General features: G+C 46.1%; 1 protein-coding gene across 1 annotated transcript; it reads left to right on the forward strand.

Annotated features, from left to right (window-relative positions):
- Positions 1 to 28,111: 28,111 nt before the first annotated feature.
- LOC125520206 (Aldolase superfamily protein) lies at positions 28,112 to 35,202 on the forward strand. Its single transcript, XM_048685053.2, has 13 exons — positions 28,112 to 28,268; positions 28,371 to 28,485; positions 28,587 to 28,665; positions 28,756 to 28,831; positions 28,929 to 29,012; positions 29,088 to 29,192; positions 30,634 to 30,714; positions 30,806 to 30,870; positions 31,979 to 32,048; positions 32,129 to 32,206; positions 34,483 to 34,580; positions 34,665 to 34,800; positions 34,889 to 35,202. The coding sequence occupies exons 1-13, from the start codon at positions 28,212 to 28,214 to the stop codon at positions 35,033 to 35,035; spliced, it is 1,191 nt and encodes a 396-aa protein (XP_048541010.1). The 5' UTR covers positions 28,112 to 28,211; the 3' UTR covers positions 35,036 to 35,202.
- The last annotated feature ends 36,887 nt before the right edge of the window (positions 35,203 to 72,089 follow it).

Below are 72,089 nucleotides of genomic sequence, written 5' to 3' on the forward strand. Positions count from 1 at the left end.
AAAGACATGAACGAACTTTAGTGGGCCCATTAAGTTAATGGGCCGTTAATAGGCCGAAAGTTAATGGTCGGCCCTCTTACCTCCTGGGTCGTTAACAGGTCGCAGTCGAAGCGGGCAACAGGTGGCCCCAATTTATTTCACGGGCCGTTAACAGGCCGTTACTAAGTTTGGGCTACATATGGCCCAACTATACTGTAGGCCTTTAGCAGGCCGAAAGAGACAGCGGGCTTGTATTGGACCATGAAGAGCATGGGCCGCTAAGAGGCCGAAAGTCAGGTCGTATTGTAAACGGCTCAACTGTGTTGTGGGCCTTTAGCAGGCCGAAAGAGAAACCGGGCTGGTATTGGACCATGAAGGGCATGGGTCGTTAAGAGGCCAAAACTAAGGTCCGACTACAAATGGCCCAACTCATTTATGGTCCGTTAACAGGCCGAAAGGCACACAGGGCCGGGAATTGGCCCAACACTTAAATGGGTCGCTAAAAGGCCAAAACTCAGGTCCGACTACAATTGGCCCAACTGATTTATGGGCCGTCAACAGGCTGAAAGTGACACCGGGCCAGAAATTGGCCCAACACTTAAATGGGCCACTAAAAGGCTGAAACTCAGGTCCGACTACAAATGGCCCATCAGATTTATGGGCCGTCAACAGGCTGAAAGACACACCGGGCCGAAAATTAGCCCAACATTTAAATGGGTCGCTAAAAGGCCGAAAGATGTACATCCTGAAAATTGGCCCATCCATTAAATGAGCCGTTAACAGGCCGAAATCTCATCGGGCCGATATTGAGCCCAAATATATAGCGGGCTGTTAATGGGCTCGAACTGACGATGGGCTGCAATGGTGTCAAATCTTTAACGGGCTGAATTGGCACATCTCGTATGGGCCGTGGGCTTAAATGGACCTGACATAAGTAGGCCTTATATGGGCCGGCCAGCTAATTTTTACTGGGCCGGCCTTTTTCACCGGAATGGGCCACTGTTGGGCCATGCCACGTGTCGACCTATCATAGGCGCCTCCTGTCCAATGAGTGGATGACATCTGTCCCAACGATGAGCCGACACGTGTTTCCTCTAGCCAATGATGATTTTACACGTGGAAAATCCCCATTGGTCAGGGCTGTTAACGGGTTATCGGATCCAAAACCCGACCCGATAGCTTAACAGCGTTTCATTACGGTGGATGCCACGTGTCGGTCACCCTTGACGAAAGCACTTCTATGACGCGTGATTTATCGTCATGGAAGTGGACACTTCCGTGATGATAATTTTGGTAATGTCATGGAACACTTCTATGACATCACAGGTATGATTATCTTGATTCTGTCATAAATTTGTCATGGATATACATGCATGACAAAAAAAGCGACCTACTATAACAAACACGTATCATCACGGAAGTGTATTTTTTTGTAGTGGAACCTGGGTATGTCTTGCGTCCCTCGCTCACTCATGCCGGCCTCACCTCTGGAGCCCACCGGTGCCCTTGAGCATGTCCCTCTCTTTATCTATCCTTTGGCATCTGCCATGCGTCCACCACGACAGTTACCCATGGGTACATAAATAGGGAAATCTGAAACCCATCAGGTAGAGTGGGTATGGGTATGGGATCGTATAACTCATACCCACATACCCATGTATCCATATGAAATATATGTGAACTCAAAATTATATCTGCACTTTGTTCGGAATTTGTGAACTCAAAATGTATGACTATATGTTGTTGTTTATTGATGTTTATGACTATGTAATGTTGCTTTGACATGTTGTTGTTTACGAGAAAGGGATGTTATTTAATAAATGTGTTGTTGTTTATGATGTTTTGTTGTTTATAAGCATGTGTTGTTGTTATAACTACAGGATACCCCGCGTGTTGCAGCGGGAAATGCAGCAATGATTTAGAGAGAGATGAAAAAAAAGAAATTGGTCATATGTGATATTTATTAGATTGACACATCTCAGCATAGGAAAGTAAACAATGATCCATCTTCTCAATTCCAGCTCATCAAACTACTGATAAAGCTGATGTGGACAATGTGCATGGTAAGAGAATAGGTAGTAGTGGGGATCAACTTCTTAAGAATGTAAGATTGCAACATGCAACTATAGCTCATTCAGGGGCTATGAAGAATATGTCGTTGTGGCTTATAGTGAGGAGGGTAGTAGAAGAACACATGCCACTGACTTACAATAAGAGAATAAAGAAGGGAGCAACATCGTAATTAACAAAGTATAATGAAGGGAAACCAACCGATAATTATTCACACAACCCTTACCTAACTACTGACCTACAAATCCAAAAGGCATCCTAGAGGATTCATAAAAAAGGACCAATCAATTGATAAAGAAAATAATAATCTAAATAATACAAAGTAAAAAAAGAATGCTTTAGAAAATTATGGTATATGAAATATAGCTCTGATGGTATAAAGGCCATAGTAAAAATCTGAATATCCAACATATGCGGTTAAGACTTTGAGAGAATAACCACACAAAATGGAGCTGAAAGCGACATATGGTTTCCATGATCCCAAAACATGAGCAATTTGTCACCCCTAGTCCCAATACCATTCCTGCACGAAGTAGGTCAAGAAATTTGACACCGTTAGTCCTAATACCATCCCTGCATGAAGTAGGTTAAGCAAGAAAAGGCTCCTGGAAAGAATGGAGCCAGCAAATACAGTAAAACTGCATTGCTATGCGTAACATGACTTGTTGCACATCTAAATATAATAAAACTGACAAATAGAAATGAGTCAGTATATTTGGATATATATAGCTTTGTCTACCCATTTTTCTTTGTGAGAAGGCCGGCAATGATAGCAAGATCCTACAATTAGAAAATTGAGAAATAAACATGGGTTAGTGCTAAAAATTTGGCGTTCTTCTTTGTGGACATGAGGATGAGGTTCAAAACAGATGTAATAGTCCTCTTACATTGTAGAATTAATGCAAAATTGTTGCGTTTGTAAGAGGGAGCTTCTATGACAAAATAGAATTCTATCCTTGAACACCACAATCAAATAATAGCAGCCGAGTGTGATACCTGTCACTCACAGTTGTTTTCGTGCTTCCTACCAACATCGGTTGCATTGTACACTTGCATGATAAGGATAAATATTAGTGGAAAACTCAACTAAAAATAGTTGGTGAAAAGACAAATAGAAAAAACAATAAACCACAAAAATAATTAATAGGGGATTTTGAAGAGAGATTTAAGGTTGTTCTGAAGGAGGTCACTACTTGTAATGGCCAAATCATCTTGTTCAATGTTCACTGATAAGATTGGCATTGTTGTTGGTGGAGGTATGTATGTAGTAGTGTGCCATCAACCATTTGCTTGTTGAGTTTTATTGAAATAAGAGAGACAAAATAGCAGTGTATGCTGCAGGCTTACTGAAAACACTGATACATGCAACGTTGGGTAGATCCATATTGGATACCGTATACCTAAACATGTCTCGGAAGAATTGACATTTTAAGAATAAAGGAAAAAGGAATCTCGATACATGTTGGAGATATGTCTTGGGTCCCTACTGGATATGTCCCAGCTTAATCCTTTATCCCGAGTCTTTTGTTCCTTCTAAAAAATGAAAACAAAAAAACTATCATGATGTATCAAAAGCATAACAATTGGAGTACCCCCACCATCCCTCGCGTAGGCATGCCCATCCTCCTTCCAGGCACTCGTCGGGTCACTTGCGCTCGGCGTCTCCCATCCATGCGTAGGTGTACTGTAGGATCGAGAAGAGGTGTCTAGAGGGGGTTTATTAGACCCTCAACAAGGAAAATTAGTAGTTTTTAATTTCTTTAAGTTAAGGTGGAGTTTTAGCACAAGAAACATTCACAACACATTTCAAGCAAGCATGGCAAGAGTATATGAGCGGCGGAAAGTAAATCATGCAAGTTGCAAGAAAGTAAAGGGATGGGATTGGAGTGTGCAAATGCAATTGGAGACACAGAGATTTTTGGCGTGGTTCCGATAGGTGGTGCTATCGTACATCCACATTGATGGAGACTTCATCCCACGAAGGGTAACGGTTGGCGAGTCCACGGAGGACTCCACCCACGAAGGGTCCACGAAGAAGCAACCTTGTCTATCCCACCATGGCCATCGCCCACAAAGGACTTGCCTCACTTGGGTAGATCTTCACGAAGTAGGCGATCTCCTTGCCCTTACAAACTCCTTGGTTCAACTCCACAATCTTGACGGAGGCTCCCAAGTGACACCTAACCAATCTAGGAGACACCACTCTCCAAAAGGTAATAGATGGTGTGTTGATGATGAACTCCTTGCTCTTGTGCTTCAAATGATAGTCTCCCCAACACTCAACTCTCTCTCACAGATTTGGATATGGTGGAAAGATGATTTGAGTGGAAAGCAACTTGGGGAAGGCTAGAGATCAAGATTCTTGTGGTTGGATTTGAAGTCTTGGTCTCAACACATGAGTAGGTGGTTCTCTCTCAGAAAATGAGTAGTGGAAGTGTAGGCATGTTCTAATGGCTCTCTCCATGAATGGAGGATGGGTGGAGGGGTATATATAGCCTCCACATAAAATGTAGCCATTACACACAATTCACCAAACTCAGTGGGACCGAATCGAGAAACTCGGTCAGACCTATATGGTTCAAAATATGAACGTTAGAGTTTTTGGTGGGATCGATATGATCAACTCGGTGGGACCGATGTGCTAGGGTTAGGGTAAAACCTCAACTCGGTTTGACCGATTACACAAACTCGGTGAGACCGATTTTGGTAATAAGCAAAACAGAGAGTTGGTCAAGCAAAATCGGTGGGACCGACTGCATATCTCGGTGAGACTGAAATAGATGAAACAGGCAACAGAGAGTTTGCAAACCCATCTCGGTGAGACCAAGATCTCACCGGTGAGACCGAACTAATTAGGGTTTCTGGCAGTGGCTATGTTAAATGAACTCGGTGGCGCCGGATAGATCAAATCGGTGGGAGGTTTAGGACATATGTGGAAATGAGAAAGTGGTTGAGGGCTTTGGAGCATATCACTAAGCACTTTGAGCAAGCAAGCCATTAAGTAATACCTCATCCCCTTTTAATAGTATTGGCTTTCCTATGGACTTAATGTGATCTTGGATCACTAAAATGAAAATGAAGAGTCTTGAGATTTTGCCAATCTTTGTCCTTAGGATCTTGAAGGGGTTGCACATTCTCTTGTCCAAGCCAATCCACTGTTGAACTCATCTGAAATATACTAGATGAAAATATTAGTCCAACAAGAGATATGTTGACATTAATTGCCAAAATCACCCAGGGAGCACTTGTGCTTTCACGTACCTAGCGTCGGCGTGGACGTCATGGAGGCTGCAGCATGCACCATAGAGAAAAGCGCTCGACGACTCCGTCGGCACCACCACAAGGGCACCTTTTGTTGGGAGCACACCGGCTGCGAGATGGAAGATCTCGACCAGGTCCGCGACTTGCCGATGGAGTAGTGCTCGTCGGAGACATGACTGGGTGGAAGGATGCGCGTTCGAGGTGTCAGTGCTGCTCGGAGTTGCATTAAACTGTAGATCTGAACAAATCAGTGGCAAAGACAACCAATTATTATGGTAGCCGTGCGCAGGTTTTTGACAACGGTGTCCCTTGAGAAGATGAGACAATTTCCCTTGGCTTCCGGCGGCGCTGTATGGCGAGAGAGAGTTAGAGATAGAGGGAAGATGAGAAGAATCGATGGGATTTTTTAGGAACCGGTGGATATTTATTCTATCAGAAAGATGAAGGAACCTTCCCATCATAATCAAAGCAGTTTCCTTGATCTTCTCCTGTGTTAATAGTTAGTAGATGGTAGTATTTGTGATTGATGATCCCATATTGAAGTCTAACCGTGAGACCACTACATGCGTGTATTGATTGTCGTTGGCATGCCTACCGATGGAGGTTTGCATGCAGAGTCTAGTGAGACGTCTTTTTTTTCACCGTCCCATAGGAGGAATAAGACTGATTGGTTGCTGATTAAACTGAATGATGATGTGGCATAAAGCTGTTGTGGACATCATGCATGGTAAGATAATGCCTTGTAGTGGGGAACAACTTCTTAAGAATGGTAGATATGTTGTTATTCATATATTATATTATATGTTGATGTTTATGACTATTAGTTGTTCAAATTCATGCTTTGCAAACTGGGTAATTTTATCTGTGGGTACTCATCTACCTTGTCGGGTAAGGGGTATGGGAAAAATTGTGTCCGTTGATGGGTATAGGTAAGAATGATGGGCAAGCTCAGGGGGTACGGGTAAGAGTATGGGTGGCTCCATTGTAACGCCCCAAGACCGACGCTCCAGATGCCTTCCATGTCTTGCGTGTCAGCTGTGTTATTTATTTGTTTGTTTGCATTCTTCATGTCATCATTTGCATTGCATCCCCATCATGTGCATTGTGTGTTTGTATTCATGCATCATGTTGCATGCTCCATGTGTGGTTCTTGCACCATCACCCTTCTCCTTCCTTCCTTTTCTTCCATTTCTACAAGTGCCATTTTTTTCCTTCTCCTTTAATGTTCATTTTCTCCCAAATAGTCAAACTTATTGTCCTAAACCCCTCCGCCAAATTTCACCTCTTTTGGAAATGTTTTGGTTAGGTTTTAAAATGGCTCAAATTTGAATTTAATTCAAACTTGAATTATTTTTCAACCTCTGAAATCCCCCAAATCATTTTTTGAAATAGGGCATAATTCCAGGGTCCTGAGGATATTTTCATATCTCTCACCACCCCCTCCAATCACTCCGTAATTTTGCCCTTTTATTTCTGTTTGAAGAAATAGAAAAGAGGCAGAAGCAGTACCAACAGCAGCAGTCCAGCGCAGCCCAGTCCAGCACCACCAGTGATCAGCCAGCCCAGCTGGGCATCCCTACCTTCTGCGCCTAAGGCCCACTGCGGCCTAACCTAGCCGGCCCGAGGCCCAGCCGCTACACCCCCCTCACCCGTCAATCTCCTCCTCGTTCCTTGCCGCCGCCAGCCACTCGTAGATCGGATCGTCCCCAATCCCCATCTCACCCTCTCCCTCCTGCATCGCTCTCTCCCTCTCCCATCGATCTCTCCCTTGTGTCGTCAGAGAGAGAGAGAGAGACCAGCGTCGTGCCCTTGTCCCGTTACCCCTCTGCCTCCTCCTCCTCGTTGGAGTCTAGCCACCCGTCCAGCAGGAGGCCGCCGCTGCCATGAACGCCCGCAGGAGTGCCGACGCCACCAGACCGCCGTCCCGCGAGCAAGCTCCTCCGCCCCGAGCTCTGTTCGCGCTATCGTTTGCTCGGATCCGGGGCCGGCCAACCGGATCCACCGGCTTCACTGTTCCCGGCGTTGTCGGAGCCATGCTTCAAGTCCCCGACACCAAGCTCTGTCGCTGCCGGCTTCGACCTCCTCCCTCGCGCGGCTCCTTCCCTGCCTCCACCGCGAGCCCACCATGGCGCTGCTGCTATGCTTGCTGCCGCACCTCCCGCTGGCCCCTGCTGATGCCATGGCAGCCTCTGTTCGTTGACCACCGAGAACCAAGGCCCTTTTTGTGCTGCTTCACTTTGGATACGCCAAGATCCTCTCCGACAAGTGTACGACTACATGGTGACTCGTGTGTACCACTACCGTCACCCCGAAGACGTTGGAGTCATCAAGTACCCCTTCGAACGAACGTGAACGACTACCATCGCAAGAACGGGACCGGCAAGTCCGAAGACCCCAAGTACCACAACATCAATGACCACACAAACCGCCAAGACCGACTACGAGGATTCACCAAGTACCTTCGGATGCGCCAAGTTTGACTACATGGACCGCCAAGTTCCGCTTCGAACGTGTACGACTACACCCCGTGATGCGACAAGTACCCCGACAACGCACACAACTACACCAAGACCGGTTCGACAAGTACCCTAAGAACGTCTGCACCTCTACCGCCCCCGCGGGTCCGACAAAACCAAGTGTACAACTATCGTTGCCCCGAGGACGTTGGATCCGTCAAGTACCTCTCTGAGAACGAACATGTACCACTACTTCCACTTCCGTCGTCGAGGAACGATAGTACCACTACTTCCCACGAACGTCCCGAGAACGCCTACTTCCTCTACTTCCTCTATGAACTCAAACCGCTCAAGAATGCTCCCTTGGAAGGTATAAGCACCGAGACGACGCCCGGAACGAATGTTGTGTGATGTATGAGATGGTCGTGGTTGCACCGTGTCTGAGTTGTTCTTTGCGAGTTCCTCGTTGCCTTGCCGTCGACATGTGGGAACCCGGTATCCGGGAGCACCCCACCGTTCATCACATGACACGCCCACGTCACATTTTCTTTTTCACCGACGTCTCAATGAGTTATTGGAATCGGAACGTTGTCGTGGCACCGTTTCGTTATCGTCGACGTGGTACCCCTTTCGCTTCCGCCACGATGACAAATGCTTCTTAACGCTCTTATCAATATTTTCATAAAACTTGCATAAACTTGCACATGTCATCCGCATCATGATAACAACATCAAGAATGTTTAAAATTGTTGTTTGCATTAATTTGCTAAATGCATATGAGGATTTTCCGGACTTGTTGCTTGTTGTTCCGGCCTCATTTAAACTTGCCTAGATAGGTAGTTTTACTTTGCTTCACCCCTTGCCATGCTAAACAACATTTAATATTGTTGAATACATAAACGAGATCGAACTAAATAACTTGTTGTGGTGTTTCGTCAATATGCAACTCATTGCATATTGAGCTCCACTTAATTTGTAGAATTGCTTGTGCACTTTGCCATGCCATGCCTCATTAAACCGGACATGCATCATACTTGGTTGTGCATCATGCCATGTTTATGTGATGGTTGTTTACCATGTTGTTTGCTTCTTTCCGGTGTTGCTTCTTCGGGTTAGTTCCGATAACGTCGCGTTTGTGAGGATCCATTCGACTTCGTCCGTTTGTCTTTTTTATGGACTCGTTCTTCTTCCTTGCGGGATCTCAGGCAGGATGACCATACCCTCGAAATCACTTCTATCTTTGCTTGCTAGTTGCTCGCTCTATTGCTATGCCGCGATACCTACCACTTGCTATATCAGGCCTCCCATATTGCCATGTCAAGCCTCTGACCCACCTTGTCCTAGCAAACCGTTGTTAGGCTATGTTACCGCTTTGCTCAGCCTCTCTTATAGTGTTGTTAGTTGCAGGTGAAGATGAAGATTGTTCCATGTTGGAACATGGATATGTTGGGATATCACAATATCTCTTATTTTAATTAATGCATCTATATAATTGGTAAAGGGTGGAAGGCTCGGCCTTATGCCTGGTGTTTTGTTTCACTCTTGCTGCCCTAGTTTCCGTCATACTGGTGTTATGTTCCTTGATTTTGTGTTCCTTACGCGGTTGGGTTATAATGGGAATCCCTTGACAGTTCGCCTTAAATAAAACTCCTCCAGCAAGGCCCAACCTTTGTTTTACCATTTGCCACCTAAGCCTTTTTACCTTAGGTTCTGCAGACTCAAGGGTCATCTTTATTTTAAACCCCCAGGCCAGTGCTCCTATGAGTGTTGGTCCAACATGTCAGCAGCCGGTGACCACCAGGGGCAACTCTGGATTGGCCTACCGGAATCTTGGACAATCCGGTGTGCCCTGAGAACGAGATATGTGCAGCTCCTATCGGGATTTGTCGGCACATTCGGGCGGCTTTGCTGGTCTTGTTTTACCATTGTCGAAATGTCTTGTAACCGGGATTCCGAGTCTGATCGGGTCTTCCTGGGAGAAGGAATATCCTTCGTTGACCGTGAGAGCTTGTGATGGGCTAAGTTGGGACAACCCTGCAGGGTTTTTGAACTTTCGAAAGCTGTGCTCGCGGTTATGGGCAGATGGGAATTTGTTAATGTCCGGTTGTAGAGAACTTGAAACTTAACTTAGTTAAAATGAATCAACCGCATGTGTAGCCGTGATGGTCTCTTTTCGGCGGAGTCCGGGAAGAGAACACGGTCTCGTGTTATGCTTGAACGTAAGTAGTTTCAGGATCACTTCTTGATCATTATAGCTTCTCGGTCGTGCTTTGCTTCTCTTCTCTTTTCGGCGGAGTCCGGGAAGAGAACACGGTCTCGTGTTATGCTTGAACGTAAGTAGTTTCAGGATCACTTCTTGATCATTATAGCTTCTCGGTCGTGCTTTGCTTCTCTTCTCGCTCTCATTTGCGTAAGTTAGCCACCATATATGCTAGTGCTTGCTCCAGCTCCACCTCACTACCTTTTCCTACCCATAAGCTTAAATAGTCTTGATCGCGAGGGTGTGAGATTGATGAGTCCCAGTGACTCACAGATTACTTCAAACAGTTGCAGGTGCTGATGATAACCGTGCAGGTGACGCAACCGAGTTCGAGGAGGAGCTCAATGAAGATCTTGTTCGTTGTGTTGTTTCGTTGCCGTTTGATCAGTAGAGAAGCCCAGTTGGGGTGATCGGGGATCTAGCATTAGGGGTTGTCTTTCTTTATTTGGTTCCGTAGTCGAACCTTGATTGTATTCTAGATGATATAATGCTATATTTATGTATTGTGTGAAGTGGCGATTGTAAGCCAACTCTTTATCCCTTTCTTATTCAGTACATGGGATGTGTAAAGATTATCCCTCTTGCGACATGCCTACTATGCGGTTATGCCTCTAAGTCGTGCTCCGACGCGTGGGAGATATAGCCGCATCATGGGTGTTACATCCACGCATACCCAAAACCTGCGGGTGCCATTCCTACATGGAACAGAGGGGAATCGATAGGGATTGAAGGGGCTAGGACCTCCGAATTGGCGCTTCTTGCGTAGACCGGAGCTCCAGCGCTCACGACGCGTCTCGGTTTGGTAATTCCCATTAGCACTTTGCACTGCTTGATCGCTACGTGCACGCCTAGACCAGCTGACTTTTCAAAATGACAAAAATACATAAATTTTAAAAACACAATTATATTATTTAGTAAAAGAAAAAATTTGGAAAAGTTCATAAATTAGAATATTGAAAAGATAATGCAAAATTTGTTTATTTCGTGAAGTTGAAAAAACCATGAATATTAAAAAAACTTAGATTTGAAAAAAGTTCACGAATTTGTGGATAAATCGCAAAAATTAGAAATTTATTTTGAAGAATTGCAATTTGAAAAAACACTGACACAAAAATGTTCATGAGTTAAAAAAACTTTTGAAAAATATAAAAGGAAAAAAAAAGAAAAAGAAAAAAGGACAAAAACCCTGCAAAAAACAAGCCAAAAATAGAAGGGAACCACGTTTTTTGGCGGCCCATATAACTATCGAAGGAAAAACATGTAGACGCCAACTAGCTTAACTAGTGCAACAGGCGGTAAATAACGAAATCACTATTTAAGTAGCACTGCTTGAAAATGTCACTCCCACCTTCTTAGGTGTGCTCCACTTGTCGCAACTTCTGAGTTTTTCCTTTTCTTGTAGATCTGTTTATTCAAAAAGTTTTATCTTCTAAACCGTGTGTTCAAATCTTGAACCGCTTTCACCGTTGGATTTCTCGTGTTCAGATCTTTAAAACTACATGTCATATTGATATTTTTGATGAAATTTCCTTCACGAAAGAAACCGGACGAAAAAAACGAACCGGGAGCATGATTTTTTCCTTTCTGAAAGACGCATGACTGCGCCTCTCGCGGAAAAAAGGAAACATGTTTTTTTTTCATTTTCGAGAGGCACGGTCGTGCGTCTCACCGAAGCAAATATGTGCCTCTCGCGAAAGCAGAACCGTGTCTCTCGTGAAAAAAAGAAAACACGCCTTCTCCGTTTCCTAAAGGCACGACCGTGTCTCTTGCGGAAGCAAATCCATACCTCTCGCCAAATGAAAAAAAAACACATTTTATTTGTTTCCAAGAGGCATGGCCGTGCATCTCACGAAAGCAAATCCGAGCCTCTTTGGAAGGACAAAAAATAAAACACATACTTTATTTTTATGTTTCCAAGAGCCACGGACGTGCCTCTCGCGGTAGCAAATCCGTGCCTCTCCCGGAAGCAAAATCGTGCCTCTCGCGAAAGGAATAAAATGAAAACACGTCTTTTTTTCGTTTCTGAGCTCTCGTGAAAGTAAATCCATGCCTCTCATGGAGGCAAACCGTGCCTCCTGTGGAATGGGAAAAATGCACTATTTTTAAAGAAAAAAAATCATATTTTTTTGTCCAAAGGCTAAGAACAACCTGTGAAAAGCCGAAAATAGAAAAACATCTAAAAACCGAAAACGCATGCAAAAATATAAAAAACAAATTCGAAGGGAGCGCCCAGAGCGCAAGACATGGTGGCCTCTGAGAGCGTGCCAAGTGACGCGCTCTTAGTCTACTCCAAGTGACCCTCGAAAGGCTCCGGAACGAGTGCTCCTCAATTAGTTTTTTTTGAGTAAAATCTCGCCTTCTTTATTCATTCACAGCAATCATCATAGGTACAAGGTTTGGGTCATGAGGATTCCCCAATCAAACATGTCTACCTACTACAAGATTACATGCAAACTTGGCGAGATTATGAGCCTCAATATTAAAGTTCCTACGCTCATGTATGAAAGAACTGGAAATAAAACTAGTACAGCGGGTTATTATTTCATGTACTATTGAAGCATTAGGACCTCCTGTCCCTCTATTGATATCATTGATCGCCTCCTGGCAATCCGAAGCCACACAAATTTTCTGGGTCGCGAGGTCATCTGCTAATGCCAAGGCTTCTCAGCATGCGTAAGTCTCCAAGATCAGAGGGTCGTTGATTCCCCGAAAAACCACCGCCGATGACCCTAAATAGAAGCCAGTTTGATCCCAACACACAGCTGCGACTGCTCCACCATGATGAGACCTAGCAACAGCACCATCAACATTAATCTTCACGAATCCGCCGGGGGTGGAAGCCACCTTCGGACCTGCGGCCGCGGAGCAGAGCTGGTCTCCTGGTGAGTAACACTGGGTTGTAGCTGGCCCAACTCAGCAATAAAATTGGTGACAAAGGACACTGTATGTTGGGGACTCTGAAAGATCGATTCGTAAATAGCCTTTCTTCTCGAGTATCACACCGACCAGAGTGTGACGACCATCTTGGTGAAGCTTGCTTGATCCAATTTCTCGTTTAACTCGAACAGCCAGATTCTCGCATTCGGTTCCATATTCTCTGACATTTGAGCTACTAGTTGATCATCTAATAAAGCCCACACACACTGCCATGTAGTGCAAGACAAGAGAGCATGCCTCCATGAATCCTCACAGCCACACAGTGGGCAAACATAACGATTAGCCATATTCCTCCTCTTCAAAATATCCAGAGTTGGTAGAGAATGATGCGCTAATCTCCATAGAAAAATTCTGATTTTGGACGGGATTTTTAGCTTCCACAGAGAACACTAAGACTTCTCGTCCCTTGCAGAATTGGAAGATCCGCTCCCTTCTTCTAGCCACTCCTTAATTAGTTGCTTTGGGAAAACAGGGACTGTGTAATAGGTTGGTTCAGTATTTTGCCAGGCCATTCCTGAAATTTTGTGGGCTTTTAAGCCCAAGAAGGATAATCCTCTCAAATTCCTCCCAAGCCTGCACACCAAATTAGGCCTTAACATTTATTTTCTGCCATCTCAAAAGAATTTCCTCCTTGTTTTTTTTGAATTATTTGGATTGCTTACCACATGTTTCATGTGGTAGAATTTCCTTCCTTGTTAAAAGGACTATATCCACGCCATCCCGGCCCCCACGTCCCTCCCATGGACTTATTTCTCTTCGGCGCATCTCTTGTTATTTTTTCCCAATCTCTACTTATTTCAATGTTTCAAAAAAAATTCACCACACCATCACTTAACTTTTTTTCTTGTATGCTAATCAATCACCTTATTTCACGTACCTTCTAAACCAGTTTCATTTTATTCTCATGCTTTGGTACTTGTACCACATTATCCTTGGAAAACAAGTGCAAGAGTATCTCCAGCGGCGTCCCAACAAGGCCCCCAGGCAATCTTTTTGCCGCCGGCGTCGAAAAATCGGCTCAGTTACGTCCCTAAAGGCACTTTTTTCGCCGGCTCAGGCCAAAATTGGCGCCAACGCACTCAGGTCGAACCCGGCGCGCTGGGAGGCGCTTGGGGGCGCCGGCCGAATCGTTTTTGCCGCGAAAATCGACAGGCCTTCCTTGACAGCGACTCGTCTGTTCTCGTCACTTCGTCGTCCTCATCACCTCGGTTCCCGCAGGGGAATTAATGCCAAAGCTGCCACGCGCTGCCGCGTCGGTCAGCCTCCATTGATGCCTCATGGGCGGCGTAGTGAAGGCGGGGCGACGAGCGTCCCTCGCCTGCCACGCATACACACGGCGGCCACGTGGGCGCCGCCCGACCGTGCCTATATAAGTCGCCGCCTCCCGCACCGGTGAGCCACACACATACCTCGCTCTCCATCGTCGACGCCCCCGTTCCTCCTTCTCTTCTCGCCGTTTCCATTTCACCCAATGGCCGAGCACTACTCAAGTGATGGCGCGGCGGCCAACGGCTTCGGCTGCTGCCACCTTCACGAGGACGAAGCCCGGCTTCTCTATGAGGCCGAGTACCCGGTCCCGTCGGACATGCGGGTGCCCGGGACGTGGAGGATAAGCGCTGGTGGGTTCCCGGTGCCACCGCCGCCCACCGGGGCGGCCAGGCGTGCGGAGATCGCCCGTATCCGTTCCTCTCTGCCGCAGGCGGCGAGAGGACTGAGGTACACCCCCGATAGCATGCTGTGGGAGCCGTACTTCCGTCGTCGCCATACCGAGCAGCTCGAGGCCACCAACGGCATCGTGCCCTCCAGGAATTACAACGCCGACGGGCGCCATTGATGGTGGGGCGTTCCCGGGCGCATGCTGGAGGCCGTCCTCGAGTACATCGAGGGCGACAACATGCCGAGGCTGGAGTACCCTGCTCCCCCCACCTTCTCCCTCCGGTGTGGGAGCTTGTGGACGCCGAGACACATGGACCCGGCGTCCTCCTCCTCGTTCGGCCGCTCGTCCGGCTCTCCCTCCCTCCTCCCCGTTAAGCCAGAGCCCAGGACGCGCCGATCAGCTGGCGCACCCACCGCTGCGGCGTCCGCATCGCCGAGTCCTTCCCCACCTCTGCCCGGCTCGTCAGGCCGAAGGTGGAGTCTGGCCTCCCCGCAGAGTACGAGGCTGTCGGTGTCAAAACCGGCGGATCTCGGGTAGGGGGTCCCGAACTGTGCGTCTAGGCCGGATGGTAACAGGAGGCAAGGGACATAAAGTTTTACCCAGGTTCGGGCCCTCTCGATGGAGGTAAAACCCTACGTCCTGCTTGATTAATATTGATGATATGGGTAGTACAAGAGTAGATCTACCACGAGATCGGAGAGGCTAAACCCTAGAAGCTAGCCTATGGTATGATTGTTGATGTGTATGTTGTCCTACGGACTAAAACCCTCCGGTTTATATAGACACCGGATAGGGTTAGGGTTACATAGAGTCGGTTACAATGGTAGGAGATCTTCATATCCGTATCGCCAAGCTTGCCTTCCACGCCAAGGAAAGTCCCTTCCGGACACGGGACGGAGTCTTCAATCTTGTATCTTCATAGTCCAGGAGTCCGGCCTAAAGGTATAGTTTGGCTATCCGAACACCCCCTAATCCAGGACTCCCTCAGTAGCCCCCGAACCAGGCTTCAATGACGATAAGTCCGGCGCGTAGATCGTCTTCAGCATTGCAAGGCGGGTTCTCCTCCAAATTCCGTGTACCTGCTTGAATAAAGTCCGGTTTCTTGAAGATGTTGCGCTCCTTAGCTTCTACGCCCAATAATGGTCGTTTCCCACGTGTCAAACGAATATGAAAAGTCTGAGTGTTTTTTCGTTCACACCCCTAGTCGCGTAAATGAGCTGCCCTATTTAAGGGGACGAGGATTTAGATCCAATCCACACCTTCTCCCCTCCACGAGTGTTCATCAGAGCGCATCCGACAAAGGTCCATTCCACCATGGCCAGCCGCCGCAACTCCTCCGCTCGCCCTTCCAGCCCTAAGCCTGGATATTGGGAGAGATGTTCCACTCTGCATAGCGAACTAGTGATGCTCCAGACCAAGGGATTTCTACCCCCGGCCTATATGGTCCCGGTTCGAGCCAGTCTTGCCGTCTACAACGGCGGAGAGCAAGCAGAGAATGCCCCTAATCCATCCAAAGGAGAGCGGGTGTGCATTGTCCCTTACTTAATAAGGGGGCTCGGATTTCCCATCCACCCATTTCTCCGGGGGCTGCTGGAGTTCTACGGCCTCCAGCTACATCATCTCACGCCTGCCTCAGTATTGCATATCGCGGGCTTTGTAGCCCTTTGCGAGCTGTTCTTGGGTATTGAAGCTCATTTCGGACTGTGGAAGGAGTTGTTTTGCCTCGTGCCTCGTTCCAAGAAAGGGTCAATATATCAAGTGGGCGGAGCCTAAGTATGGCGCATCACCGGGACCGGATATCTGTCCGGAACTCCAAAGAAGGCGTCCGAAGATTGGCCCTCGGAATGGTTCTATATAGAAGACGTCCCGCTGCCAGATCCTGTCCGGATCGGCCTCCCAGAATTCGATAGTGCTCCCTTAAAGAAGCGCCTAAGCTGGCGTCCACGGAGCCCTCAAAGGGAAAGTGACAGGAACATTGTTTACCTGATGGGCCGAATAAGATTGTTGGCCCATTCCGGACTAACCATGATCGGAGTTATGGCCGAATGCATCATGCGGGGGGTGCAGCCGCTTCAGTATAGAAGCCACCCCATGTGGGATTTCAATGGGGAGGACGACGCCACCCGCTACGGCCGTAAAGGGCCAGATTCAGTTACCGCTCTATTAAAGATCTTGTCCACTTTGTAAAAGGGAGAAGAGGAGGAATTTCTCCGCGTCAACCCACAGGGTGGATTATCTATGCATAATCCCCCAAGTTGGGTAAGTGGTCACATCTACTTGCTCATCCGTTTAGTGTTCCCATTGTTGAATACTTAGTCTGATGACCTCAACGCAGGAACTGCGCCGGGCTGTTAAGGAAATAAGCAGCCCGCCTCCACAACCCGAGGACCCAGGATGGTCTATCGACCCGGCCTCTCAAGAGGATCCGGACATATCTGTGGAGCTGATTGATGGAGTGTTCCATCAATTGAGCGAGGACAACACCTTGGTGGCCATTACGGCCGATTACCCTGGGCTAATCCTGACGCCCCAGGTACCTGAGATCGAAGTCCTAGTAACCCGGATAGGGGTCCGTCCATGCGTGTTCAATTTCCTGGTTGCAATAGAACTTTGCAGGGGAGGTTGTTGAGGCGGAAGGCCGAACCTGCGGCGACAAGCCAACGAGGGGCCGCAGGGCCCCGTGGGCAGAAAAGAGGTGCAGACCGGACCGAGGCATCAGCGCAAAGGTATGGCGCCCCCCTCTATCCCAGTTGTTATACCTTCGAGGCACATTTGACACTCGCGCCCCCTTTAGGACAAAGAGACCTTGCCGGACTATATCTGGAGAGGCTGCCAATCGCGCCTCCACCAGCCAGGCTCCAAAGCCTGGTCCGAGGGCGAAGGCGAACGCAAGGCGCGTGCTGGACGTTCCTCCGACGGAGGATGCGGACGGGTTGTCTGCCACCAACTCTGAAGTGAAAAGTGCCATGAACCACAGGCGTCGCCGGACAATTCTTCGCGACGCTTGCTTCTCCCAAGAGGCGTTAAATGCCTTCAATTCGGGAGATGCGCACCTCTGTGCCGCTCAAAATGGTCTAGCCAGAGCCACGGAGCAATATGTAAAAGACATACGGGTAAGAAAATTTTGGTAAATATATATGTAGCAGTAGCCCTCGAGACTTGAAACAGTTAGAATAACTGGTTTAAGGGTCATTTGATATGCAGGTTCTTACAGAAAAGAATTCCCTACTGTCCCAGGAGCTGGAAGAGTGCAAAGCCCAACTGGAGGTCGCACTAGCCGCGGCAGGGGAGCCTAAGGAGGCCCCTTCTGGTAATATACATTTCGAAAGATAAGTATGTTGCGAAGCACGGCTTTGGTGCGAATCTGACAAATAAAATTGCAGATGGCGCCGGATTGAATCCGGAAAAGCAACATCTCCTACGCCAGCTAAAGGCTGGTGAGAGGGTGCTATTAAAGGTGATGGGGGAGAAGAACGTTCTCCAAGATGCCAACACCCGGTTGGGCGTCGAGCTGAAAGATGTTTGTGCCCAGCTATCAGACTCCGTGAAGGAGAATCAGCGGCTTCGGCGCGACATATTTAGTAAGTGCTTGGACGAACCATTTGAAAGAAAGTTCGGCGGGGAAGTCGACTGACAGAGCAATGTCTGTAGGTGTGTTAACAGGTCATCCAGTGGAGGAGATGCCCGGTTCTACGGGTGACCTTCTTCCCGAGCTCTTGCAACTGCTCGATCGGGTTCAGCAGGCGATGCAAGGCGTCGCCCAGGCCATGTGGCCATCCATCTCCATGCCCGAAGGTATTGGAGAGCTTGCGGAGAAGCTAAAGGGAGCACGGCGGCGTTTCCAATTGTGGAAGATATCAGCCTGCCGTCAAGGCGCTAGGGAGGCCTGGGCCATGGTGAAGACGCGGTACTCAAAGGCTGACCCCAACCACATAGCGGAGGTCGGTCCTATAGGGCCCGATGGGAAGGAGATCCCTATAAGCTTAGTGTATGGCCAAGTAGAGTTGGCCGCAAAGTACTCCCAGCAGGACTGTAAATTAGATAGCCTGTTAGATGGTATTGAAGAGGAATACAATCAGTCAAAATGACTATGTAATCGAATTGAAATTTATAATGCCTTCTAGCCGGATTGTAGATCATTTGTCATGGCCGACCTTTGCGCTTCAACCTCGGGGCCTGACGGTCCGGAGTGTATACGAATTCCCATGCGGTTATATACGAACCGGGGAATGCGTGGAGACCAGGCGTAGGGGTCATTAGTGCGTGAACAGACAAGTGCCCGACTAGTTATGTTATATTACATGGTTAGTAAGAAACATCTTCCAGGGAGAATAGTTCCGTTAGGGGTTCCTTTCCCTGGGGGGCATGCCCTAAAGTGCATGTCCATGCTGCGAAAAGAAACGTAGGAAAAACGCCTGGGGGCACATAGATAAAGAAAAAGATCATCTTTAGTTCATCGACCGAATATTCTCTTAAGAACGCTAGCTTTCGGCTTCACCCAGTCTGAGGTACACGTCCGGCTGATCCGGCAGTAACAATCGCAGAGGTGCTCCCTTTACCACCTAGCCAAATAATCGGGAACGTAGGGGTAAACACAGGAGCCAGGCAACCCAGCTTGGCCAAAACTTAAGTCATATCGATGCATATAATGGTGAATAAAAGGTACATGCGGAAGTTTGACACATGTGTTAGGCATGAAGCCCGTATAAATAAGCTTTTGTTTAAAGAAGCCCCCAGGTTTACTGAGCGCGGATAGCGCGTCAATTTGTGAGCCTTTAAAGGTTATAAGAGAGAGAAAAAGGGAGAAGGAGAGAAATGTAAGACGGATAGTATATAAAAAATGGACAGAGTAAGGAGACGAACACAGGATCCGGTGCTAGGCATAGAATCTTCGAAGACGGGCTGCGTTCCATGGGTTCAGCTCGAGTCGGTTATCCGATGCGTTTCACAGGCGGTACGCTCCACCAGTCAGGACTTGGTCAATTATGAAGGGACCTTCCCACTTGGGCTTGAGTTTATCCTTTTTCTTGTCCGGCAAGCGTAGAACTAATTCGCCAACGTTGTAATTTTTGGCCCGTACTTCTCTGCTTTGGTATCTTCGAGCTTGTTGTTGATAGAATGCGGAACGAGCTTTCGCCACGTCACGCTCCTCCTCTAATGCGTCCAAACTGTCCTGCCGATCGAGTTCGGCTTCTCTTTCCTCGTACATGCGCACTCGAGGTGAGTCATGAATTATGTCGCAAGGCAAAACTGCCTCTGCGCCGTACACCATGAAGAATGGTGTGTATCCGGTGGTGCGATTCGGCGTGGTCTGCAGCCCCTAGAGTACGGAGTCGAGCTCCTCTACCCAATGCGTGTTAGATTCCTTGAGGGACCGCACTAGTCTGGGTTTGATGCCGCTCATGATAAGACCATTTGCACGTTCGACCTGGACGTTAGTTTGTGGGTGATAGACGGAAGCATAATCGAGTTTTATGCCCATGTTTTTGCACCAGAGTTTTACCTCGTTGGCCGTAAAGTTCGTGCCATTATCAGTGATGATGCTGTGGGGGACGCCGTAACGGTGTACAACCCCGGATATGAAGTCTATCACAGGTCCGGATTCGGCCGTCTTAACAAGCTTGGCTTCTATCCATTTGGTGAACTTATCCACCATGACTAGTAAGTATTTGTGCTTGTGGGTTCCGCCTTTAAGGGGTCCAACCATATCAAGGCCCCAGACCGCAAAGGGCCAAGTGATGGGGATAGTTTGGAGGGCGGTGGGTGGCATATGGCTTTGGTTTGCAAAGAGCTGGCAGCCGGTGCATCGTTGGACTAAGTCTTGAGCGTCTGCCCGGGCCGTCGGCCAATAAAATCCTGTACGGAAGGCTTTGCTTACCAGGGACCGGGCTGCAGCGTGATGACCGCCGAGTCCGGCATGGATTTCAGCCAGGAGATTCCGCCCCTCCTCTTCGGAGATGCACCTTTGAAGGACTCCGGTAGTGCTTTTCTTATAAAGCTCTCCCCCATGGACTCTGTAGGCTTTGGATCGCCGCACTATGCAGTGTGCCTCATTTTGGTCCTCGGGGAGTTCCTGCCTAGTAAGGTAGGCGAGGAATGGTTCTGTCCACGGGGCGATGACGGCCATTATTACGTGGGCTGAAGGTTTTATTTCGATGGTAGAGCCTCCGATTGTGTCAGAATGTTCGGTGTCGGGCAGTGTGGTTGGGTCCGGGCTGTTATTGTTCGGCTCCCCTTCCCATACCACGGATGGCTTGAAAAGCCTTTCCAAGAAGATGTTGGGGGGGGACTACATCGCGTTTTGCGCCGATGCGTGCCAGGACATCTGCCGCCTGATTATTTTCCCGGGCTATATGGTGAAATTCAAGTCCCTCGAACCGAGCTGACATTTTTAGGACGGCATTGCGGTAAGCTGCCATTTTCGGATCCTTGGCATCAAAGTCTCCATTTATTTGGGAGATTGCGAGGTTCGAGTCCCCGCGCACCTCTAGGCGTTGGATGCCCATGGATACTGCCATCCGGAGACCATGTAGAAGGGCCTCATATTCGGCTGCATTGTTGGAGTCCGTGTATAGAATCTGTAGTATGTATTGAACTGTGTCTCCTGTGGGGGACGTCAAAACGACGCCAGCCCCCAGTCCAGCCAACATTTTGGAGCCGTCGAAATGCATGATCCAATTTGAATATGTGTCGTACTCTCTAGGGAGTTCGGCCTCCGTCCATTCTGCGACGAAGTCGGCCAAAACTTGTGACTTGATGGCTCGTCGTGGCTTATAAGTTATGTCGAACGGGAGGAGCTCGATGGCCCATTTCGCGATCCGGCCCGTTGCGTCACGGTTGTTTATAATGTCGTTAAGTGGTACTTCCGAGGCTACTGTTATTGAACACTCTTGAAAGTAGTGTCGTAGCTTCCGGGATGCCATGAATACCGCGTACGCAATCTTTTGATAATGCGGATACCGTGATTTGCAGGGAGTGAGGACAATGGACACATAATAGACCGACCTTTGAAGGGGGAATTTGTGTCCGTTCGCTTCTCGTTCGACGACGAGCACTGCGCTTACAACCTGATGTGTTGCTGCGATGTACAATAGCATTGGTTCGCCAGTGTTTGGCGCGGCCAGGACTGGGTTTGTTGCCAGTATGGCTTTTATTTCATCGAGTCCGGCCGTGGCTGCGTCCGTCCATTTGAAGTGTTCGGTGCGCTGAAGGAGGCGGTAAAGGAGAAGGGCCTTTTCTCCCAAGCGGGAGATAAAGCGGCTTAGAGCCGCCACACATCCGGTTAACTTTTGTATTTGTTTGAGGTCCTTTGGGATATCCAGTTGCGACAGAGCTCGGATCTTGGCTGGATTTGCTTCAATTCCTCTGCTGGATACAATGAAGCCCAAGAGCTTTCCGGCTGGAACGCCAAAAACGCATTTTTCCGGGTTGAGCTTGATGTCGTATGTTCGGAGATTATCAAATGTGAGCCTCAAGTCGTCTACTAGAGATTCAACATGTCTTGTTTTGACGACCACATCATCTATGTATGCCTCCACTTTTTACCGATCTGGCTTGCCAAACATGTCTGAATCATGCGCTGATATGTTGCGCCGGCGTTTTTGAGCCCGAAGGGCATCGTGTTGAAGCAGAATGGCCCATATGGTGTGATAAATGCCGTTGCGGCTTGGTCTGGTTCTGCCATCTTAATTTGATAGTAGCCAGAATATGTGTCGAGGAAACACAACGAATCGTGCCCTGCGGTCGCATCGATAATTTGATCGATGCGGGGGAGGGGGAAGGGATCCTTTGGGCAAGCCTTGTTAAGGTCGTTAAAATCAACACACAGGCGCCAGGATTTGTCCTTCTTTGGTACCGTCACCAGGTTTGCTAGCCAGTCCGGATGTTTTATATCTCTGATGAATCCGGCCTCTAATAGCTTTGCTAGCTCCTCTCCCATAGCCTGTCTCTTAGGTTCGGAAAAACGCCGGAGAGCCTGTTTGACAGGTTTGAATCCTGTTTGGATATTTAAGCTGTGTTCGGCCAGCCTGCGTGGGATTCCTGGCATGTCTGAATGGTGCCAGGTGAAAATGTCCCAGTTCTCTCGTAGGAACTCTCGCAATGCGGCGTCGACATCAGGGTTTAGCTATGCCCCGATGGAAGCTGTTTTATTGGGGTCCGTTGGATGGACTTGGAATTTGACTATTTCGTCTGCTGGTTTAAAGGAGGTGGATTTGGATCTTTTGTCGAGTACCACGTCGTCCCTATTCACCGTAGAGCGTAGCGCAGTCAGCTCCTCAGCCACTAGGGCTTCGGATAGTGCCTCGAGGGCCAGTGCGACTGTCTTGTTTTCGGCGCGGAGTGCTACGTCCGGACACTAGTGAGAGTGATGATCCCGTTAGGCCCGGGCATCTTGAGCTTCATGTACCCGTAATGGGGTATTGCTTGGAAGATTGTGAATGCTTCCCGCCCCAGCAAAGCGTGATAACCGCTGCTGAACGGGGCCACATGGAACGTGACCTCTTCGGACCTATAATTGTCCGGCGTGCCGAACACCATATCTAGTGTGATTTTTCCTGTACAACACGCTTCCCGACTGGGGATTATTCCTCTAAAGGTTGTGCTGCTTCGCATGATGCGGTTCCAGTCTATATCCATTTTTTGAAGAGTTTCCTCATAAATGAGGTTCAATCCGCTGCCGCCGTCCATGAGTACCTTGGTAAGACGAAAGCCGTCCACTATTGGACTGAGGACCAATGCAGCTGGTGCTCGGGCTGTTCGGAATTTAGGTTCATCACTGGCGTTAAAGGTGATGGCCGAGTCACTCCATGGGTTTATTGTTGCCACTTGGTAGACTTCGGCAAGGCTGCGGAGTGTCCTTTTTCGCATATTATTTGATGCGAAGGTCTCAAAGACTGTTAATACCGTATTGGTGTCTCTGGGGTGGCTTTCTGTGGCCTCCGGAATTAGGAGGTTTTCGCCAATTTTGGCCACCTACCGGAGTATCCAACATGCTCTAAGGCTGTGAGTTGGTGTGGCGTCCTCTGTACTATGAATTTTACAGGGTCCATTAAGCCATCCTTCCAGTACGGTTCCATGCCCTGTAGAGGGTTTTTGCCTTTTGGTGTTTGACCCGGGTGTCTGGCGATGATGCACCCTTTTATTTCGGACTGGGCTTGCCTTAAGGGCCGGATTGTCCCAAAATTTTGTTTCGGTTTTCCGGGCGCTTTCCATCGCACAGTACTTTCGTACTATGGACGCTAAGTCAGCGAAGCGTGTAATATCACGGTGACTTATGGCGTTGAGTATTCCCTTGTCCGTGCAATTATTGCAGAAGAATGAAATTGCGTCTTCCTCACGGCAGCCCTTTATCCTGTTCATAACCAGGAGGAATCTGGCCCAGTAATGATGTACTGTTTTCTTTGGGCTCTTGCCTGATTTGGGATAGATCGCTAATGTTCGGGTGGGTGGGTGGAATTAAATCCGAAGCCTTACCCCTTCTAAGGCTCAGAGGCCGAGGAATTTCCGAACTCGAAAATTTGGATTCCTGGATGTCGTCCAATGAATCCAGTCTGTCGCCTGATTCTAAGTTCAGGTCTTGAGTGATATCCTCCCCTCCGCGGACATCCGGCTTGGAGGGATCGGGAATCCGGACGTAGCGAGTCCTTAAGATAGATGAAGGGTCGCCGCACTGTCCCTCTACCACGACAACGTGATGGGTGGCTTGGGGAGAGTTAATCTCTCTCAGATCGGTTTTAGGCTTAATCTGGTCGTAATCCGTAGCGACTCCCAGGGCGGCGAAGCGATCCAAGAGCTCGTTTATGGAGGAAAGCTCTATTGGATCTAACTGCTCGGCAAGTTCCGAGTTGACATGAAGATTGTTTTCGATGGCTCGAGAGGTCATCGTCGGCGCAGAAGCCGAACAGGTGGTCATAAGAAAACCACCTAGCCGGAGGGTTTGGCCGACAGCCAAAGCTCCCTTAGCAATGGTGCCGTCTTTAAAGACGGGGCGAGGCATCCTTCCTGATGGCGACGACACAGAGGAACTCTCAATGAAAGCACCAATGTCGGTGTCAAAACCGGCGGATTTCGGGTAGGGGGTCCCGAACTGTGCGTCTAGGCCGGATGGTAACAGGAGGCAAGGGACACGAAGTTTTACCCATGTTCGGGCCCTCTCGATGGAGGTAAAACCCTACGTCCTGCTTGATTAATATTGATGATATGGGTAGTACAAGAGTAGATCTACCACGAGATCGGAGATGCTAAACCCTAGAAGCTAGCCTATGGTATGATTGTTGATGTGTATGTTGTCCTACGGATTAAAACCCTCCGGTTTATATAGACACCAGATAGGGTTAGGGTTACATAGAGTCGGTCACAATGGTAAGAGATCTTCATATCCGTATCGCCAAGCTTGCCTTCCACGCCAATGAAAGTCCCTTCCGGACACGGGACGGAGTCTTCAATTTTGTATCTTCATAGTCCAGGAGTCCGGCCTGAAGGTATAGTTCGGCTATCCGAACACCCCCTAATCCAGGACTCCCTCAGAGGCCATAGCCCAGTTCGGCTTCTCCGACGAGGCTGCCCTAAAGTGGGCGCGGGACGACTACCTCCGCGACGAGATGGTCCGGCAGCGCCGAGCCCTGCAGGAGATAGCCGCCCGCCAGCATGGGCGCGAGGACGAGGACGACGTGGTGATCCTCGACAGCGACGAGGACGAGGACGCCCCCGGACCGTCTAACCCGCCGCACCTCGGCAACCCTGGGCAGGGGAGCAGCAGGGACGGCGGCCGCGGAGGAGGCGACGACGGCGGCAGCGGCGGCGACTACACGCAGTTTTACAGGCTCCTCGGCATGTAGAGCTTCAGGGCGGCGGGCGGCGGGGAACGGCGAAGGCGACGGCGGGTCTAATAGTGTCTTTTTTCTTTGTTTGTAAAATATTTGGTAAACTCGCCCAAGTTTGATTAAATTTGCGTTTTGTTTGTGTGAATGTAAGACCGGAATTTGTTTTTCAAAAAAAAAGTGACATGGGAAGGGTGACTAAGAAGTATCATACTCCCAACACAAGGTTTAGCGTCAGTTCGTCTTGAGACGGCGATTTTACGCGTCCCTAGCAAGCCAACGGCTGAAGATACTGTAACATCGATCGTGTCGATCCAATCATTCTCAAACTGACCGTGTATCCCAAACGCAAAAGACAATGCAAAAGAAAACAAAAAATAGACTAGTTGCACTATCCAAATCCAAGAACGCATCATCACATTCATCACATGAGCAAAGCTCTATCCAAATCCTCCTCGCTCGCGCTCGGGCCTCGATGGTATCGAAACCTCTATGCATCAGCCCCGCACGGAGCTAAGCGAATAAACTAAACCTCAATAGAGATCAGATCGATGCTAACCAAGTAACTAACCATCGTCCGGATTACCAAACTAGCCTTGCTTTACTTTTGCATCCGGATGTCACGTGGATGCGGAATCCGAACCATTTTTATATTTTTCTATGCAACAACCTGACACCTACTACAGTACAATTTAAGTAGGAAAGTACTCAGCCCCAAACCCGGGAAATACCCTTAGCTCTTGAGTGTATTTAAATATGAGAACAAATTATAGTAGTAACTAGAAAAAATAAAAAAAATCTTTTTCAAAATAAACGTGACCTTCTGTTGTACTCACATATAAAAAAAATCATGAAGAAAAAACTACTATCAACTTCAAGGGAAAAAACCCAAAATTTTAAGGAAAAAAAATGTGAATAGTAACTTGTATAGAGTGTTTATTTTTCCACAAAGAATACTATGGAAGTCACTCCTTGGCCAATTGTTTTTACATGAATACAGTAGAAGATCAAGTTTATTTGTTTTTTTTACCCGCCAAAAAAGTTTACTTGTTTTTTTGGATTTTTTATAACTTTTTTTTCATATAGGGCGTATATTCACCAACTTATTCAAATGCACTAGTGCGACACAACCAACTGATTTTTGAAAATAAATCAGCCGGTTGTGTGAGCCGTGTGTGTCACGACGCGTGTCCTGAGCCCATACGACCTTTCTTCTTTCTTGCCTTTTCCCCATCCTCCTTCACATGAATTTTTTGAACCCCCACGTTTTTCTTTTTCTCCCCACCAAACAATCGTCATGTCTGATGTCTTCATCGCTATCAAATTAGACACTTGTGCGTTGCTGGAGAGGAGAAGACTGCACACACCGCCACCCGCTGTTGCGACAACTGCTGTGTTGCAAAGCAACCACGAAGACTACCCAGTTGCAAGGCTACTTTGCTGCCGCACATTGTCGCTACACCAACCACCTTGTTGCAAGGCAATCGTGGAAGACCACCTAGTTGCAAGGCTACCCTACTCCCGTTGCAACATCCACCATGTTGTTGGGCGACCATACGAGACCACCGTGTCGCAATACCCGTCACCGTGGCCAACTTGCAACATCCATCATGTTAAAAGCAAACACATTGCCAAACACCATCTGTTTTGAGCCATTCATTCAAATTTGAATTGGAATGGTTATATTTAGATGACTTTGCAACTATTATTAATAATGTGCATGAGAGAGAATGACCAAAAATAATGGTGTTCAATCTTTCTGTCAAGCTGAAACCTGAATCTCAAAGATTCATTCTTCATGGATTCAAGCCTTCGCAAAGCACTCCCGTTACAAGGATCCATAAACATGCTCGATTTGTATGTTGATATATCTAAATTGACTAGGCATAAAATAGATATATTTATTATGTTTTTTTATTGAGGTGAATAGCATCCCATTTTTACTTCAGTAATTAACAAAAATTAAAGATGTCTATTATATTGTTTATTAAGTCTCCCTCCTGGAATGATCTACCTCTACCGGTTATTCTTCTCATCTCAAATAAATAAATATATAAACACATTTTTATCTGTGGCCATCTATTGTGGTGGCTGAATTGATATATCCGAGGATTATCTTCAAGAGGATTAAAGAAATATGAGTACGAGCTTATCCTGAATTCAGCAATATATGCCTTTAAATGTAATCGTGGTCTCGTCATGGATATAATTGGGAAATCCGGAAATGCAGCTGTGCTTACCATGAGCAGATATACCTAAATCAAGCAGGAGCGATTGTCCATTGACATGGCCGCCGGGGAAACACTTGCTAACCTGTTTTTCACGCACTTCCTTTGTGTAGTCAATTTGTGATTCTAGAGATGTTGCTGGACATGTTGGAACAAATTTTATTTGAAGTAACAAGGCATAGATGGTCAAGTTTATTCTACAAAATTGCTAAAGTTAAATAAGGTTTCCAAGCAATATCGGAAGAAAGCAAGAAGAAAAGAGGACAAGTATTTTTTATTTATGACAATGCACGGGATTAAGTTAGTCACAAGAATATGTATATTTCCGTTGCAATTAGTTAGGACAATGAAAAAACAGCAATTGCCGGATCTTAAAAAAAACTCAAACTTGGGGGCGCACATAGAGAAATGATCCATGGACTCATCCGAGGGCAAAGTCGTCACATCATGAACTAACCCCAAACGGCGAGCTAATTTATGCGACTTGCGATCCTGTAAATATACGCTCTCACTCCCCCACTTCCCCCGATCCCAGCTCCACCCATGGCGCTCTCCATTTCCGCACCCACCTCGTCTCCCTTCCTCCCCGCCCCCCGCCAGGTACACTCTCTCGCTCGCGTTCTTCATCCTCCGTCCGACGAGCTCCCATTTGCTCGATTTGGCCGCTTGCACGGTCTGACCCGTTCTTGATCGCCGCTCCAGGCCGGCAGGTGGAGCTCGTCACCAAGCTCGGCTAAGCCCGCGGTTTTTAGCCTCCGGAGGCCGGTTGTGGCGGCACGGGCCGCCGCCGGCAACGCGCCCTCTTCCCCCGCAGGCGGTACAGGGTTTCTCTTGGTTTCCTTCCTGCCCCCCGGCCTGTTATGATGTGCGGTGTTCTTGAATCTTGATCCGCGCTACCTGCTTGTGGGTTGCTTGCAGCGGTCGTAACTGAGCTCGACGTGGTCTCCAGCTTCAGCGAGATCGTGCCGGACACAGTCGTGTTCGATGATTTTGAGAAGTAAGCTCCGCTCTTTGCTCCTGTACTTCCGCTGAATGAATCTGGTTGGGGCGATGGTCAGTGATACATCATACTGCTGGTCAATTGCAGGTTTGCACCAACGGCGGCCACCGTGAGCTCTTCACTGTTGCTTGGGATCGCAGGGCTACCGGATACCAAGTTCAAGGTGAGAAATTATTACTGGCATGTTTAACCGGCAGATGGTGAACACTTAACAGAGGAAGGGTCACATGACTAGTGCTCGGGCTGCGTGTTTTTTGTAGAGTGCCATAGATACCGCATTGGTAGATGGTGAATGTAACACAATGGAGAATCCTGGGGACCGGATGTCCTGTTACCTTACCAAGGTGCACTTTGCATTTCGGTTTCAGTATCACCTGTTCTGTTCATCTGACGAGTTGATTTGATACGAAATTTGGCAGGCCCTGGGGAATGTTGGAGCTGAGCTGGCTCATCAAGTTCCTGGAAGAGTGTCCACGGAAATAGATGCTCGATTGGCTTACGATACCCAAGGAATCGTCCAGAGGGTATGAGCTTCTTTCTTCTTTTGTTGTTCTCGTGTTGTGTAACTGAATTGTGTACCCAAAGTACCCACATTGTGATTTGCATAGATGGTTATGAACTTAAGTATTTTTACTAGCATGCCGTGAACGTGAAGTATTTACCAAGACCATCATTTATTTGAATCTACTTTCAGTTTAATTAGTCCAATATTTTGTGTGTTCTCAATGATGACAAGTTATTTTGATGTGGGCAAAACATCAATTTGTAGACCATAGTAGCTTATTTTCATCACATTGATGATGCTTAAGTATGCATGAGTAAGTAATCAGTTAGTTTAGTAATCAAAACTAAAGTATATTTGAAAATTTCCATGAAAAAAGGATTTGTTTACTTCTAATGGGCTAAACTGAATATTGAGCAAAATAACCATTAACATTAACATAAGTTTGATATATTACATACCGTACACAGAATTAGGATATCTATGTTTCCCCCCACTAGCTTGACATTAATTGATAGAACAATTTTTTTTTTGACAAAAATGCTGGATCGGCTTTTCATTCATTAGGGGGAGAGAGTACAGGGTGTGTAGTACACGGTTACAAGAGGATTTTAGTTGCATATGGCTCATGCAGGCAACGGCAACCACAGCTCCATAACTGGGTCTTTGTATGAGTTGATCGATTCTGATCCTCTTTGCGGCTGTCCAATTAGCCAGCTCATATTTTAAGCAGTAGAATGTGGTAGTTGTTGTTGATGCCTTATTTATGAAGACGTGCTCGTTGCGTTCCTTCCAAACGTGCTACCACACAAGCTGCACCAGTAAGCTCCATGCACGCGATGGTGTGGGCACCATCTTCCCACGACTGAAGAAGTGAGCTTGTAGATTAGGCAGGAGCCAGCGTCGTCGGGAGATGGCACAGCTGCAAGGCCCGGCGCCATAGCGCAGCAGTGAAGAGGTAGGTGCCAGCAGATGCACAGCATCCTCTGAAGTATTCCAGCAGAGCGAGCAAATCGGGTCATGGTTCCATCCTCGTTTGGCCAAATCTTTACTATTAGCTCTGGAGTGAATATTTTCTCTCTCCAAATTGATAACAGATTTGGCAATCATTTCGTTTTTCTTTTTTGATTGCTCTGAGTTCTTTTCATCACTGTCATATTCAATTTGTCATGAACTTATTGAATATCTTCTGCTTCACTTCCAATATTCCCACAAATCGTACCTTAGTCATGATGGTACTATTTAACTGCAAGTATCCGTTTGATGTCTGTAATATCTTTTCCTAATGTTAAGGCTGAGAGCATGTGTAGTTACTTATTATCAAGTTTTGGCATATACTTTTTACTCATAGCCTTGTCTGGCTGATGCTTCAGAGTGAAGCATGTGTGCTGTTGGCTGATATCATTTGAAGAAACAAAAAGAACTTATGTTTGATGAAAACTATTTGATATTTCTATGTTCAGGTGCATGAACTGTTGCAGATATACAATGAACATGATATCCCATCAGAACGTCTGTTATTCAAAATTCCTGCTACATGGCAAGTAAGTTTGCACTGCATCAATCTCTTAAGTGTGGTCTTGTTCATACCTGCTGACCATGCATTTTTGTCGTCAACTTGTTTACAATCATCAGGGTATAGAAGCGTCAAGATTACTTGAATCTGAAGGAACTCAAACACATCTAACATTCGTTTACAGGTACGTACGTGCACTTTGCTTAATTTGGTCCCAACCATATTTCTTGTAGCTGGGAGTTGTATGAATGTTTTTCCCTCTCTTCTTTAATGTTACAATGCTTTGGTGCCTGAAACTTCTTTCTTGTCGCAATTTGGAACCACAGAACTGTCTTTAAATTACTTAGCGTGGGACTTGTAGAAAGCTGAAGAGGGCTAAATGGCCACAGTATCCCATTTTTTGCCTGTCGGCAACATAAATACCTATTGCTCTTTGGTGTTAGCACAAGGAGAGGTTGTCAGTCCAATCTGTCTTGTAACTTACAAGTGAAGTACTCATCTCACATGATGAGTAATTGTGGGATTGTCCTCGAAGGTCCTCAAAGTGCAATAAGTGTGTACATATGTGGCACCTCTAAAATGGTTCGAGGACTTACGTGACACCTCTAAAATAGTTCGAGGACCTCTAAAATGGAGCGTTTGGTTACTGGATCTGTCCGGTGGGAGATGGTAGCGCGGGATATCTTCAACCGGTTTGGATGGCGGTCATGTAATAGGATAAGCAATTAGTTTACCTATCTTTGTTATGCCAGCCGGTTGTGGCTTTTGGGCCTTTTGTTTCTTGGCGTTGTGGCTCTTTGTGAGCTTGCCGTTATTTTGTTTTCAGACTTTAAGACCTTGTTGAACTTCTTTATTTATATATAAATGTGACCGTATGCATCGTTCTGATGCAGAGGCCGGGGAGTCCCCCCTTTTCGAAAAAAACCCTGTATGCCACGCATATTGCACTTCGGGGACCTGGATGACACTTTTCATAGTTCGAGGACCTATGTGACACCTCTGAAATAGTTTGAGGACCTACAATGCACTTCACTCAAAGATTTTCATATCTTTGTGAGGGTTAGCACCCCTTTGTATGGGAGGCTCCACAAGACAACTCAACAGGCCTTACTAGTTATTGAGACGAACATGTTTACTACGAAAAGACATGCACTATTGTAGGTGCACTTACATAGACTTTCAATTTATGTAAGATGGTAAGGCAATTTTGGAAAGATATTTTTTCTCTGTAGAATTTGTAGCTTTGACCCGATAGTTAATAACTGAAGCCTTGTGTGTGTCTTCTTCTTAAGTTTTGCACAAGCAGCAGCTGCAGCGCAAGCTGGTGCATCAGTCGTACAAATATTTGTGGGGCGTATTCGGGTAAATTTACCATGTTCTGTTTTCATTACCTCGTGCTAAAATGTAGATGTTATGCTGACCAATGAAGATAAACTATACAGGATTGGGCAAAGAATCACTCTGGTGACCCAGAGATTGATGAAGCTTTAAAGAAGGGAGAAGATGCTGGGCTTGCCTTGGTTAGCATCAGTTACCATTTCATTTTTGTGTTTATCAGCATAAGCTAATATCTGGAAACAGGGCTTCTTTACTCTGCAGTTCTGCAATTTTTAATGTTCCTGGCGTCGCTTTCCCCAGTACTCTTCTTTAGCTGTGTTTTGTGCTAAAAAGTGAAAATTTCAAAAGTTTTGCGGTCACTACCAGCAAGTAATAGCACTGACTATTATTTTAAAATTCCATTTGATTCGCATCATCTCTTGAAAGCCAAACTACGATCATGTGCTCAGTAGCAGCACGCCTCATTCAAGATGACATTAGCCTCCTTGTAGAGGGGTCTGGCCCATGAACAGGGCTCCCTGTACAGGGAAAATGTGCTGACCATTTCCAGTCCTTTCTGTTGTTGTTGTGTTCTCTGTCCTGGGTACTTTGCCCATTTTGTACTGTTTCCTTTTACTTGATGCAAAATTCTCATCATTTTTTTTTCGAGAAAATGCAAAGGGCTTTTGCATTTCATTGCATTGAAAAGATGGAGTTTTGATACAATCCTCCTAGGAGGTTAGATACAAGTTAGTGCACGTCCCAGGTGGGCGGCAGAATGACGCGTAGGCCGTGGGCGCCCGCTCTTGCCCACTGCTTGGCTTCCTCTTTGATCTTCGAGACCAGGACCTGAACCAGGGGCTGGGCGCCCTCAAAGATGCATTCGTTGCGCTGTTTCCAGATCATCCATGGTGTCAACAGAGCAATGGAGGCTAGACCCTTACGCATCAGTGTTGGCGTGTTTTGCCTTGCCTGCAGCCACCAGTCCATCAATGAATCTTCGTGGCTTGGCCCTGCAGTGGTCATCCGTAGCCAGGACAGGATTTCGTGCCAAGTCTGCCTGGCGAAGGGGCACTCCAAGAGGAGGTGGCGCATCGTCTCGGGAGCCTGGTCGCAGAGTGGGCATCTTGGCTGATGCTGGAGACCGCGTTGAGCCAAGCGGTCGGCCGTCCAGCACCGGTCTTGGCTGGCCAACCAGTGAAAAAACTTCACTCTTGGCGGCGCCCAATTCTTCCATATGAGCTTCCACGAGAAGCAAGTCATGGATCCCTGGAAGGTGGCAAGATAGCATGAGCTAGCAGAGTATATACCGGAGGCCGTCCATCTCCAAACTAGCTGATCAGGGGTGTTCGAGAGCGTGATATGCTCGATCGCCAGCCAGACTTGAAGGTACTGGCCAATCTCGTGTATGCCCAAGGTCCCATGAATGTCCCTGGCCCAGCTATGGCCTTGCAGTCCTTCAGCGACGGTCCGGATTTTGCGCCGGTGTTTGGGTATGCACTTGTAAAGTGCCGGGGCGATCTCGCAAATGGATTGCCCATTTATCCAGCGGTCTTCCCAGAAATATGCCGTTGTTCCGTTTCCGAGGGTCATCGTGGTGGACGCGAAGAAGAGTGCTCGCTCCTCGGCAGAGAATTGTAGGTCCAGGCCATTCCAGGCGCGCTCATGGTCAGTGCGCGAGAACCATAGCCATCGTAGCCGTAGAGCAAGGCCAGCGCGCTCCAGGTCCTGGACACCCAGGCCTCCGTACGATATGGGGCGGCAAACGCGGCGCCAGTTGACATGGCAGTGGCCTCCATTGGCGGCAGCGCGGCTGGCCCACAAGAAGCCGCGCTCAATCTTCTCAATTTGACGAAGCGTCTTCTTAGGCGGCGCATAGGCGAGTAGTTGATGCACGGGGATGGCGCTCAGCACAGACTTCACCAGCGCAAGCCGCCCAGGCTTGTTCATCAGGTTGGCCTTCCAAGAGGGGAGCTGGCCGGCAATCCCATCAACTAGGGGCTGCAGTTGGGCAGCAGTTGGTCGGCCTACCGTGAGGGGATCCCGAGGTAGGTGATCAGCAAGTTGACGATGGGGCAGCCTAGGTGCGCAAGTGCTGCTGTCGCCTCGTCCGTGTCACAGTGCAGCAGCGAGGCAGAGCTCTGGGCATCAATTTCTTTTAGCACATCATATGCTGGTTTGCCATGCTATATCGTAAATAGCGTTAATGACAGTTGCAAGGGAACTAGGGTTGAATGGCAGTACACTTATACTGTTTTTTGGTGAGAATAGATTAATCGAACAATTAATGAAAATAATAAGGAAAGTTTGAATGAACAAGAGTAGGGTTATTCAGGAGCTCGTGTCTCCCCAATTAAGATGCTGAAGATAACACGGCGTCGAGTCGAGTTTTCCATATTTGCAGTGGATTACATAATATGCTGTGCTACTTACTTGGCTAGGAGTTGGACTTTATATATGATTCTGATCTGGATTTCAGGTGAAGAAAGCGTATGTGTACATTCACAAGAATGGGTACAAGACAAAGTTGATGGCCGCTGCCGTGCGCAACAAGCAAGACGTGTTTAGCCTTCTGGGGTAAATACTTGCCCTTTTTCCCCTTAATATAGACTGGATCTGAATTGGTAGGTACTGTACTAATTAATGTTTTTGAATATTTAGGATCGACTACATCATCGCGCCCCTGAAGATACTGCAGTCCTTGGATGAATCTGTGACCGATTCCGATGAAAAGTACGGTTATGTCCAGAGGCTGACTCCTTCGCTTGACAAGATGTACAACTTCAGCCAAGAGGAGGTTCGTTTGGCTTATTCATATCATGTGTGAACAAAAGTATAGTTTTGACGTGGTATTTGTGCTAAGTGGGTAGTTGTGATGAACGCAGCTTGTGAAATGGGACCAGCTGAGCCTGGCGGCGGCGATGGGGCCAGCGGCGGAGGAGCTGCTTGCTTCTGGGCTGGAAGGGTACGCGAACCAGGCGCGGCGCGTGGAGGAGCTCTTCGTCAAGATCTGGCCACCCCCCAATGTTTGAACTTCAATTTGAAGCCGTTTCTTCTTTCTTGGTATTTTCGTTCCAACAAAGGGTGTTTTGTTTGTTCCTGTCAACATGTTTACTTTTGTCCTTGGAATGTCTGCCGGACTTGAAATCTGAATCGTTTGTGGAAATATGAAGGCATTTTGTGGCGACAGTTTCTTTTATGCTCCGGGTGGTTCAAACATCATCGTTTCATGAAAATGTGTGAGAATCTCACATTTGAGATGGTCACAGTGATGAGTGACTCTGTCACGAGTTAGCTATGTACGTGAAGCGATGAAGGTGAAAAGGAGAAAAGATGAACCCCAAAGACAGAGAGAGGCCCAGTTAGCAAGCAAACCCCCAAGAGCAAAGGGAAGCAGCCCATGACCGAGGGCCCAGACGTAACAGCTAAATAGGCGAGACTGCGAGAGCGGCGTGGGCATGAGGGCATCGAAGAATGCGAGACACTGTCTCCGCCTACCTTCCCCTTTGAACTTGCAGTGCGAGTCTTCTCTCCCAGCGTGACGCTGTGGAAATTGTATCAGACCCACTACTATTGTGTGAGTAATAAAGTACTAGTACATCCATTTTTAGCGGAGCGTTAAAACTTTCTATTTATGCAGTAAAAAAACATCAGAAATAATAAAAATTACATTCAGATTCATAGACCACCTAGCGACAACTACAAACACTGAAACGGGCCGATGGTATAATTTATCATAGTAGGCGGTCAGGAAGTAAGGCCCCGTAGGACCAACGCACCAGCGGACTGTTCTTTTTCCCCAGCGGAGGCTAGGGTTTACAATTCACCTACAAGCACCACCAGCTAACCTGTGGATTCATCTTCCTTCTGCCTGCCACTCTGGCGGCCGATGGCGGGGAGGAGAGTCCCAATGCCTCTGCTTTGGCTAGTAGTTTAGGTTAGGATTTTTTTAGTCCTCGCAAGGCGGCGTTTGGGCGGATCAAGGCGCAACTTTGTCGAGTTGGTTTCCGGGCTTCGATCCTCTTCAAGTTCATCATTTGAACGGAATCGACAAAGCTCCAACGTAGATTCCTGCCGTCTCCTCGGCACGGTGAGGTTAGAGTTCTCGTCATGCGTGTGCGGCGGCGAGTTATGGTGTTAGGCACTTCATAACGGTTCAAGGGTTCAAGGACGAGATTGCAGGTCTAGGGCTCTCGTTCTTAAAGGCACACGCATGAAGACTTCCCGACTATCATCAATAAGGTCAAACCGGCTCTGGTATGAGAGCAGTGACAACGGCACGTCATCGGCTCATTAGCGGTAGTATTTGTAGTTTGATGGTCTAAGTATCTCGATGTAATTTTTATTATGTTTAAGATGCTTTGCATTTATAATGAATTTTATAAGAGATCTCGATGCTTTTTTTGTAAAAATAGAAGCTATAGTGTTTATTTTCAGTGCAAGTGACGATCCGTTGAGAAGAAAGCTAATTTTGTCCTTTGAGGACTCTAGACGCAAGGATCTCACATATTTCAAATTCCAATCTTACCTTTCTTTATCTTTTTGACAGATAATATACTCCCTCTGTCCCGAATTATTTATAGCAGAAATGAATAAAAATAGATGTATCTAAAACTAAAATATATCTAGATACATTCATTTCCGCGACAAGTAATATCGGACGGAGGAAGTATTTATTATGTCACGTGTATTGAAATGGTATAATTCATGATGACGACGATGACAATCCTGAAATGGCTCCGAGTATATGAATCAACGGATTTATGTGGATGCTTACCGATCGGCAGGGAGAAGAATGAGGCACAATATTTGCGTGGCCTAGCCTGTTGGATATTTTTGTGGCTTCAACATTTACTCAACATGGTTATTATTTATTTAACTCAATCTGGAATTATTCATATTATTAATGTTTGTGACGGGGAATAATTGATGCGGAATTTAACTCGAGGAAGTAATACTCGAGGTGCCGAGAATGTGATGGAATACAATAGAGGAATTAATAGGGATCGACTCTACTGGAATTTATATGTACGTATGTATTTTTCCCGGGACATCACATGGTGGAAAAGCTGGGTTTGTTTTGTAGGACCGGCTCTGCAGGCTGTTGACCCACATGATTAAGATTGAAAATTGATCTCACATATACAATCTAATCATGGCACATGACTCACACATGTGTGCTAGGGACTAGTATATTTAGACTCAGAAAACTGGCATGTTTGATCGTGGTTGGTAACATTGCCCAGAAGTCATACGGATCTTTCCGGAAACAAGTGGAATAATGAAAAGCCTGGAAGTGGAGTCTATAAATAGGTCCCTACCCTCTAGCCTCAAACGCATTGTGAGCGGCACCACGGAAAAGGCAAAGGAATTAAAGGATAGACCGTGTAGTCCACAATTTCCAACATTGATATCAGAGACAGGTTCGATCACGGTCGCCCGTAACCAGGGCCGGCCCATAGGCCGGGGCAACGGGGCGACCGCCCTGGGTCCCTGGGAGGTAGGGGCCCCGGCCCAGGTAGTAGTACAGTATACACATATTATGATGTTTCTTCTTTAGATCCAGAAAAATAAGAGGAAAAAACAAGGCCCAAGCCCACCACGTAGCTAGCACTCAGGGACCAAAATAATCGATGGGTTCGCTACGCTGTTGCAGCATTCATCGACCTCCTCGGCTCTAGTTTCCTCGCCTCCTCGGCTCCTTCCCCAAATTTCTCCAAACCCTAGACAACAGCGCCACCGCTCCCGTGCACTTCCAAATTCGAGGCGTTGCTCCTTGCATCCATTAGTGGAGATCAACAGTGCTATTCCCTTCCCAATCATCTCTCTTTGCATCCTCAGAATTCCCCATCAAGTAGACGTTTGAGGGATCATCATATCAGAGATGGTACGTCTACCTCCTTCCCTTAATCAAGTATTCTTTTGATTTGTTGTTAAATAGCCCGGTGCTCCGCTTCTGATTGCTCCATCTGACATCTCCAATTCTTCTCTTCCTAGTTCCCACCCTTCTGTTGGCCTTTTCTTCAAAGCTTCATTGGATCCAGGGATGAGAAGGGGGGACGGGGAATGAGTGTTGCAGCCTTGTAGATCTGGGATGCTACATCAACAATTCGACATCAAGCCATATGCTGATATTCAGGTGCTTTTGTTCCATGTATTGACTGTTTTTCTCCAATTTTTTGGTGACATCTTCTCGAAAATGTTTATCAGTGACAAAAGGAAGTGAAAAAAAATAGAGAGATGAACTGGTAGAACCCAGAAAGGTTCGATTGACATTTTTTTAGAACAGGTAGTTCTACCAGAATCGTTTGTGCCATTGCGTGTTACGGTGGTTTGTTTGTTAGAGACATAGACTCTTGTCCAAATATATTAATAGCTTATCGAATTTTATCTACTGCACTAGTCAGTCATTGTAGCATAAGCTTAACACAGTTTCTCAAAAGTTCAAGTTATTGGGAAACTATTTGAAATCATCAATGTCACAGGAAAGGTTGAATGGTCTTGCTACATTATGCATTGAGAAAGAAAAGTTGGATGAAATAAATATTGAAGTGGTTATTGATGACTTTTCTTCCAGAAGTATTAGGAGAAACAACAAGATCTGATCATCATATTCAGGAAGCTTTGAAGACATTTTCTTTGGGTGAAGACATCGATTGACGAACAGATTGAAGAGAATAGAAATTGATGTAAGTTCTCATGCATTAACATTATATCTCATGATAACACAAACGCTTTAAGTTGCTATCAGTTTTGACAAGGTTTTCACACTTAGAAGAGCAAGATGATGGTCTCTTTGTGCCACTTACAAGAGCAATCTTTTGTAGAATTATATTGTTTCCATACTATTATGATATAGTAGTTCTATGGACCGTTACAAATAAATAATTTGTGGCATGTGCTTTTTAGTTCAAAGACCATCAATCTATGTTATCTACTAAATTGCTTTCGAAATACAATATATTCTAAATTTTTATTTGTCCACAAGGGCCCCATTTTGTCGTCTCGCCCCAGGGCTCCGAATATGTATGGACCGGCCCTGCCCGTAACCCTAATCGCCGCCATCCGATCCGTTCCGCTGCCAACTCTGCCTCTCCCGCCGGTGCCTTGGAATACTCTGACGTCCCTCGTGAGATTGAACTGCTCCATCGCCCTGCAACTCTGCGCTATCCGCCATCCGCCTGGTACTCTAATTCAACGCCATGTCGATTTGCCTGACGGATGTACGTAAGATCGATGCGTATTATGCTATCTCCTGCGTGCATCAAGCATGGAATTATTGGAGCCTTTTCACGTGGCTATACTTGATCTGGAGGACAAAATAGATTAATTCATGGCTTTTAACACGATCGACGGAACGGAAGAAGACACTCGCTGGCTCGGAGGATTCTGCCACGCACGCGATCGTGGAGTGGACAAACAGCAGGTTCACGTGATGAAATCCAAGTCCTGTCTTGCTTCTTTAATGTGTGTGCGGACCAAGCAAATCACTTCGGCTGCTGTTACTTGTACTATTTGCATGTTGTGCATGAGAAGTTGGGAATTAAACAAGATCGATTTGTTCTGCGCTTCCTCGAGATACCTTGCTACATATCGGTCCATCTAAGCTCCGGCGTGCCGTCGAGGCATCGACAGTCGGATCGGCGTTTCCTCGCTGCATCTCGTCGCTCGTCGAACTCATGCGGGACCCACGCCTTCTGCTGAGCGAGCTAGCTGCTCGGGGAAGATTGAAGCTCCAGGGCTTGCCCACGCCTGCTGCTGCTTGCTGCTGTTCATAACCAAGAAGCCGGTGAGACAAGATGCAGGTGGGCCAGTCAAAATTGATTAGGAAGGACACCAGCAGCAAAGATGGTGCAGGAAGGAAGCTTTGTTGCTGTTGTTTATATACAGTACTACTCGTTCTACTGGTCCATCTTGCACAAGGAGCAAGGAATTTATTCTTATATACGCATCTACATGCTGAAGTCCACGTCTACTTTATTTCTCTATAAGGATCAGATTATAACGAGGAAGGCTGGTATTTCTTGATTGTCTTAATACTTGTGCACACCCTGATTTGGGAGAGAAAGCACAAGGAATTAATCGGCTTTGGAAGATGGAATATTATGATGTATTTTCCGTGGAAATTATCCATCACATCATTGATTGAAACAAACTGGACAAGGCCAAATTCAGAAAGCCGCTATTGAGGAAAAGGAAATATATTATAGGTGTCAAATGGCTTGCATACTTATGTTAGGTTCATACCATAGTGAACAAATTGCATGGAAAATAGGTGCAATTTGGAATATTGTCTTCATTTTTCGGTTGATATCTCTTGGAAAATACATATTACTGGCTTATATTGGTTATTTCTAACTCTGCCAAATTGATCAAAATAATTGATTTTCCAATCTAACTTCATTTGATACTGTGCAATATGGGACATTATTTGCTCTATGGAGGAAGATCGAAACTCCCCGTGGGAAGGATTTGACCAAAAATTACTGGTTGCACCTTGAAGAGGAAGATATAATATTTTATCAATTCAATTGGCAAAGAGGAAGTTGTATTGTGCATTCTTGTTATATATCATATACTTCCATGCAAGAAATTCCAAGGAAATGCTAAAGTTAATAAAATTGGAATTGTAAATTATGCCCACAAACTCCGTTGTGGAGGAAAATTATTGTTGATGGATACACTATTGTACTAACCTTGCATGGGAAGGAATTCAAAAAGTGTCTATTATGACAATCACTTATTTATGGAGGAAGATGGGAACCACTCCATGAGAAATTAAGGAAATTTGCTCTCACTTAACGATATGCACATTGTGAATATTTGCATTAAATATTTATATGTCAATATTTTTTCAAATAGTTGGAATGTGGATTTAAGCTTCTATGTATTATATTGCTGGAATACAATAGCAATTTTATTAACATCCTAACAGTACCAAAGGAAATTATATATTTTGTGTGTTTTTGCCATTGCTGCTAAATCTTATACACTTTGGAATTGGAAATTTTGCCATGAAACTCCTTGATGGAGGAAAGGTATTATTGTTATACGACACACTATGCAACTTCAGTGTGTAGGGATTTAATTTTTGGTTCTATCTTGGAACCCATTGTTTACGAAATACTATTTGGAAAAGGAAGAGTGGAAATATTGCTCAATGATAAAATTAGTGCATTACGGAATTTCACACGATGGTCTATTCTTTCTTGATGGTCCATTGGAAGTTAGAAACCTAAATTGTTGTTTGGGGAAGATGACTCCATAGAGAGGAATGCTGATAATGGGAATTCATGCTTGGGATTTATTATGTTTGTCATGGACGACTTGGTCACATATCATGGAACCGAATCAAGTGGCTTACTGATTCAGGAATTCAAAACTTTAGTGGGAGGAATTTGGTTTTCTGAAGCACATATATAATGGGTATTTGACTTGCACGCCTTTTCTTAAGGTGGAAGGAGGCAAAAAGCTTCACATCATTTTATATATACATACTTATGGTTTTTTTTTCGACACTCCCACTAGAGGTTAGATTGTTTATCATATCACTCATTGATGGTCACACTTTATATGGTTATATGTTTACCTTTCATTAAACAAGTCAGAAAGTTTTATTGTGTTGTTCACATAATGTACTGACGTGGAGAATCAGTTGATTAAAGGATTTCAAAGTTCTAACAACTGATTCGTAGGGGAAGTACACTTCAGGAATATATCAATTGAATAAGTGCATGGAACTTTATTCACCATTGTAATATATTGTCTACTTCATATGATATGAGGAATTGAATATCTTTAATACTCATGTATACTTCACAATTGAGTGGAGGAAGTAAATATCTTTGATACTTCTTTTTTCTTTGGAAGAAGCATTGCATATTGCATTTATACCATTTTTCATCTACAGTCACTCCTTATGGTTTGTGGACTGGACTGGAAGGAACTATTTTATTTTGAAAAGAAGTTCTCAATTACTACACAACACACACCAGGTTTTGCTAATTGTTATTCTAGTGGGTCAAGGGTATGGATTTTGATCTGGAAAAGGAAAACTGGTGGAAAGTGGGAGCCGGTATTTTTATGGATAATGGTGGAATTATTGGCAATTATACTAGAATATAATCTTTACCCCAATGGAAAATACAAGTGAAACTCCTAATACTAATATGCTTAGGATAAGTGGGAGGAAATAACTTGGAAAATCATTTCTAGATAATTATCGTGTGTTGCTGGGGGAAGTCACTCTAAATTTTTCTGAGGAATAATTAAAGTCTCTTAAGAAGGCTTAAATTTTCTATCAATGCACGGTATGGGTGGAAGTAACGCGGGAAGAAACTCAACGAGGAAAGATAGAAGTTTGGGAACTTATTGTTTTTACCAAACAACCGCAGCCCATATGTTTGGAATCAGGAGGAAAATAATCATATATGTTGTAGCCGGAAATCTTTGGACAAAGAGGAAATATGAAGTTTGCAACATAATATATCAATTTGTGGCCTTGAAACAAGCTTCACATCAATGGAATAGCAGGTCATATGGTCTTATAAATGGAGTGAGGTGACCATGTACAAAGGTATGTGAAAATTGCATTATTATATATGTTGCTTTGTTATTACTATTTGCAATGATAAAGTCACATTGATGGAAGTGAAATCTTGGCCATATTATAACTTTCATATGAAAGGAATGTTTGAAGCTTCCTATGTTTTGGGAGTGGAACTACATAGGGAATATTTTGAAATATTTTCTATGGAAAATAGCAAACTTGTTAAAATACCTTGATAAGAGAAATCATACTCAGTGAGGAATTATGTTTGAACTCATGAGGAGAAAGGGGATACTAAATGGTATTGGAATTTGAATATATTTTCATTATACTATCAACCTTAGCTACCGGAATTTATTGTCGCGCATTCAGGCGGTGGAAGGAATTATGTGTAGCTAAGGGAATTTCACACATCATATATGATCGTGGAATGTGCATCACAACCTGTCACTTATTTTGAAGTTTACGGTTAAAGTTAAACACATTGAGGAAGTTACCATTGTATACACGAGGTGTGGAATGATTAAACTCAGGTATGTATAATTCATTTATTTGTATAATAATACTAATATAGTGCAGGTTCACTGACTATAGTCAGGAATTCTTTTCAAAACATGTTTACTCATGGAACTTCATTTATTAATTAATATGTTTCAGCCAAGTGGGAGATGTTGGATATTTTTGTGGCTTCAACATTTACTCAACATGGTTATTATTTATTTAACTCAATCTGGAATTATTCATATTATTAATGTTTGTGACGGGGAATAATTGATGCAGAATTTAACTCGAGGAAGTAATACTCGAGGTGCCGAGGATGTGATGGAATACAATAGAGGAATTAATAGGGATCGACTCTACTGAAATTTATATGTACGTATGTATTTTTCCCGGGACATCACATGGTGGAAAAGCTGGGTTTGTTTTGCAGGACCGGCTCTGCAGGCTGTTGACCCACATGATTAAGATTGGAAATTGATCTCACATATACAATCTAATCATGGCACATGACTCACACATGTGTGCTAGGGACTAGTATATTTAGACTCGGAAAACTGGCATGTTTGATCGTGGTTGGTAACATTGCCCAGGAGTCATACGGATCTTTCCGGAAACAGGTGGAATAATGAAAAGCCTGGAAGTGGAGTCTATAAATAGGTCCCTACCCTCTAGCCTCAAACGATTGTGAGCGGCACCACGGAAAAGGCAGAGGAATTAGAGGGTAGACCGTGTAGTCCACAATTTCCAACATAGCCATGCGTGCAACGTTGCACAGTTTTCACGTACAGCATGCAAATGCAATGTAGACAGGTGGTAGAATCGGTTTTCATTCCATGGTTTGGTTCCGGTGGATTGATCACGCCACCCACACCCATACCCACATACCCATACATGTGCGCGCTCTCATTTCTGATACCCAAACCCCAGTTTAGTTTAATTTGATATACACACTAAATAATCAATCCTGGTTTGTATAATTTCCCTGGGCTGTCATTTTATTATTGATTATTATTTATTACTAATAAATAAAGATTGCATGTATTTGTACATGCTTACGACCACCAACTTATTATATCTCCCATGTTGAGATTGTCATTGTTAATTACTCTGTTACAAAATAATTGAAGTTCTACCTTGCTGCTAAGTCAAACATCGTTAAACTGGACCAAGTCTATATAAAAACGTAGGAATATTTAAAACACCAAATTTTGTTAACTAGATTCATTACGAAATAATATTTACACATTATATATATTTAAAATGTAAGAATATTTAAAACACCAATTTTTTCTTTTGGGTCCTTTGGCCTTTTTTTTATTTGGGCTCTTTTTATTTTAAGTCCGGAGTCTCATCCCGACTTATGGGAGAATCATAGCCTTCATCATCCTTTCGTCACATGAGACAATGCTCTAATAATGACGACCATCATACTTTTATTTACTTACAACTCAAGAATTACAACTCGATACTAGAATAAAGATATGACTATATATGAATGCCTCCAACGATGTACTAGGATGTGCACTGATCTAGCGTGACATGTATAAAAAATATGAACGGTGGTCAAGCCACAAATACTATGCCAACTACATGATCATGCAAAGCAATATGACAATGATTGTATGTGTCATAATAAACGGAATGGTGGAAGTTGCATGGCAATATATCTCGCAATGGCTATGGAAATGTCATAATAGATAGGTATGGTGGCTGTTTTGAGGAAAGGTGTAAGGTGGGTTAATGCACCGGCGAAAGTTGTGCGATACTAGAGTAGCAAGGGTGGAAGGGTGAGAGTGTGTATAATCCATAGACTCAACATTAGTTATAAAGAACTCACATACTTACTGCAAAAATTTATTAGCCATCGTAAACAAAGTACTAATACGCATGCTCCTAGGGGGATAGATTGGTCGGAAAAGACCATCGCTCGTCCCCGACCTCCACTCATAAGGAAGATAATAAAAAATAAACCATGCTCCACTTCATCACATAATGTAGGACCATATGTGCATGCTTCGCGAATCACAAACCTTAACACAAGTATTTCTATCAATCCAGAATTACCAACTAGCATGACTCTAATATCACCATCTTTATATCTCAAAACAATTGCAAAGAATCAAACTTCTCATATATTCAATGATCTACATGAAAGTTTTTATTATATCCCTCTTGAATACTCATCATATTAGGACTAAATTCATAACCTAAGCAAATTGACATACTATTTTTAAGACTCGAAATAATATAAGTGAAGAATGAGAGTTCATCAATTTCTACAAAATAAAACCACTGTATTTCTCTAAAAAGATATAAGTGAAGCACTAGAGCAACTGCCTAGCTCAAAAGATATAAGTGAAGCACATAGAGTATTCTAATAAATTTCACGATTAATGTGTGTCCCTCTCAAAAGGTGTGTGAAATAAGGATGATTGTGGCAAACTAAAAAGAAAAGACTCATATAATACAAAACGCTCCAAGCAAAACACATATCATGTGGTGAATAAAAATATAACCTCAAGTAATTTTACCGATGGATTGAAGACAAAAGAGGGGATGCCATCCGGGGCATTCCCAAACTTAGATACTTGGTCGTCCTTGAATATTACTTTGGGTGCCTTGGGCATCACCAAGCATAGATGCTTGGTTGTCCTTAAATATTACCTTGTGGTGCCTTGGGCACCCCTAAGCTTAGGCTCTTGCCACTCCTTATTCTGTAGTCCATCAAAACTTTACTCAAAACTTGAAAACTTCACAACAGAAAAATCAACAAAAAACTCGTGAGATCCGTTAGTGAAATAAAGCAAATAACCACTTTTAGGTACTGTTGTAAACTCATTTCAATTTTATATTGGCATTATATCTACTGTATTATTCTAACTTCTCCCTGGTTCTCCCCTGATACTACCCATAAATTCATCAAAATAAGCAAACAACACAATGAAAACAGAACAGTCTGTAGTAATCTGGACTTTAGCCAAACTTCTGTAACTCCAAAAATTCTGAAATATTAGGATAACAGAGGCAATGTCTACATCAATCTTGTGTAAAACATTCAGAATTTTATCACGTTGTAGTGAATTTTAACAATTCTGCTACTAGATGCAAAAGTTTCTGTTTTTCAATAAATCAAATAAACTATCACCATAGATCAGCCGAAATGTCTTACTTGGCTCAAACACTAATTAAAACACTAAGACACAACTATTACAAAATTAATATTGTGTATTTATTCAAGAACATAAGCAAAAACAAAAAACACAAAATAAAATTGGGTTACCTCCCAACAAGCGTTATTGTTTAATGCCCCTAGCTAGGCATAATGCATAGATCTAGGTATTGTCATTTTTGGTATGCAATCCATACGTAGCCCTCATAATAGACGCATATGGTAACTTAATTTTCTTTCTTGAAAAGTGTTCCATGCCCTTCCTTAACGAAAATTGAAATCTAATGTTTCCTTCTTTCATACCAATAATTGCACCAATCGTTATAAGGAAAGGTCTACCAAGAATAATAAGGCATGAAAGATGCAGTCTATATCAATCACAATAAAATCTACGGGCATATAATTCCTATTTGCAACAATAAGAACATCATTAATTCTTCTCATAGGTTTCTTAATAGTGGAATTCGCTAGATGCAAATTTAAAGAACAATCATCAAGTTTATGGAAACCTAGCACATCACATAGAGTTTTTGGAATAGTGGAAACACTAGCACCCAAATCACACAAAGCATTGCAATCATAATCTTTAATCTTAATTTTAATAGTAGGTTCCCATTCATCATAAAGCTTTCTAGGGATTGAAACTTCCAACTCAAGTTATTCTTCAAAAGATTTCATCATAGCATCAACAATATGTTTAGTAAAAGCTTTATTTTGATTATAAGCATGAGGTGAATTAATCATAGAGTGCAACAAGGAAATACAATCAATCAAAGAACAATTATCATAATTAAAGTCCTTGAAATCCAAAAGAGTGGGTTCATCACTACTTAAAGTTTTGACCTCGCCAATCCCACCTTTATCAATTTTTCATTAAGATCTTCACCCTCCAAATTATTGGGACGTCTTCTAGCTAAAGTTGACTCATCTCTAGTCCATTATTTATCAAGTTTTTATATTAGCAAACAAAGACTCAATAGAATTCACACCAGTCACTTTAAGATCTTCATCATTATTTTCACAAAAACTAGAAAAACATGCTTTTTCTAGCCATTCTCTCTTAGCACGCATCCTAGCGGTTCTCTCTCTAATTTCATTATTAGAAATTTTAATAGATTTTAGAGACTCATTAATATCAATCTTGGGTGACATAGATCTAATCTTAAAAGAATCAATCTCATGACAAATTTTATCAACGTTCTAAGCTAAATCATCAATCTTAAGTAATTTTTCTTCTACCATAGCATTGAAAATCTTTTGAGAATTAATGAAATATTTAATATTATTCTCAAGAAAATAGGGTATTTCATTATAATTTCCATAAGAATTGTTGTAGGAATTACCATAATTATTACAGGAATTACTAGAAAACAGCCTAGGGTTGAAATTGCCTATATACGCGTTATTACCAAAATTGTTCCTACCAACAAAATTCACATCCATAGATTCGTCATTATTGTCAATCAAAGTGGACAAAGGCATATCATTAGGATCAATAGGAGCACTTTTACTAGCAATCAATTTCATAAGTTCATCCATCTTTCCACTCAAAGTATTAATTTCTTCAATCACATGCACTTTTTTACTAGTAGAAGATCTTTCGTTATGCCATTGAGAGAAATTTGCCATAATATTATCTAGGAGTTTAGTATCTTATTCTAATGTGATTTCCATAAAAGTACCTCCCGCGATGGAATCTAAAAGATTTCTAGATGTAAAATTCAATCCCGCATAAAATTTTGCTATGATCATCCATAAACTTAAACCATGAGTAGGGCCATTTCTTATCATCAATTTCATCCTCTGCCAAGATTGTGCAACATGTTCATGATCAAGTTGCTTAAAATTTATTATATCGTTCCTAAGGGCGATGATCTTAGTGGGAGGAAAATACTTGGAAATGAAAGCATCTTTACACTTACTCCATGAATTAATACTATTTTTAGGCAAAGATGAAAACCGAGTTTTAGCACGATCTCGTAGTGAGAACGGAAATAACTTCAATTTAGAAATATCATTATCCACATATTTTTTCTTTTGCATATCACACAACTCAACGAAAGTATTTATATAATATGCAACATCTTCATTAGGACTACCAGAAAATCGTTCTTTCATAACAAGATTCAATAAAGCAGCATTAATTTCATAAGATTCCGCACTAGTGGTGGGAGAAATCGGATTACTAATAAAATCATTATTATTAGTGTTGGAAAAATCATACAACGTGGTATTCTCTTGACACATAGTGACAAAGCAAGCAATCTGGCACACAAGCAAACAAAAAGCAAATGAAAAGACGGATGGAAAGAAGGCGAATAAAAATGGCAAATATTTTTGTATTTTTCTGAAAAGGTTTTAGAAGTGGGGGATAGGAAAATGAGAGGCAAATGGTAAATAATGTAAGTGCAAGAGATGAGAGTTTATGATAGGTACTTGGTAGGCTTGATGTAGAACCTCCCCGGCAACGGTGCCAGAAATTCTTCCCCGACAATGGCGCCAGAAATTCTTCCTGCTACTTCTTGAGCTTGCATTGATTTTTTCCTTGAAGAGGAAAGGGTGATGCAGCAAAGTAGATATAAGTATATCCCACAATTAAGAACCAAGGTATCAATCCAGTAGGAGGCACAAGCAAGTCCCCAATAGATGCACCTGCACAAACTAACAAACACTTGCACACAAACCGAAAAAGGGGTTGTCAATCCCTTCACGATCACTAGCAAGAGTGAGATCTGATAGAGATAGGTATAAAAGATAAGTAAACAGGTAAAAAGTAAATAAATTGCAGCAAGGTATTTTTGGGATTTTCGTTTTATAGATCTGAAAATAATATGATAGGAAATAGACCCCGGGGCCATAGGTTTCACTAGAGGCTTCTCTCTTGAAGAAAACATACGGTGGGTGAACAAATTACTGTTGAGCAATTGATAGAAAAGTATATAGTTGTATGGGGAATATTTGGGTACTTATAGAGCTAAGATTAGGGCTGGGGGAGCTATGAGGGGACCACAAGCCTTGGGGGCGCCTCCCCCTAGGGCTTGTGGCCCTCTCGTGGCTCCTCTGGCCTCTTCCCGAAGCTTCGTGGTTGTCTTCTGGTCCAAGAAAAATCCTCAAAAAGTTTCGTTCCGTTTGGTATTGATTTTCTGCAAAAGACAAATACAAGGAAAAAACAGCAACTGGAACTGGGCACTAGGATAATAGGTTAGTCCCCAAAAGTGATATAAAATAGGATATTAATGCATATAAAACATCCAAGATGGATAATATAATACCATGGAACAATAAAAAATTATAGATACGTTAGAGATGTATCAACGTCAAAGGTGTTAGTAAACATGCTTCTATGGTCCAAACTCAGTTAGAACAAGTTGCTAAATCTCAGGGTGAATTGCTCAATGAAATGAATAATAATATGAATGATCATGCTGTTAGACTAATGACTAGAGGAGGTAGAATGACTCAGGAGCCACTTTATATTGAAGGTCACCCTAAAAGAATTTAACAAGACTCCCAAAGAGCTAATGTTGATGCACCTAGTCCTTCTAAAAAGAGAAAAAGAAAAATGATAGGACTTTGCATAATTCTAGTGAACCTGAGGTAGAAAAACCTTCTGAGGATGATAATGATGTTTCTATTTCTGATGCTGAAACTCAATCTGGTAATGAACATTCACCTAGTGATAATGATAATGACAATGATGATGTTCATATACATGCTCAACCAGACAATGATAAAGAACCAGATAATGATGTTGAAATAGAACCCGTTGTTGATCTTGATAACCCACCTTCTAAAAATAAATGTTATGATAAGAGAGATTTTCTTTCTAGAAAACATGGTAAAGAAAGAGAACGCTGGGTTCACAAACTCACGCCCTTTCCACCTAAACCATCTAAGAAAAAGGATGAGAAATAATTTGAACGCTTTGCTGAAATGCTTAGGCCAGTCTTTTTGCGCACTCGTTTGACTGATATTTTAAAGATGGCCCCTTATGCTAAATATATGAAAGATATTGTCACCAATAAAATAAAAATACATGAAGCTGAAATCTCCACCATGCTTGCAAACTATTATTTTAAGGATGGAGTACCTAAGAAATTAGGAGATCCCGAAGTACCAACTATACCATGCTCCATTAAAAGAAGTTATGTCAAAACTTCCTTATGTGATTTGGGAGCCGGTGTTATAGTTATGCCTTTCTCTTTATACAAAAGACTTGATTTGAATAAAATCACTCCCACTAAAATATCATTGCAAATGGCTGACAAATCATCTGCCATATCTATCGGTGTCTGTGAGGATGTGCCCGTTGTGGTTGCAAATTGTCGTGGGAAACCACGACCACCTATGGGACCGGAGGGCCCCTTGCTGGTTCGGCAGGGGGAGGTCATGTTGCACAAAGCGTAGGCGAGTGTGGGACAACACGGTAGAGATCACACAGGCAGCTTTACCCAGGTTCGGACCACCGCGAGGCGTAAAACCCTACTCCTGCTTTGGTGGATTGATGGTGGAAAGGTGGTGGTGGAGCGTAGTACACTTGCCCGACAGGGGTTGCCTCAGGGCGGCACTGGCTACGCGCGTATGGGGGTGTGAGTTATCCATCCTTCTAACCCCTTCTACGGTTGCCATGGTCCTCCTTTTATAGATCAAGGGGTTACCACAATGGCAGAGTAGTCATTATGCACCGACAAGATAACAAATAGTGCTATCATACCTAACTCTGCAGGCTGACAAGGTGCATTAAATGCACCGCTCAACGTCACATCGTTGGTTGCCCGGCAAGGCTTGCCAGGCTATCTCACCAGCTCCATGCCTGCTCGCTTGACACATCGCAGGATGGGTGTCATCTATAGGTATTTCTTGTAGGGAGAGGCTGCCATGTGGTGAATGGCTGCCACTTAGTCACTTTGCGGCTTGACACCACACTTATTGACGACGTGGGTCGTGGCGGAGTAGTTGGTGAGGTGGTTTTGCTTTTGTGTGCCCTGGCAGACCCTGCCGGGACATCTTGGACGACCTCTTCCGGGGGCGTCCTCGCCCCTTGCCGAGCTCGCCTGCCCGGCAAAGGAGGACCTTCTCCTGATGGTGTCTTGCTTCTCTGGCCTGATCTTGGTCCCTCCGATCTGCATGTTGGTCCTTCAAATCTCTTAGTCCCTTGTACTCTGACTTGGGTTGGAGTCTCAATCTTGTCCCCGTGCATGTGCACAGTCTGGGCAACAGACCCAGGTTTGTTGCACCAACAAAAGCCCCCAGGCCTGCCCCGAACGCGCTGCCGAGCGTTGTCGCGGGGTAGGGCCTATTAAGTGCGCAGGCAGGGTTGCTGAAGCGGCTGGTCTCTTGAGGTCTTCTTTGCTTCTTCATTAGCCTTGATTTCAGGCCAGTTTCTGGTTTCTCTGCGCGTCGTGTAAAGCCAATAGTGGTGGGGCCGCTCCACTAATGGCCCATGAATGACTTTAACGCACGGGGTAGAAACTGCCAATTCACTCTTCCCACCACGCCCTTATCCTTAGCCACGTATGCTGCATGCATCACGCGGGGTAGGTAATGGAGGCGCATGGTGTGGGAGAGCATCAAGGCAAGGGCCCGGTCGTCTTGAATTGGCGGAGGAGGACGGTGGCCGTCCGTCGAGGGAGCGACTCCCCTCCTTGGTCCGCTTATAAAAGGAGGGGCGAAGGGAGGGCAGAGTCACCCATCCCTGTGTTCACCCTCCTCTGCTTCCTGCTTCTTGTTGATTATGCTGAAGAGAAGATCCTGGGGCTAGCCCCCGGGCTCTTGGCTGAGGCCAGTGTTGCTAAATGCTGGCGCTGGTGCTCGGGGAGTGAGCCTAGTACTCGCCACGACAAATCTCTTGGTTCCTTCGTGGCTCGGCCGGGGGGCGGGGTTGGAGATCATTGGTAATCCCAGCACTGCCCCTCCCGGAGGTCTTGGGGTTGATGTCGATGAGAGGCGCGCCTTCCAACCCGCCAAGGTGGGAGGTAGTGCGCTTTGAGCCCCCTGGCCATCTTGGTCGCTCACCGTCTCCCTGAAGAGGGTGCCGGACTGCAAGGCCGGTGCTCCCCAGGAGTGGTGTCGACGGATATGAAGCCAGGGGAGAAGGAGAAGATGGGAGGCAGGCCGTCCAGTCGGAGTACGATAGCATCGATGTCACACCCTAGCTAGTTCAAGCATTAGAGTGTGCATCATGTTTAAATTTCATCTTAAATTTGAAATGGGGAAAGCAGAAACCCCAACACCCCCTGGAAACAACTAGGGTTTACTAAAATTATTTTCAATGAACCTGAAATGCCCTTCTAAAAAGTTCACCCTCATTGTCTTCGGTTAAAACCTCTGGCAAAATTGGTGCACAATTTTCTAGGTCAACAGAAGGTCATTGAATTAAATCATAAGTATTTGAGTTTGGGCATTTAAATGCTATAAAATAATTTAAATGCTCAAATAATGCTGAAATTAAACGTGGGCCACTAGAATAATCCATAGAGTGTCCACAAATTATTGCAGCATTTTACAAAGTGCTTTAGCATTTTTTTATAAAGCCAAACAGTTGCAGAAAATTAGAAAATAGAAATAAAAGAGAGAGAGAGAGAAGGACTACCTGGCCCACCTACCTGAAGCCGGCCCAGCTCGCTGGCCCAGCCTACCTGGCGCCTCCTGTCATCTTCTCCACCGCGCCAGGAGGACGCGGGCGTGTGCCCAACGCATGCGCGGCCACCTCCTGCTTGCCAACGAGCCCCTGGACGCGTGGACGACTCCCGCGTGCCATCCCGATCCCGCTGACCGCTTCGCTCACTCTTCCCCACAACCCTCTCTCCTCTGCTCCCTCTCTCTCGCCCGGACCGAACGCGTCCGTCGCCGCCGTCCAAAGCCACGGCGTCCACAGCCACCCACTCGCCTCTCCGAGCTGTTCCCGAGGTCCGCCGCGACTCCCTCTTCCTCATCGCCGACTCACGCGACGCCGGAAGCCCCGCATCGTCTCCCCCGACCTTGTCTTGAAGCTTCGGCCGCCGGAGATCCCCTCGCCGCCCCGCTTCGCTCCGGTTCCTCCCCGAGCTCGCCGTTGGCCTCGTCGCAACCGCAGTGAGCTCCTGCTCCTCCTCCCCCTCTCCATTCCTTCTGTTGCACGCCGTAGCCGCCGCACCACCTGCGCCCGAACGCCGGCCGCCGCCACCGAGCTCGTAGCCGTCGCCTCCGGCCACCACAGGCCCGGCTAGCACCACCAAATGATGCGCGCCGGCGAGGGCACTCCAACACGCCTAGCCGCGGCTCGAACCGTGCCCCGTAGCACAATCCCCAGCCCCACCGCCGCCTCTGGCCTCGCCGGCGATTAGCCGCTGGCCTAATCCCGATTTAATTAGCGCTATGACTCCGCTAAACACCCCTAGAGCCACTGCCATGTGGGCCCTGTGCCTGTTTAGCTTAAGCTAATTTTCGGTTTAGATTAGTTCTTAACCCAGTGGGACCCACGTGTCAATTTTGACCCTGCTGGCGTGGCCATTAACCTGGCCTCACGTGTCAGCCGCTGTAATCGGCACTGGGTCACTGACCAGTGGACCCCACTGGTCAGGTTTGACCTGGATGGCGCCTGTTGACCTGCTGAGGTCAGCATGACATAGTGCTGACGCCATAACTCATTTTTTGGATTAATTTTAATTCAGGAAATTTCAGAAAATATCCCAAACTTCTAAAAATCATATAAAATCAACCGTAACTCCAAATGAAATAAATTATATATGAAAAATTATCAGAAAAATTCAAGGAATCTGTTTATGGCATTGGCATGCATGTTTGAACAACCTAGGGTTGCTGTAAAGGGCAATTTGCATAATTGACATTTAAATAAGCACATATGGAGTTTGAATTTGAACCCTTGGTTCAAACCAACTTCATTTAATATGGTTGCTAGTTGCATTAGCTCAATCAACAACATATTGCCATGATATTATCATGCATCATAATTGTTGCATTGCATTGATTGTGTTCCTCTTTGTTTGCCGGTATTTGTCCCCTCTCGATAGACGTGGTTTCGACGATGAGATCGATGACACCGATGAAGAACTATACCATCTTCAGAAGTGCCAGGCAAGCAAAACCGCCTTGTTCATTCCGATACAATCCCACTCTCTCGCTCCTGCTCTCTTTTACTGCTTTAGGACAACAATGATTCAACTGTTACATGCTGCGGTAGTTGAACCCCTTTCCTCTGCATGACCTGTCATTGCCACAGTAAATAGATGAAACCCACTAGCATGAGTAGGAGTTGTTTGAGCCCTGATGTGCTTACTCATTCATGCTTGTTTGTCATGCCTGCTACTGCTTAGAGTTGAGTTAGGTCTGATTCATCGGGGATGAATCGGAGGTGTGTAAACATGTCCTACTGTTGAGAGCTAAGTGTGTGAACACGATTTGGTAAAGGTAGCGGTGAGAGGCCATGTAGGAGTACATGGTGGGTTGTCTCATTGAAACCGTCCTCAGGAACTGAGTTCTGTGTTTGTGATCCATGAAACAGTTACTACCACGCATTGGGCCCGAAACCAATGGACCCTCTCGGCTTCTTGATCACCCTTGTCCTCTGTCCAGGAGTTGCAACTAGTTTCTGGTGTTTATAGGATATGTGTTGGCGGCCGTGCGTAGCGCTGACCCTAGGGGTGGGCTATGATGCGGTAGATACACCGTGGCCGGGCATGCCGGGTGCCCGTTTGGTGTCTCGGAACCCTGTACACATCGTCCGGGGCCGTATGTGGAAACCTCGGCCGGACTCCCTGCGGATGGAACCTGGGTAGGCGATAAACCTGGACTAGAGACTTGAGTGTTTAGGTAGGCCGTGGCTGACACCCTCGTTGGGCTTCCGCTTGAAGGTTGCCGAGTACATGTCGTGTAAACGGCGGTAAGTGGTGAAAGCGTGTATGACGAAGTACACCCCTGCAGGGTATAAAACTATTTGAATAGCCGCGTCCGCGGTAAAGGACTACTTGGTTGCCTATACAGTTCATAGACAAGGTAATGGATACTACTAAAAGACTCAAGATAAGTGTGAGTACCGAGGATGGCCCTCTCGTAGGATGACGAGGGAGGATCCCCGGTGGAGTATTGTGTTGGTGAGTAGTGGACTCGTGTGCGAAAACTATTTTACTGGTGAAGTTCCGTAGGATAGCTTAGCCAAGAGTCAAAGCTGGCTTGCTGCATTAACCCCACCACCTTCTTGAGAATAAGCATGTATGGTAGGTTCTGATGTAAGACTTGCTGAGTACCTTTGTACTCATGTTTGCTTAATTACTGTTTTCAGACGACAACACCGCCCCCTCCGATGGGTTCTACGTAGACCTTGACGTCGATGAGTGACTAGCCACCCAGGTGGTGATCCTGGCCATGGAGGGCCCTATGTAGATAGACAGGCTTCGAGAAGCCTTCTTCTTTCTAGAGTCTGTACTCAGACTAGTTGCTTCCGCATGTGCTTGTATGACTTGAGTGTCGGGTCATGTGACCCCTATCTGTATGAACTTGTTATGTATGGCTCTCTGGAGCCTTTAAATAAAGTACTTGAGTTGTAGAGTTTTGTTGTGATGCCATGTTGTATGTACTCATATCGGCATATTGTGTGTATGATTGAAATGCTTGGTATGAGTGGGATCCGACAATCTAGTTGTTTATCCTTGGCAGCCTTTCTTATGGGGAAATGTAGTCTAGTGTTCCTCGAGCCATAGTAGTCCGCTACAGCCCGGTTCACCGGAGTCCTGCTAGCCCAGCACTACTGCTCAGGACACTTGACTGGCCGGCATGTGTTTCACTTCGTCCCTATGTCTGTCCCTTCGGGGAAATGTCACGCGGTGACTTCCGGAGTCCTGCCTAGCCTGCTACAGCCCGGGTTCCCCGGAGTCCTGTTAGCCCAGTGCTACAGCCTGGAATCACTCGCTGATGACCAACATGCTCGATGTGATTCATGTATGCCTGTCTCCATAGGTCTGTGCCGCTTTGGGTTCACGACTAGCCATGTCGGCCCGGGTTCTCTGTCATATGGATGCTAGCGACATTATCATATACGTGAGCCAAAAGGCGCAAACGGTCCCGGGCCATGGTAAGACGACACCCTGGGAATACCGTGCGTGAGGCCGCAAAGTGATATGAGGTGTTACCGGCTAGATCGATGTGACTTGGAATCGGGGTCCTGACAATCGACGCGTTCGTCTCGTATTGGCGGCCTGCTGCCCGCCTGTCTGGCGCTCCCCCTCTTTCCCTGGTGTTGTCATCACTATTTTCTCAGCTGTCGGGGAAATGCTCGCCCCTCTGGTGCTTCCGCCTCTAAGGGAGTCCTGGATTAGGGGGTCTCTGGACAGCCGGACTATATCCTTTGGCCGGACTGTTGGACTATGAAGATACAAGATTGAAGATTTCGTCCCATGTCCGGATGGGACTTTCGTTGGCGTGGAAGGCAAGCTTGGCAATACGAATATGTAGATCTCTTCCCTTGTAACCAACTCTGTGTAACCCTAGCCCCCTCCGGTGTCTATATAAACCGGAGGGTTTAGTCCATAGGACAACAACAATCATACCATAGGCTAGCTTCTAGGGTTTAGCCTCTACGATCTCGTGGTAGATCAACTCTTGTAATACTCATATCATCAAGATCAATCAAGTAGGACGTAGGGTATTACCTCCATCGGGAGGGCCCGAACATGGGTAAGCATCGTGTCCCCTGCCTCCTGTTACCATCCGCCTTAGACGCACAGTTCGGGACCCCCTACCCGAGATCCGCCGGTTTTGACACCGACATTGGTGCTTTCATTGAGAGTTCCACTATGCCGTCACCATAAGGCTCGATGGCCCCTTAGATCATCGGCAACGATGCGGTCCAAGGTGAGGTTTCCTCCCCGGACAGATCTTCGTATTTGGCGGCTTCGCACTGCGGGCCAATTCGCTTGGCCATCTGGAGAAGATCGAGAGCTACGCCCCTGGCCATCAGGTCAGGTTCAGAAACTTAAACTACACTGCCGACATCCGTGGAGACTTGATCTTCGGCGGATTCGAGCCCATGTCAGGTGCGCCGCACAATCACGATGAGCATGACGTAACTCTGCTGTCGGACAGTGTTTGGGAGATCGCATCTGCAACTACTCCGACCTTCAATCCGGAGCAAATTGCACCATCCGAGGACGGAGGGATAGACCCCGCCATGGAAGCCGCACTTTCAGTGGCGATGGAGCCGGATACTGACTTCACCCCTTATGAGAGCCATGTTGCCAAACCACTGGATTCGTCTCCGGCCACGGACTCCGAGCTGCCTGCATCCGTGCGTATCGAATCCGATTGGGCGCCAATCATGGAGTTCACCTCCGCGGATATCTTTCAGCACTCGCCTTTCGGCGATGTGCTAAATTCATTAAGGTCTCTCTCCTTGTCAGGAGAACCTTGGCCGAACTATGTCCGGCTAGAATGGGATGCGGACGACAAAGAAATTCGCTGCCCACCCACCACCCACTTAGTAGCCTCTGTCGACGATTTAACCGACATGCTCGATTTCGACTCCGAAGACATCGGCGGCATGGACGATGATGTAGGAGAGGAACAGGAACCAGTACCCACAGGGCGCTGGATAACCACTTCACCACATGACATATACATGGTGGATATACCCAAAGAAAACAATGACGAAGAACGGCAGGATGCAGCGAAGAATAGCTCCCTCGGGAAGCAATCAAAGCGTCGGTGTAGGCGCCGCTCAAAATCCCGCCTCGGCAAAAACAGCGATAACAGCGCAAGAGAAAATAACACTCAAGTCGACTCCAGAGGAAACGACGACCACATCGACCCAGCGGCAGAGCACGATGAAACTTCAAACGGCGAACACAGTACGGATCCGATGTCCGAACACGGCGACGCTGAGGATAAACCTCATCAAACCCCCTTTGGGGAGGAAAACAGTCTGGACGAAGATGCACACATCATCCTGGAAACACACTTGGAGCAAGAGAACCTCCGCAGAAGGCTTATTGCCACAACGAGGAGTCTGAAGAAGCAGAAGCAAAGGCTTAAGGCCGCGCAAAATACGCTCAACAGCAGGTGGAACAAAGTGCTCGACAACGAAGAAAAGTATGGTGGAAGTTACCACACAAAAAGCTATCCAAAGCGCAAGCTATTACTCGAATTCGATGACGAGGCCTTAGATCCCACACAGCTGAAAAATAAAACGGCCAACCGGCCGGATAAACCACCTTGTGACCGCGATAGAGCGGCTAACAAGGTCACACATAAGTCAACACACGATCTACGTGAGGACTTGTGCCAAAAATCCAGTATGACCAGATCCATCTATGGATCTAGGAAGCGCGCTCCGGCACACAATCAAAACCGAATACTACAACCGTCCGAACGCCATGATACATCCAAATAAGGGGTGCCGCACACCCCCTATGTTTCACCTATGAGGTGCTGGACCACGAATTCCTAGAAGGATTCAAACCAGTAAACATAGAGGCGTATGACGGGACCACAAACCCTGGGGTCTGGATTGAGGACTTCATCCTCCATATCCATATGGCTCGCCGAGACGATCTCCATGCCATCAAGTACTTGCCCCTCAAGCTTAAAGGACCAACTCAGCACTGGCTGAAAAGCCTCCCCGAAAACTCAATTGGAAGTTGGGAGGAGCTCGAGGATGCTTTTCGGGCTAATTTTCAAGGGACCTATGTCCGACCTCCGGATGCAGATGATTTAAGTCATATAATTCAACAACCCGGAGAGTCAGCCCAAAAGCTTTGGGACATGTTTCTCACTAAGAAGAACCAAATCGCCGACTATCCGGACACCGAAGCCTTAGCAACTTTCAAACATAGTGTCCGAGACGAATGGCTCGCCAGACACCTCAGCCATGAAAAACCAAGAACAATGGCAGCCCTGACAAGCCTCATGACCCGCTTTTGCGTGAGCGAAGATAGCTGATTAGCCCGCAGTAGCACCAGCAACCCAAGCACATCCAAAGTCAGGAATGGCAATGGAAAACCATGACACAGTAAAAGCAAGCGTCGCAATAAAGAAGACAACCCAGATAATACAGCGGTAAACGCCGGATTCAGGGGCTCTCGACCAGGTCAGCGGAAAAATCCTTTCAAAGGCAGCCAAGATGGACCGTCTAGCCTAAACAAGATTCTAGACAAACTATGTCAGATTCATGGCACCCCCGATAAACCTGCAAATCACACCCACAGAGAATGCTGGGTCTTCAAGCAGGCCGGTAAGCTAAACGCCGAACACAAGGGGGGGGGGGAGACACCAAGCGAAGACGAGGACGAACCTCACCAGCAAAGCACTAGAGAATAGAGAAAATTCCCACCAAAAGTTAAAACAGTAAACATGATCCATGTGACGAAGAGGAGAAGCAAACATGCACTCCGAGACATACGCGCCGTAGAGCCCGTCGCCCCCAAGTTGACCCCCTGGTTGGCCTGCCCGATCACTTTCGATCGTAGGGATCACCTGACAAGCATCCGGCATGAAGGATTGGCTGCCTTGGTGTTAAACCCAATAATAAACGGATACCATCTCACACGAGTCCTTATGGATGGTGGCAGTGGTCTAAATCTGATATATCAGGACACAATCCGCAAAATGGGGATAGACCCGATAAAAATCAGCCGCAGTAATACTACCTTCAAGGGAGTAATACCAGGCCCAGAGGCCCGCTGCACGGGCTCTCTATTACTAGAGGTTGTATTCGGTTCTTCCGACAACTTCCGAAGCGAAAAGTTAACTTTCTACATCGCTCCATTCCGAAGTGGCTATCAAGCACTAGTCGGAAGAGCGGCTTTCGCTCGTTTTAATGCAGTACCGCATTACGCTTCTCTCAAGCTTAAGATGCCCGGTCCACGTGGCACCATCACAGTTAGTGGAAATATTGAGCGTTCTCTACACACGGAAGAACGTGAGGCGGCTTTAGCAGCCAAGCACTAGACGGCCTCACCAACTAGAATAAGTGACAGGTCGTCAAGACCGCGGACACGGTTAGACGAGTCCGGCGCATCACTAGATATACCTGAGATTGGTTTGATGGTTAAACCCTCATAGACAGTACAAGGGGCTTCACGCATGTAATCAGGGCTAGTTCGGCTCAACTTGACTTATCTTGAATTTTAATGGTTTATCTAGAATAACCAACTTTTTTTTGGCACGACAACTTTCACCTAAGTTCTTCTCTTTTACAGATAACAATCGTGCTACACCCATCCAGGACACGGCACAACAGAGACACAGGCACAAACATGCAGCAGGGACCTGCTCAAAGGTTTCTTTTCAGATTAAGACCATGCGTAAACCTTTTTTACTGTCTCTTGTTGGTTCACATCCTCCGGATACTCAATACAACCGAGAAGGATGCTGACGTTATTGGCATGTGGCCATGTTAGGATATTGCACGTACCTGGACACTCGGGGTTTATTATTAAGGGCATTGTTCAGCTCGGCATATGTTATAAAGACCGAATACCTTAGGGAGTGTTCGGCGTCGCGAGTTTGGCCTTATATGCATCAGCTCCGAATCATGTCTTTGGTCAAATGTTGGGTTTCCCGGCTCCCGCGTTTTGCTACCTTACGTTCCGCTCTATCGGCTAAGGCGGCACCGGGAGAACTACTGCGATTGTGCCCTGGTTCATCCGGATGAGCACCTTAGTAGAGAAAGCCGAAAACTGACTGTCATGATAAAGCGCGAGACTGGTCAACCACTCGATGACTTAGCGGAATCTTCGGGATTCCTCCACATTAACGAAGGGCCGTTTCCCGGTCATGTACGTACGCGCCCCGTATTCGGACGAGCGCGGAAGTACTAGGGGCTATATAGTAGTCCCACCGTCAAACTCCTATGGCTAAGTGAAAGTGTTAAAGCAATATAGTTCGATTGCCTCGTTCGCTGCGCTACCTCCTCCTTCATGGACCAAGACGTTGGATTAAGTGTGAATACACATTTTTTGCGAACACCCCCACATTATATACGTGGGGGCTGAAGCCGACGACTGCAAACTTTTAGGTTATATACATAAATACATAAACGGCCGCACAGGAGGCATCATAATACTTTTAGGCAAAAGTATAAACACAGCCTTCATAATTCAATAAAACATTGTTTTTACAATGGGAATAGATGTCACTAGAACATTATATTCTTCGAGCACCGAGCCTCTATCGAACGAGCGCCTTCAAGGACTTCTTCAAAGTAGTGCTCAGCAGCTACTCGGCCCACGGCCGAACCCTATGTTGCAATAGTGGTGGCCTCCATCTCTGCCCAGTATGTCTTGACACGGGCAAGTGCCATCCGCGCACCCTCTATGCACGCCAAACTCTTCATAGCATCGATGTGCGGCACAACACTAAGGAATTGTTGCACTAAACTAAAGTAACTATCCGGCCTTGGCCCTTCTGGCCACAGATGATCCACAACAGACCTCATGGTAAGCCCGGACAACCTATGGAGCTCGGCCCACTCAGCCATTCGCTCATTCAACAGCAGCGGACGCACTGGAGCATGGAACTGTGACCAGAACAGCTTTTCTAGTTCACGATCTTTTTGATCCTTGAAGTACTCGGCCGCATCAGCAGCACTTGCTGCCAAATCCACGTATGCGTCTGCAGAACTCCATAGTTGATCAAGAGGGGCATACTTTGGACCTCCAAACTTAGTCCGCAACAAAAAGGGCTTCCCAGCCGCGATATCCCCAGCGGGTCTCCACAGCGGCAGCTCCATCTGTAGTCAAAACATATTAAAGATACTGGCATCATGCTCCTCTTACTATGTGTTGATCACCAGAGAAATCACATACCGTGTGCCTCGTCGAGCCGCTTGTTGACAAGCATGATGTCGGCATCTGCCGCATCAAATTGCCGCTTTAGCTTGGCAAACTCATCAATCCGGCTAGCCACCGGACCTTCAGCCACCTGCACATGACGGCGGCTTGATTATTGACTGGGACTATGCTCCTCTGTTTGCCGCCGTTCTCGACGGCAACCAGAGTCTCAGGGGCTACTATCTGCATAGGGCACACCTAACGTGTGCGGTACTGTCAAAAACATACACTATTTCACGTACCTCAAAGCCTTTCAGCAGACTCATAAAAGCTTCATGCAACCCGCTTTCGGCGGATGAAATCCTCTCAATCACCGTACCCATTAGCATACGACGTGCTTCTGAGATGGCCGCTTGCTCCAGAAGATCCTTCAATGCATCCGACCGCACACTATATGATTCCAGACTCTTTTTGTTGCTCTCTTTAGGAGCCGAATACTGAGGACCCGGGTGGCCAACGGATTACCCTCTGGCCTTGGCTGATCAGGAGAAACCCTCCGCGACAACACTTCAGGGTCGCCCGCCTCATGAGGCGGAGAGGCAGGGGGAGGTGTTTCGCTCTCCATCATCTCCGGAAGAAGATTCCCCGAAGACAAACTCTGTCGAGAAGGGCTACAACCCGAACTACAAAACATATGCTTCAGTTATTGTCTTCAGAAGTAATGTAGGATATTTTTACTATTAAGTACCTTTTGTTTACTTACAACTCGGTAGAGGGCTGATCCCCTTGCGGACACTGTGCGGCAAGAGTACCCTCTGAGGCAGGACCCTCTGGCGAAGATTTCTTCCCCCGTTTGGAAATCTTTGTTTCCGGGTCTCAGAGGTGGTCCTCTTCCTTCCTTGGGGAGAGGGCATTTCAGATTCTTCTCCCTGGTTATCTGTAACACCCCGGATGTAACTTTCCCTATTTGTACTCCAACTCTTGCCGTTTCCGGCGTTAAGTTATATTTATTTCCTCGGGTTTGGGTTTCGTCTCCATGTGTTGTTGTCGTTGTCATGCATCTCATATCATGTCATCATGTGCATTGCATTCGCATACGTGTTCATCTCATGCATTCGAGCATTTTCCCCGTTGTCCGTTTTGCATTCCGGCACTTCGTTCTCCTCCGGTGGTCATTTCTAGCTTTCTTTCGTGTGTGGGGATTAAACGTTTCCGGATTGGACCGAGACTTGCCAAGTGGCCTTGGTTTACTACCGGTAGACCGCCTGTCAAGTTTTGTATCATTTGGACTTCGTTTGATACTCCAACGGTTAACCGAGGGACCGAAAAGGCCTCGTGTGTGTTGTAGCCCAACACCCCTCCAATTTGGCCCAAAACCCACCAAACTCTGCTCCATCATCTAGAGCGTTCGATCACGATCGCGTGGCCGAAAACCGCACCTCATTTGGACTCTCCTAGCTCCACTTATGCCTATAAATAGCCCCCTGTTTTCGGATCATCTCCCCCTCTCGAAACCCTAAAAAAAAACGCATCCCGCCACCGACGGACACGTCCGCCCCCGGCCGGACGCGTCCGCCCCCGGCCGGACGCGTCCGCCGCCGCGCCCAGCCAGCCGCATCCTGCCACGTGGCCCGCGCCACTCGCCTCCGCCGCCGGCCCGCGGAAGCTCGCGCCTGGCCCCCGCGGCCCAGGGCGCCGCCGCCTCGCCCGATCCGCAGCGCCGCCGCCCCGCTTCTTCTCCTCCGGCGCCGGCCGCCCCGCCGACCGGAGTTCCACGCCGGAGCCCGCACCGGCCGCCCTTCGCCCGCCTCGCCGGAATGCCGCCCCTCGCCGGCCGGCTCCGCCGCGTCCCTCGCCGGCCGCTGCCGCCGCCCCCGCCGCCGGATCCGGCTGGGAGTGGCCGGATCTACCTCTCCGACGAACTCCGGCGAACTTCTTCAACTCCGGCGAGCTTCCCCGACCATCCTCGGTTCCCGTGCGATCTGGATCTGAGATCCGAAAATATCTCCTCGGTTGACTTTTCTCTCCCGAACCCTGATTTTTGTGCATACCTTGACCTGCTGTAACTTTGCACCCGTAGCTCCGTTTTAGGCATATAGTATATCAAAATGTTCGCCTCGACGAGTACATCATTTCATTCCATTGCATAATTTTCATTTGAGCTCATCTTGATGCCCAAAATGCTGCTAGAAGGAGGCTTCGTGAGTTAATTGTCAGATCTGCTAGTTCATCTTAGACTTTTGTCATTTTTGCCATGATTGTTGTGTGCATGCTATGCCTATGAGTCCTTCATATGTTTTTTTAAGGATTTTGTCTTCTTTCCAGAGGTGCAACCCATGCATTTTTAGGATGTGTGTGTTGACTTGTGCAAGCTTGCAAAGTGAGGCACCCGGTAAATCTGTTTTCATGGACTTGGTAGTTTTCACTAAGTCTGGGATTATTTAGTTCATGATGCCATATGTTCAGCTTGTTTCCTGGTGATCCGTGCCTCTTTTGAGGATGATCAGTAAAGGAGTTTTGTTAATCATGTTATGATATATCCATCCACGTCTTTGTTTGCAATTATGGAGCACCCTAGCTTGAGTCAATAGAGCTCTACTTTTGCTTCGTGGTGAATCTGGGCAGATCGTCAACTTGTTTGCGATTTTGCCGATGCTATTGTAGTTGATCCGTGCATGCTATGCCATTGTTCTTGCCATGTATAGCTTGTATTTTGTGTCTTATTAATGGATGTATGCTTTCCTTGCCATGACTTGCAACGTAGTGAGTGCATCGAGCTTGTTTACATGCCTTCGTGAGTTATATTTCAGCATGTCTCAGTTTTCACTAAGTCTGAAAACTGATTGTGTTTTAGCTATGTTCGTGTGCCCGTTAGTATTTTTTGTGAACCCCTTTTGGCCCCAGGTCACTTTGGGTCTTTTGTTAAGCTTGTTGAGTAGCTCCATGCCATGTTCTTATTTATCATAATCAGGCCATGTATCATGTTGTTTTGCTGCTCCGAAGAGGGCTTCGTGATCTGAAATTTCAGACAAGTGTTAATTTCACTAAGTCTGGAATCTGTTTTGCATTTGCGTTTTTGACATGCTTGTTTGAACCTCATAATGGATGAATTGGCCGTAGCTCAGTGCTAGACTTTTGTTAAGCATGTTATGTACATCCCTGCCATGTATTTTTTTGTCATGTTTGGGTGCTGCAGCATGTTCATCTCATTGCATTTAGATGCCTACTTGCTGTAAAACGCAGACCGGTGTAATTTTTGAAACGCTTGCCATTTCCAAACCGTAACTCCGATTCCGGCGTTCTTTATATCGTTTTCAAGCGATTTCATCTCATCTTTCCAGTGGCACCCTTGGAATTCCAAGTTGAGGCCAAGTTCATGCATTTCCTGTCATATCTTGCATTTTGCATCCCGCATCGCATCCCGCATAGCATATCATCATTTCATCATATTGCTTGGTCTTGCACGTGGTTGATTGTATCCTTGTTGCTTGTTTGTCTTGTTGGGTAGAGCCGGGAGACGAGTTCGCTAACGAGGAGCCCGTTGAGTTTGCTTGTGAGGATCCAGTCAACTCTGACAACTGTGCAGGCAAGATGATCATACCCTCGAAATCACTACTATCTTTGCTATGCTAGTTTGCTCGCTCTTGCTATGCCAATGCTACGATGCCTACCTTTTGCTTGTCAGCCTCCCAATTGCCATGTCAAACCTCTAACCCACCTTGTCCTAGCAAACTGTTGATTGGCTATGTTATCGCTTTGCTCAGCCCCTCTTATAGCGTTGCTAGTTGCAGGTGAAGATTGGAGGCCGTTCCTTGTTGGAACATCTTTTATTTACTTGTTGGGTTATCATTATATTGCTATGTTATCTTAATGCACCTATATACTGGGTAAAGGGTGGAAGGCTCGGCCTCTCGCCTAGTGTTTTGTTCCACTCTTGCCGCCCTAGTTTCCGTCATATCGGTGTTGTGTTCCCGGATTGTTGCGTTCCTTACGCGGTTGGGTTATAATGGGAACCCCTTGATATTTCGCCTTGATTAAAGCCTTTCCAGCAATACCCAACATTGGTCTTACCATTCGCCACATAGCCTTTTCTTTCCCTTGGGTTCTGCAGACTCATGGGTCATCTTATTTTAACCCCCTCGGGCCAGTGCTCCTCTGAGTGTTGGTCCAACCGAGCGATGTCCGGGGCTACCGGGGGCAACTCTGGGCTGGCCTACCCGACGTCTTGCTCATCTGAGTGTGCACTGAGAAAGAGATATGTGCAGCTCCTATCGGGATTTTTCGGCGCATTCGGGCGGTGTTGCTGGTCTTGTTTTAGCCTGTCGAAGTGTCTTGAGTTACCGAGATACCGAGTCTAATCGGAACGTCTTGGGAGGAGGTCTATTCCTTCGTTGACCGTGAGAGCTTGTCATGGGCTAAGTTGGGACTCCCCTGTAGGGATTGAACTTTCGAAAGCCGTGCCCGCGGTTATGGGCAGATGGGAATTTGTTAATGTCCGGTTGTAGATAACTTGAACCTTAATTAATTAAAATGAATCAACTGAGTGTGTTACCGTGATGGCCTCTTCTCGGCGGAGTCCGGGAAGTGGACACGGTGTTGGAGTAATGCTTGCGCAGGTTGTTCCTCTAGTTATCACGCTCGCGCTTTGCCTCCTCTTCTCGCTCTCTTTTGCGAATATGATAGCCACCATATATGCTAGTCGCTTGCTGCAGCTCCACATATTTTTGCCTTACCCTTCCTATAAGCTTAAATAGTCTTGATCACGAGGGTGCGAGATTGCTGAGTCCCTGTGGCTCACAGATACTATAACTCCAGATGCAGGTCCAGGTGATTCCGCTCCAGGTGACGCGTACGAGCTGAAGTGGGAGTTCGACGAAGACTCTCAGCGTTACTACGTGTCTTTTCCTGATGATCAGTAGTGGTGCCTAGTTGGGGTTTGATTCGGGGCCTTGTCGCACGTTGGGTTCTTTCTATTTTGGCGCCGTAGTCGGGCCATGAGTGTTTGAATGATGGATGTTATTTATGTACTTTGATGTGACGTGGCGAGTGTAAGCCAACTATGTTCTCCCCTTTATTATTCATATTACTTGGGATGTTGTGAAGATTGCCTAACTTGCGACATATGCCTTCAATGCGATTATGTCTCTAAGTCGTGCCTCGACACGTGGGAGCTATAGTCGCATCGAGGGTGTTACAAGTTGGTAATCAGAGCCTTCCCCGACCTTAGGAGCCCCATTGCTTGATCGTTTTTAGCGGCCGAGTTGTGTCTAGAAAAATGTTTTGAGTCATTTAGAAATTATATATCGGAGAGTTTAGGAATTCTTTTACTTCGCAGTCTCCTCATCGCTCTGGTAAGGCATCCTGACGTAGAGTTTTGACTCTTCTCTTCTCAAATTTCAAAAATTTTTTTTAGGATCACGCGAGTATCTTGGAGTCGTTCCGATGACTTATGATGAGAACATTGTCTTGGTGCCTCCTGTCAGGGGTTTAGTGGAAGTGTCCCGGGGAGTTGAGCTCTGAGGTGTTGTCATCATAATTTTATCATTGCAATTCTGGAATACTTGAGATATGTTCGCCGACATCGAAAATCTCTTTTATGCAGTTCGTTGGTGAGATAACCTCGACGCCACCCAGTACTGGGGCGGGAGTTCGGGAGTATTGCCATAACTTGTATAACGGATGCTTTTCGAAGGTTGAGGTAGATGGTTTCTGAAGTTTTCTTGGTTATGTGTTGAAGGATGGATACAGCTGGATGTAGGATTTGCTAGTTTGGGTGAGATATTATGCTTCCCCTGTATCCCCAACACCTGATTGCATAACCAGAAAGGTTCGGGAGTTTCATAGGTGGGAATTCTCGTATCTCTAGTTCTTCTTCCACGGATATTGGTTTGAGATTGGGATTTCTTACCGATTATTCGTTCTCGAGCCGTATCTTGTTGTTTTACTTCTTCTACCTAATTCTACGTGGCTTCTCAATTTAGGGATATGTGACCACTTTAAGAGGAATGCATTCGTTCATTTTGTTCGGATGTGAAGACTTTATGTTGCAATTTTCATTCCGTTGGTTTCAGCTTCATTTATCTGTCTTTGTGCTAACGGTGGTCAGCCTCTTCAGGATGGCTCCCGCTAAGAGCACCAGTCAGAACCAGAATCAAGATCCGCCACCACCTCCACCTCCTCCAGAGGCATGGCAAGCTGTGATGGCTGCAACCAATGCAAACACACAGCTCATCATGCAAATTCTTCAAGAGCACAATCAAGGCAGTCAAGGGAATCAAGGCAGCAATCAGAGTCAGTTTGCTACACTCAACCAGTTCCTTGCTAACGGGCCAAAGACTTTCAGCAATTGTGTTGAGGCAACCGATGCTGACGATTGGCTTGTGGATCTGTGTAAGCATTTCGAGTGCAGTAACGTCAGGCCTGAGGACTTTGTCAAGTTCGCTTCCTTCCAACTCAAAGATCAAGCTGCAGAATGGTTCCAGCAGTACAAGGATTCCAGAGGTGGACGTGTTATCACTTGGGATGATTTCCGTCGAGATTTCCGAGCTCATCATATTCCGCAGAGCGTGGTTGAAAGCAAGCGTGAGGAATTCCACAATCTGAAGGAAGGCTCTTTGTCTGTCTATGACTACAACAAGTTGTTCCAGAAGCTCGCCCGCATTGCCAAGCAGGACGTCCTTGATGAGAAGAGCATGATATACCAGTTCAGGGGTGGTCTCAGAGAAGATATTCAGCTCGCTCTTGTTCTCTTCGAGCCCTTGAGATACGATGAGTTCTACAACATGGCACTGAAGCAAGAGGCTGCTCAGTTGAGGTGTGATGCTTCCAGGAAGCGAGTCAGAGATGTTACTCTTTCTTCCTCTACTCAAGTGGCCAAGCAGCAGAAGTTTTGGCTTCCTCCTCCTCCGTTCCGTCAGCCGTATCAGCAGAAGAGTAAAGGTGGCAGTGGTTCTTCCCACCCACCCAACCCTGGCTTTCAGAACAAGACTTCGTCTCAAGCTCCAAGATCGAGTGCTTCGTATCACCGTCCTCTTTCAGAGGTCACGTGCAACAAGTGCCAACAGAAGGGTCACTATGCCAACAAGTGTTTCAACCAGAGGCGTCTTCCTCCTCCTCCTCCTGTCAGATCAGCAAGTACAGTTGTGGTCAAGCATAACCCCAAGTCCGCCAAGGTCAACTTGCTGAATGCAGCTCAGGCAGAGGAATCACCAGATGTGATCATGGGTAACCTTCCTGTTAATGACATTCCCGCAAGAGTTCTTTTTGACACTGGTGCATCTTTATCATTTTTGTCGAAGCCTTTTGCATCCATGCATGATGTACATACTATTGATTTGCCTAAGCCGATAGCGGTTTCTTCTCCGGGTTTGTTCATGAACACCAAAATGATGGCTTCGGATGTTACTATCACATTGGGCGACTACAAGTTCCTTTCTTCTCCTATGGTGCTTGGTAACTCAGATATTGATCTTATTCTCGGAATGGATTGGCTTTCTAAGCACAAGGCACATCTTGATTGTGCTGCCAGGCAGATTCAATTGACTCATTCGTCTGAGGATGTAATTATCTTTGCCGCTCGGGATAATACTATCCGTCTGTTTTCTCTCAATGAGAAGGGTGAATTGGATGCCATCTCTCAAATTCCAGTCGTTTGCGAATATCAAGGCGTCTTTCCAGAAGAGCTCCCAGGAATGCCTCCGCACCGGCCAGTTGAATTCGTTATTGAACTTGAGCCTGGCACGGAACCTGTGTGCAAACGTCCTTACAAGCTCGGACCTGAAGAGTTGAAGGAGCTGAAGAAGCAACTCGATATGCAAGAGAAAATGGGTCTCATCCGGCCTAGTTCTTCTCCGTGGGGTTGTGGTGTTCTTTTTGTGAAGAAGAAGGATGGAACGGACCGACTTTGTGTTGATTACCGTCCAGTGAACAAGAAGACCATCAAGAACAAATACCCACTTCCCAACATCAATGAGCTGTTCGAACAACTCAAAGGTGCTCAAGTATTCTCCAAGCTTGATCTCCGTATGGGTTATCACCAGATTCGCCAAGCCCAGCTTCTTGATGCTATGGTGAAAAAGGTGAAGATTGGGATTGCCAAGAGTCAGTCCAAGTACAAGTGCTACCGCCTTGATGACAAGGACACTCTCTTCTTCGAGGATCGTATTGTTGTGCCCAAAGGTGACCTCCGTAAAGTGATCATGAACGAGGCTCACAATTCTCTCCTCTCCATTCACCCTGGGAGTACGAAGATGTACTAGGACATTAAGCAAGCTTATTGGTGGACTCGAATGAAGCGCGAGATCGCTCAATTCGTGAATGAATGTGATGTCTGCAGAAGAGTGAAGGCAGAACACCAAAGGCCAGCTGGTCTCCTCCAACCTCTTGCCATTCCTGAATGGAAGTTTGACCACATTGAGATGGACTTCGTGACTGGATTTCCTAAGTCCAAGCGTGGCAATGATGCTATATTTGTGGTCATCGATAAACTCACCAAAGTGGCTCATTTTCTGCCTATCAAAGAGTCGATCACTGCAGCTCAATTGGCGGAACTCTATACCTCTCGAATTGTCTCTCTGCACGGTATTCCTCAAGTGATATCTTCAGACCGTGGCAACATCTTTACCTTGAAGTTTTGGGATTCTTTCCAGAAGGCCATGGGCACCAACATCCGCTTCAACACTGCTTTCCATCCTCAAACAAGCGGTCAAGTCGAGCGTGTCAATCAGATTCTTGAAGATATGCTCAGGGCTTGTGTGATCTCCTTCGGCATGAAGTGGGAGGATTGTCTTCCTTATGCTGAATTCTCCTACAACAACAGTTTTCAAGCAAGTTCGGGCAAGGCTCCATTTGAAATTCTGTATGGCAGGAAGTGCCGTACCCCTCTCAACTGGTCTGAAACCGGTGAACGTCAGCTTTTGGGTAATGACTTAATCACAGAAGCAGAAGAAATGTGCAAAGTCATTCGTGATAACCTCAAAGCAGCCCAATCCCGCCAGAAGAGATACTATGATAGTAAGCACCGTGATTTGGCTTTCGAGATCGGAGATCATGTTTACCTCCGTGTCTCTCCTATGAAAGGTACTCGTCGCTTCGGTATCAAAGGGAAGCTTGCCCCTAGATACGTGGGACCTTTCAAGATTGTCAGCAAGAGAGGCGACCTCGCCTATCAACTCGAGCTTCCTTCAAACTTCGCAAATGTTCATGACGTGTTCCATGTGTCTCAGCTTCGAAAGTGCTTCAAGACTCCTGACCGCACCATCAACTTCGAGGACATTGAGCTCCAAGAAGATCTCTCTTATCGTGAGCACCCAGTTGCTATTCTTGAAGAGACTGAATGCAAGACTCGCAACAAGTCGATCAAATTTCTCAAAGTCAAGTGGTCACACCATTCCGACCGTGAAGCTACCTAGGAACGCAAGGATCACCTCCGTTCTGAGTACCCGGCGTTCTTTCAGTCCTAGATCTCGGGATGAGATCTTTTCGTAGTGGTGGAGTGTTGTTACACCCCGGATGTAACTTTCCTTATTTGTACTCCAACTCTTGCCGTTTCCGGCATTAAGTTATACTTATTTCCTCGGGTTTGGGTTTCGTCTCCGTGTGTTGTTGTCGTTGTCATGCATCTCATATCATGTCATCATGTGCATTGCATTCGCATACGTGTTCATCTCATGCATTCGAGCATTTTCCCAGTTGTCTGTTTTGCATTCCGGCGCTTCGTTCTCCTCCGGTGGTCATTTCTAGCTTTCTTTTGTGTGTGGGGATTAAACGTTTCCGGATTGGACCGAGACTTGCCAAGCGGCCTTGGTTTACTACCGGTAGACCGCCTGTCAAGTTTCGTATCATTTGGACTTCGTTTGATACTCCAACGGTTAACCGAGGGACCGAAAAGGCCTCATGTGTGTTGTAGCCCAACACCCCTCCAATTTGGCCCAAAACCCACCAAACTCTGCTCCATCATCTAGAGCGTTCGATCACGATCGCGTGGCCGAAAACCGCATCTCATTTGGACTCTCCTAGCTCCACTTATGCCAATAAATAGCCCCCTCGTTTTCGGATCATCTCCCCCTCTCGAAACCCTAAAAAATGCATCCCGCCATCGACGGACA

This window comes from Triticum urartu, chromosome 7A, assembly GCF_056163025.1.
Source record: "Triticum urartu cultivar PI428250 chromosome 7A, HENAU_Tu73, whole genome shotgun sequence".
NCBI lineage: Eukaryota > Viridiplantae > Streptophyta > Magnoliopsida > Poales > Poaceae > Triticum > Triticum urartu.

Excerpts from the sequence above, each read along its gene's own strand:
- LOC125520206 (XM_048685053.2), top strand. The coding sequence starts at position 28,212 with ATGGCGCTCTCCATTTCCGCACCCACCTCGTCTCCCTTCCTCCCCGCC. Across the intron at positions 28,832-28,928 it reads TACCGGATACCAAGTTCAAG|AGTGCCATAGATACCGCATT; the intron begins GTGAGAAATTAT and ends TGTTTTTTGTAG. Across the intron at positions 30,871-31,978 it reads CATCTAACATTCGTTTACAG|TTTTGCACAAGCAGCAGCTG; the intron begins GTACGTACGTGC and ends CTTCTTCTTAAG.